This window comes from Lontra canadensis, unplaced genomic scaffold (genome assembly GCF_010015895.1).
Source record: "Lontra canadensis isolate GAN:19392208 unplaced genomic scaffold, GSC_riverotter_1.0 scaffold25, whole genome shotgun sequence".
NCBI classification, from domain to species: Eukaryota; Metazoa; Chordata; class Mammalia; order Carnivora; family Mustelidae; genus Lontra; species Lontra canadensis.
Genome location: NW_022631019.1, coordinates 2,828,994 through 2,900,283, shown reverse-complemented (window position 1 = coordinate 2,900,283; position 71,290 = coordinate 2,828,994). Strand labels below are relative to the sequence as shown.

Here is a 71,290-nt window from a genome sequence, read left to right as displayed (position 1 = left end):
AGGGTGCTGTGTAGCATGTCACGTAGAAATTTTCTTGCCCAGGATAAAGAAGGGTGGAGGCAGGGGTGTGGGATTGAGGGAGAAGAGTGGAGGCAGGGGTGTGGGGGTCGGGAGGGTGGGGAAGAAGGGTGGAGGCAGAGGTGTGTGTGGGCTGTTCCATGAACTTTCTCCAGACTCTCCTCATCAGCTCCTGCCCATGGGAGATGCGTCAGTCTGACCCACCATACGAAGGGAGCCTCCGCCAGCAGGGGAGGGAAAGCTGACCCGGTTCTTCCTAGGAAATGTGCCCCCAGGAGTGTGCCCCACCCTGGTGTGGACACCCCACTCAGACATCCTGCCCCCTCCTTGTCCAGCCCATTCATATTCATCTCAAAGGAAAGGAAAAGTCCCTTTTGCCCTGGAGTCCATCCGGCCTCTGAGATGATGAATTAGCCTGTTTTCAGAGGCGTGTTTGGAGGTCAGAGGAGAGACTCCCGGCAGAAATATTCAGGGAAATACAACGTTCAACAAAGGGACAGTGATGAGGGTGGAAAGGATGGAGCAGTGGAGAAAAGAGAGGGGTCGCCGGGGAGGGTCTCCCTTCTCAGACAGGAAGCTGGCCAGCACCCCGGGAGCTGGCCGAGCTCGGCAGCTGCCTCTGACACAGTCCACATCTTCCTCCTCTGAAACGGTCACTTTGAGGCCACTCCACACTCTCCTGCAACCTCTGGACTCACAGGCGGAACAGGAAGCTTGCCTCTCCCAGCAGGTGCTGTAAACATCTCCCTGGGATGTGCTGTAAACATCTCCCTGTAAACATCAGAGAGCAGAGCACAGTGGCTCCCCTCCCTGCTGTGCAAGGAAGGGATTGTGGTGCCCCAGACCACAGACACCGCTGGGGAACCCGCCCTCTGATAAACTTCAGACAGATGGAAGGGGGGAAGGAATGCATGGTGGGAGAAGACCTCTTGCTTATTTGTTGTCTAGAATCTACCCAAACCCACACTTTTTCCTTGTGTTATCTCTTCTTTGTCGCAGTTGCGAGGCAAACGTCTCAATTCATCATTTCTATCGTGTCCAGGATATGGCGCTTGGAGGAGGAAAACCCTCAGTCTTGCAAATCACAGTGTTTATGCAGACGGCTGGATGGATTTATGCCTTTAATTAAGGAGATGTTTCCGGGGATGCGCTGGTTAAACGCAGCTCAGATGGGATAGCCTGAAGACTAGAATGTGCTTCTTGTATTTTTCCTTTTAATTACAGCTCCAAGAGCAGCAGTTAAGATGGTGTTTTTGGTGGCATCAGAGGTCCGCCGTGAATACGGTGGAGGACTCCTGCTGTGGGTCCTTGTACTGCTTGTCTCCCCCGATTGTCCTTGGGCCTTGACTCGCTTGTGGTCAAATAGAAGCATGCAATCCAATTCCAAGCAGATTGCATGCAAGAGAATTATGAGCATTTTCTAAAATAAAAACCGCATCTCCATATATAAGTACAATTGCATTCCCAGTAGCTAACATTATAGTAATAGCGGAAAAACAGTTTCTATTATAAGTTTCTTTTTGATCGATAATAACTCATTCTGAAAATGGCTTTGAGGCCAAAATCATTTCCTGTTGGTCTTGGCCAGAAAACAGACTCTTCCTCTTCTTTCCTTTTTTTTTTTTTTCTTTTTTTAAAGCTTTTAGAACTTAATCCCTGTAGTCATCTTGGGTATAATGAGAAGCCATAGGGGAAAAAAAAAATACAATGGTCATGATTCTGTTTAGTGTTCACATAATTTACAAGCGAGCCAAAACTATCGCTCCCAGTGGTGATGGTGGCAGTTCTACCCACCACACGAGGAAACAGATGTCCGATAGGAAAAGAGGCTTAGGGAGCTTTCCCTGGGGACTTGAGTTTGTGCTGATGCCGAGCGAGCGAGTGTACGTGATAACATTCCCATCTTACCTTAGCTGGTCCTCTTCTCAGCATTTGGCCAAATCAGTTCCTCATTGAAACCAATACATCCTTCTTGTCTCACAAAAAGGAAAACACAGATTATCTCTAATCTTACAATGGGGTCACCAACCCAGGGGGGATGAAAACGTCCTCAGCTCACACCTCTCTCCGACTCCATCATTACTTACTCTTTCCTTTGGTTTCATTTCATGCAATCTCATTAAACTCTGCCAATATCTTCGGGCCCCTTTGATAGCCAAGGATGTGTCCTAGGTGCAAGTCTGGAAGCTCCTGGGAGACTCGAGTGTTTGATACAATCTACCATAAGAGTAGGCTCCGAAGGTGTTTCCCTCCGAAATTTTAAATGAGGGTCAAGTCTACACAGCAGAGCATTACCACTAGCCCTAAGCATGAGACCTATCTGTGCCAGGGTCTAAGAGTCACCTACACAAGTCGCGAGCTCCGGAGCCTTCTTCCTTATTTCAAAGTGGGGAGCTATATCACATTGCACCCTCCTGACTGCAGAAAAGCCCAGGGAGACCCGTCCTCGCTTACCGCTCCCTATGGGAGGGTCTGTTTCCATGTCAAGGAGGACATACTCTGAAGTATGAGACTTACATATTCCTTATCTGTGATGCTTCCCTGAAATCAATGCAGAAGCTCATCCTACACTCTCAGAAATCACCCACATGTGTACAAACATATCCCCACATATGTGCACACAGGGCACATGTACACACACGCACACATTCATGCACTCACGCGTAGGCAGCTATGGGCTACTGAAGATTTTTTTTTTTTAAGATTTTTTAAACAAAGATTTTATTTATTTATTTGACAGAGTGTGAGAGAGCACCTGTGGGGGGAGGGGGTGCAACAGAGGAAGAGGGAGAAGCGGGGAGTCCAGTGTGGGGCTCAGTGCCAGGGTCCTGGGATCATGACCCAAGCTGAAGTCAGATACTTAACCAACGGAGCCACCCAGGAGCCCCTGAAGATCTTCTTATGACACGGTGGCTTCCAGGTCCCTCTTGCTCATAATTCTGAACCCGTAATTTTGAACTATACAATGTTTTTAAAAAATTACAAGTGCTTTAGAATAGAATAAGGAGCATACAGATAATTTCAGATTAAATATCCCTTCTTTCCCATAATAAGCCCATGGCACGTAATTTTGACCTTGTGGTTCTTCTTTGTTCAAAATTAACTTGCAAAGGACCGTTTCCCATAGATCTTAGAAAAGCTGTTTGTCACAGATCTGCGCCTATGATATCCAAGATGACCCTGCCGACTCCATCATGCATGAAGGATTAGTGTGGAGCTACTTCCCAGGGGGCTGCCTTTGCAGAGGTTGACACGCGGGCCCCTGTGGCAGCCAGCGAGAACCATCTTTGTGTTGACGATCTGTTTTCACAGAACAAAGTAAGGAGGTCTTGGCCACATGGGCCCCAAGCCTGCAATTCCTGAGGTTTAAGCCTCTGCCATCCTCTTGCCTTTGTGTAACTTTGAGAAGCATCGGGCCTGGTGGATGGGACGTGGGCTGGAGCTCAGTGTTCTTCTCTGCCTGAGTCCTCAGGCAGAGGGAGGCTTTCATCTGAAATTAGCTGTGTCTTTTGTGCTTTATTAAGACCTTACGATTTTTAAAAACATCATACAGTTCAAAATTAGCATTGTAAGTGGATCCTAGAGATCAAATTGAGTGTTTACAGGACCCAGAAAGAGCAAAGACCACATTTTCATGGATTTTATCAGATCGGAAGCAACTGGAAGTGTTGGAGAAAGGGAAGTAGGTATACAGCTGTCTGGTCGGAATCCACTCCTCTTTGGTGAACACCTGTCTGAGCATCTTCACGCGCCCTCCCACGGCACCAGGCAGCACCCAAGAGAGAAGACAAGAGACAGAGAGTTCATGTCCACGTGTTTTAACACAACTCAGCCTGTGATGTGTCCACACCAGCCCATCTGTGAACCGGCCTTGCAGGAAATGGGCTTCTGTGCTTTTCCACTCTCTGCTTCACCTCCCCACCTGGTTCCAGAATGGAGCCCTTCTTATACTGGGATCCAATTCTCCATGGAGAGTTCCTGTAAGCTTCCGTGGACGGGGGCCCCTGGAAACACAGGAGAGTCCATGCTCTACAACATTCGTGGGTGAGCATGCCAAGATACACTGACTCCACCTCATCGGAGACTCAGGCAAGGACAAGCAATCCGCCCTTTCGTGGGACACTCATGGTGATTAAAAACAGAGTTCTTTCCAGGAAAACAGATTGGCAGGGAACTGGAACTAGAGAATTCTTTCACTGTCTAAGCCACATCTATTGGTGCTTTGGCGCCAGGTACATAAGACCCCAACTTGTAAACCAAGCAGACCTCTGAGCCACAGACACCGCTTGGGTACCAGCCAATAGGTCCATGAAATTCCTCTCAAATTCCTAGTTAGCTACAACTTTGACCAGCCCAGTAATCAAGATGCCAAGAACAGAGGCACTTGTTCTCTGGGAATTTATAAATTAACAGTTGGTAACTATCAGGAACAATTAAAGAGCCACAAAAATCCAAGTTCCTTAAAACACGAGGATTCCCCAACCTGGTGAAGTGCCAGGAACGCCACAGTTGCCACGACGGTGCTATTGGCCATGACGACGGTTGGGTTGGAATGCCTCCTCGCTCTTTACAACCTGGATGAATAACTCTGTCAACGAAACATGGAGTAGATGAGAGGGAACCGTGTCAGGGGATTCCTCAGCATCCCAGAAGTTGTATCCAACAGTCAAACTTCAGCAAGTCCTCTCCCTTGTACCTCCTTGTGAAATTGCTGGCAGGTGCCTCAACTGTTTTCCCATGCTGGGCCAAAGTGACACGAAAGCTGAAGATTAGCCTCATGTGGGTCTCCTGTGCCCAGGGAGGACATGCCACTGGAGTCCCAAGACTCTACTGGTTAATTTCATGTGTTAACTTGACTGGGCCATGATACCCAGCTTTTAGTCAAACACCAGTCCAGATGTTGTTGTGAAGGTATTTTTTAGATGAGATTAGCATTTAAATCAGTGACCTTTGAGTAGAGCAGATCACCCTAATCCATGGTAGGCCTCATCCAAGCAGCGGAAGGCCTGAAGAGAAGACTGGGGTCTCCAATGCGGGAAGGAATTCTGCCTCAAGACTGCAGATTTCAGACTCAACACTGCCTCATCAACTCTTCTCTGGGTCTCCAGCCTGCCAACCTGCCCTGCAGGTTTTGGACTTGCTGGCCCCCACAAACTTGTGAGCCAATCCTTAAAATAAATCTTGATAAGTAGATGGATAGGTAGATAGATAGATGGATGGATGGATGGATGTTTGTTGTACCAATTATCTATTATCTACTAGTTGATAACTATCAGGGGCGAGGGATGAGCCACCAAAATCTAAGTTTCTTAAAACACAAGGAATCCCAAACATGGTAATAGTTGGTGGAGAAAAATTTACAGATACAGATACAAACACTGATACAGATATGGTATAGACATGGACATCCCATTGGCTCTCTCTCTCTGCAGAACCCTGACTGATGTGGAACCCAAGGGCATCCCACTGGAGTTCTCTGGAGTGTGTTCTCCTGGGGTTCTTTCCATCAGCCTTCACCCCAGTCCCGATGAAGTGCTCTCTAGCTGCAGAGAAGCTGTGCATTCTGAATGGAGCTCGGACTCAAGCAGGAGGCTGTAAGGAGGCACCCTCCGCGGGAACATTATCACTAGATTCTGAAATCAGTCCTCAATCCCATTCATTTGCATTCCTTGCTCAACGTCTCAGGGATCCAAGGATGCCAGCGACCAGGGGCGAGCCCCCTGTGCGCATGTCTGTGAACCCGCGGCGTCCTGCCTTTCCCACCTAATTCTCTCCCACCCTTTCTTCCTCTGCTGCTGCTTTTAGGGGAACTGGGTTTTCCTTCAGCCAAAACTACGCTCAGTCTTTTAATTTCTGCACTAATGCCGCAGTGCTTGATAAAAAAAAAATAATAATAAATACAACGAGAAATGCTACAATTTAACATTTTGGAGCACTGCTAACTTATTTAGGAGTTAACTTGAACTGAAATTCTCAGGAATGGTTATTACTATTCTGCCCCAAAGGCCATCCACCATGAGCGAAGACAATAAGAGTTTTGTGCCCCTGCAAGAGCCCCATTTGTCACCGAGCTCATAATGTGGCCGCAAATCTGCTGTTCTCCTTCTGCCATATGTTTGCATTTTCCATTTGCCGGGTGCTTTGGCTGCACTTGGTCAGATGGAAGCTTCCATCCAAATAGTCCATTTGGATGTGTCGATTTCCCAAGCGGTGGTCTGTTAGGCTCTGAAATAGAGTCATGGAATTGAGGATAAACAGAGTCGATGAAACATCTGATTTGGAAATATGTCATTGAAACGTGTCCAGTCACAAATTAAAGCTTATCTGAGCCTCCGATTCCTCTGCCAGAGGAGAAAGAACATTGCACACAGGGGCCCTGGGGCCACCGTGGTGTGGGAAAGGGACCACAAGGTGAGCACAGACCTGTGCACTCCGGCAGACAGGACCTGGGCACCTCTTGGATGGAAGCTGTGCCTCCCTGCAGGGCTGACCCTGGGAGTGCCCTCGGGGGCAGCTGGCTATGGTGGGGGGTGGAGGGTCTGCAGAGCATCCAGGGGCCACAGGTCCCCAAGGTGTCTCGGCTCATCTGCATTCAAGCTGTGAACTTAGACAAGTCGCTTTGGAGGTGGGTGAAGAGGGTGTTACTGGCTCTCTCTCACTCTCGGGAACCTTGGCCAAGGCATTTACTCCTTTGGATTCTCTGTCTCCCCTTTCCTCACACGGGGCACATAGTTCCCTCCTCACGGGATTATCAGAAGTCCAGAAGGCTGCCTGGAGGGCGTCTTGCTTGGTAGTCACTGCAAGTAAAGGGGCCGTTTCACCTAACACAAATCAGACAGACGCATCACTCCGGTCTACAAGGAAGCCTTGAGGGGAAGAAAAGGGTGGACGTGGGACCGCACACTGGGGGGTGAGGGGACGGGGATCTTGCTCTCTGCCCATCTCAGGCTGTCCTGGGGGCCCGCCCGTGCGGCTGGGTGAAGACGGGTCGACGAGAAGAGAACAAGCAGAAGCGCATGGGCGGGGGCGCCCGGCGCACACCTGTGGGAACACCCCGCAGTGAGTGACCCAAAGCGGTGGCTGGAGCTCGGGCCAACGCAGGAAAGGGGGTTTGGGGCTTCAAGGCCGGGAGCCAAGCTATGGGAAGGTCTCGGGGCAGGGGTGGTACCGAGCGTTGTTTGTAGGGTTTGTCAAGCAGATGTAAGGCCTGCCCCCTGCAGGAGGAGAGCTGTGAAGAGCCCCCTCCTCCAGGTACAGGGGAGGGAGACAGCCCCACAAACGGGAATTTCCTTTATGAGTGAAATTTCCTTTACAGAAGGAAAAGATATGCTCTGTTCTTAGGTTTTTCCTGTGTCTGCTGGTTCTCAATGGCCTTCAGCTCAAAAGAGTCCTTGTGCCAAAGAAGCTCATTTCGTGGTGGCCCTACATGGACTCCCCCATTCCCTGGAGGCGTGACTCGCTGTGAGGCTCAGGGCACCCTAACCTCTGCAGGGGTGCAGGCCAGGGGCCCTCCATCCGGGACCCCAGGGCTGCTGCTCCACACAGCCGGGGCACGTGTTCACGTTCACTTGCCTGCTAAATAAATAAGGTCCTTATGCTGGGATGCTGTGGAGGCGAGGACGAGGGCCAGGAACGGATTGGGGCGGTGCCTGGCAGGACATGTCCTGGAGGTGGCACTATAGCCGCAAAGACCAGCGGAGAGAGTCAGGAGTGTCTGGAATCAAATCCCTTTCCCAGCACTGCTGGACACCTAACAGACTCCCGGGGAGGGGTTGCATGGTGTTGAGGACACTGTGAGCTTAGAACCCAGACACACCCAGGTCTGAATCTAGGCTGTGCCCCTCCTCGTTGCACCATCTGTAAAATGGGGGTACCCTAATCCCACATCCCCGCACTAACCAGGCATCGTGGGGACCCAGGAAGCATGGACTGAGGCTGGCAGCTGGGGCATGAGAAGACCTTCTCAGGGTCTAAGCTCTCGTAACGGCCAGCGGGACTCGTCCTTGGGAGAACAGTCTGCCGGACAGCGATGACGTTCCCTTGCTGCCCTCTGGGGCCGCGTTCCGCTGGCGGTCAGCCTTACCGCTGCATAGAACCATTCACACTGAAGTGTTGGGATCTTAACACACTTCCCCTCCCAGGAGCCCTCGCTGCTGAGACAGAACGCCTTCCGGAGCTCGTGGTAGACTTCTGGGTATCACTGGAGAAGGATTTTCAACAGAAGGGCCCCTTAGTCATATTCTTGGGGTCCCTCTGGTCCTTCCCAGGAGCGAGGCTGCTGGGGTGGGTAGGAGTGCAGGAGGCGTGGGGTGAGGCAGGTTCTCCCGCGTTGTTAAAAGACTCAAGAGAAATGATCAGTGAATTCGGGTGGGGGTGGGTTGGGGTCAAGTGTGGGCATTTTCTCCCCCGAGAGTCCCGGCTGGGCAGACACCCACAGACTTCCGTTTCCCCATGGACACCTCCCCACCCACCTCTCTCCCCAAGCTTGTCTTCCCTGGCCTGGAGCACTGAAGGCCGACCCTCGCTGCGCAACCCAGCTGGTGCGGCAAGTTCCGGAGCGACGCCAGGTAGCCGAGTGGCTTGTTGGCGGCACGGCTGGTCAGCAAATGTCAGAGAGCTGGACTGTCAGGATGACCTGGGCGGAGGCGGTAAGAGTCCCTCTCGGAGCAGGAGGTGGAGTTGATGAGAGGAATTTAGTGCAGAGCTGGAGGGAGGTGGGGCAGCAGCATAAATATTCTGCTGTTGGGACCCACAGCCTTTTCCCAGCTGAGTCCCCGGCCAGCCCGCCGGGCCTCCCTGCACCCAGACTACAACGTTTCCCCTCTGAAACCCGATCTGCGGTCTATCTCTCTCCCCACTCTCTCTCTCTTTTCTTTTTTTAGGACTTAATTTCCTGAGTGATTGCTTTGGAAGGGGAGAGATGATCACCAATTGACCAAGAGGCCATGCAATTCTTAACCGTCTTTCCAGAAAGTTCTTCCTGCGTGCAGCAAATGTGTGTCACAGGACCCTCGTTATCCCTCGTGTCCCGGCTGACTTGCCCTCACCTCAGCCACAGTGGGGGCTGTGGTCCGGCTGACCCAATCTGAGGTCAAGACCCACACCCCTCACTGTAAACAAGGAGGTCCCGCCTCTCCACCCAACCTCATCCCCAACAACTGACATCTGCCCCCCTTTGCATGCTCCGACTCCACTGGCCTGCCTGCAATTTTTTTTTTTTTTTCCAGAGAGAAAGAGAGACAGCGAGAGAGGGAACACAAGCAGGGGGAGTGGGAGAGGGAGAAGCAGGCTTCCCGCTGAGCAGGGAGCCCGATGCGGGACTTGATCCCAGGACCCTGCGACCATGACCTGAGCTGAAGGCAGAGGCTTAATGACGGAGCCACCCAGATGCCCCTTCTTCGTCGTCGTTTTTTTTTTTTTTAAGAACACTAAACTTGGGATCTATCCTTTAGCGTATCCTAAAGTACACAACACTGCGTTGCTAGTAACAGACAGCACAGTACGCCAGACACCCAGAACTCACTCCTCTTGCATAAGCACAACTTCTTACCCGTTGAGCAGCATCTCCCTTGTGCTCTCCCCCAGCCCCCGGCATCCACCGTTCTGCCTTCTGTTTCTACATGTTTGACCGTCTTAGGTTCCACTTACAAATGAGTCTTGTCTGACTTATTTCGCTTAGTGTCCCGCCTTCCACGTCCATCTGTGTTGCTGCAAGTGGCAAGATTCCCTTTTTCTAGGGCTAAATGATACCCCACTGGGTATATATACATCACGTTTTCTTTATCCGCTCATCCGTGGATGGACACTGGCACTGTTCCCACACCTTGGCTATCGTGAATAATGCTGCAGTGAACACGGGGCTGTAGATATCTCTTCGAGATCCTGACTTGTTTGGATAAATACCCAAAAGTGCGATTGCTGGACCGTAGGGTAGTTGTGCTTTTAATATTCTGAGGAACTTCCATCCTGGTCTCCAGAGCGGCTGCACCAGCCGGCATTCCCACCAGCAGTGCAGAAGGGCTCCGCTTTCCCCACGTCCTCCCCGTACCTGTTACTTCTTGTCTATCTGGAACGGGCTCCTGACAGGTGGGAGGTGGTACCTCACTGTGCTTTTGACGGGTGTTCCCCTGACGATGCTGAGCGTCTTCCCACGCGTCTGGTGACCATCTGTGGGTCTTCTTTGGAGAAATGTCTGTCCGAATCCGCCGCCCACTTTCCCTCGGTCTTAACCGGTGTAGCCCCGTCTGGCCCCGGGCCTCGCACATGAAGTCACCCCTCTCTAGAAAGTTCTCTAGGTCTTCCCGTGACTAAGTCCTTGTGCTCTGGGTCTTGGCTCACTGCTGATACTTGCCATCGGGTCGTCTGGCTCCGTCCTTCATGACACCTCCCCTTCCACGTGTGTGTGCGTGCTCCCGCCCTTGCAAGGGCAGCTCCGAGTAATCGGAAATGAGTCTGTCTCGCTCACGGCTGTCTCCACACGCATAAATGGTGTTTATTCATATCTGCTGTGCTAATAAATAAATCTTTTTCAAAAACGGCACATTCTTTTGTTTACCTTCTCTCTGCGCTTTCCAGCTTCTGTCTTTTCACGGTCATCTCTCCAGATGGTGTAAACCAGAAGGACCTAATGTGCCTGGGAACCTCCTCAGGCCCTTACTGAAATCCAGATTCTGGTTTTGAGGTCTGGGGCCTCGGAGACCCTGCATTTCAGAGTCACCCCCTATAAACCAGTTGCAAAACCTCTGACGCAAGCCAGTCCCCCAAGCCGATGGTGTATTTCAACAAACTGCCCAGGTGCGTGCTCTGTACTTTTTAGACCAAGAACCACGGGGTCAGTGTTCCTCTGGTTTTCCTCACCCCAGTTCTGCACACCCCCATTCCTTCCTACCCCACTCCCTGCTCCATTTCAACCCAGGGAGCCCACCCAGAGCCTATCTGAGGCAGCACGCCAAGGTCACAGCTGAATTTGTAAGCCTTGTTCACCTCTCCTCCCTCCCCTTTCTGCAAGGTTGCTACAGGCCCTTCTTGGGAAATCATGGCCCCAGGAGCCTGCTGCAGCCATGTCCCACCTTACTGACTGAGAACCTCATCCTCTTCCTTGTTGTTTTTTTTTTTTTTCCTGCTGAGTATAGATAACTTTATTACATGGATTACATGGATATGCCACAGTTAATTTTTCCATTTACCTGTTGAAGGACAGCTGGGTTATTTCTAGTTTTGGCAATTGTGAATAAAGCTGCTATCATTAGTCATATATGGGCTTCTGTATGAACACAAGTTTTCAGTTCTCTTAGGTAAACACCCAGGAGTGGAATGGGTTGGTTGTATAGTAATTGCAGGTTTAAAAGAAACTGCCAAACAGTTGCAATGAATGACCCTCTGGTGTCCACATCTTCTCTAGCATTTTGTTGTCCACACTCTTTTTCAACGGGAAACTGCCGCCCCACCCCAACTCTTACTTCTTCCTTCTTTTTGGCCTCTGCCCGGATTACAAACTAATCCGTATTCTTGCTTTGTGTCCTGCTGGTATTTGCCAAGGTAACAATTTTGGACACCTCATGCTTCTACTGTGCATGAAAGTACTCTCATTTTTAATCTAGTAACCATCCCATAAGGCAGTTTCAGCAAACATTCTTAGGTTGGTATGAGAGTTACCAGTGCCCTGCTTGAGAAGAATTCCTTTCTGGCTTTCCCAGATGTTGGCTTTTGTGAGTCTTCTGTGTATCTCAGCCCCTTTGTAGTCTACCTGAAAGAACCCTGGAATACAAGGATGGTCAGTGGTTTACACCAGCCCCTGGAGTGGCTATGGTCTCTGGACCATGGCTTGGCCATCTTCCTTTCTGCTCTCTTTCTCTCTCCTATGCTGCTGTGTTCAGCTCCAGACCTTCATGATGACAACCCAGAAACCTCCTCACAGCACCTGCTGTCCCCTGGTCCCATTCTGACTCCTGGATATTTCCTCTCACTGGCTCCCTCCTTTCTCCCCTAGCACCGCTGTCAGCTACAGCTCCTGTTCCAAATTTAAAAAGGAGGGAGGAAGGCAGGAAGGAAGGAGGGAGGGAGGGAGGGAGGGAATAAGGAGGTCTTGGATTTCTTCTCTTGACTTTTCTTTCTTTTCTATGTTCAGTGTTTCCAGAATTGCCCAACTCAGGGGCTGCATGTAGGCTGCTAAGCTGTATTCTGGGGTCTCCTGTGTGCTGGTTTAGCTATGATAAAGTGGTCTGGTGGAAGGGGTTTCCATCTTTCTGTTCTCTGAGCTCTGCTGCTGGGCCAGGATGGTCTCCTGCATAGCTTCTGTCATAAAACAGGATACAGCACAACCTTCTTATTATTTCTAGCAGCTAAACTTGCTGCCACTTATTTTTTAAAGATTTTGATAGGCAATCGCTTCACTCTTTTGAGAGAAATATTCTTTATGTAAATGTAAATCTAATGAATAAGAAATAAACAACTCCCATGAAGCATTTACTGTTATGATTCAAAACACAAATCATTGTTTTTGCACCACACCCAGTGCTCCACGCAATACGTGCCCTCCCCAATACCCACCACCTGGTTCCCCCAACCTCCCATCCCCCGCCCGTTCAAAACCCTCAGGTTGTTTTTCAGAGTCCATAGTCTCTTGTGGTTCACCTCCCCTTCCAATTTCCCTCAACTCCCATCTCCTCTCCATCTCCCTATGTCCTCCATGTTATTTGTTATGCTCCACAAGTAAGTGAAACCATTTGATACTTGACTCTCTCTGCTTGACTTATTTCACTCAGCATAATCTCTTCCAGTCCCATCCATGTTGCTACAAAAGTTGGGGATTCATCCTTTCTGATGGAGGCATCATACTCCATAGTGTATATGGACCACATCTTCCTTATCCATTCGTCTGTTGAAGGGCATCTTGGTTATTTCCATAGTTTGGCAACCGTGGCCATTGCTGCTATAAACATTGGGATACAGATGGCCCTTCTTTTCACTACATCTATATATTTGGGGTAAATACCCAGTAGTGCAATGGCAGGGTCATAGGGAAGCTCTATTTTTAATTTCTTGAGGAATCTCCACACTGTTCTCCAAAGTGGCTGCACCAACTTGCATTCCCACCAACAGTGCAAGAGGGTTCCCCTTTCTCCACATCCCCTCCAAAACACGTTGTTTCCTGTCTTGCTAATTTTGGCCATTCTAACTAGTGTAAGGTGGTATCTCAATGTGGTTTTAATTTGAATCTCCCTAATGGCTAGTATTAATATTGCTTATTACATGTTATTAAACTAAATTAAATATGACAATATGCAAATTTTAAACTGGATACTATTTAGAGAATCTTCCTTATTATGATGTAGGAATGAACTGAAAATTTGCATTAATGGACCAATTTACATTGGCGATAAGACAGAGGAGGATGCTTCTTTGTAAGCAAAACCACCAAGAGAAACTTTGGTATTGGAGCAAGACATTGTTTAGCGTTCATCTAGAGGATCTCCGAATGATGTGTGTATTCTCTACTCCATTGATTAAAGTAGTATTGTTGCAGAGAACAATAGAAGATATTAAGATTCCAAATAGGAGAAAACAAGAAGTATTTTGAAATGAAGAAAATATAAGCACTCACCCAATTTATTTAGGCATGAAGGAACTTAAATACATTCTTGAATCTCTTTCATCTATAGTAAATTTTTAATTAATAGAAAAAAACCCACAAATCAATTCCTGTATCTGGCGGGTTCGATGGAAGTGTGTTTGGAAGGAGAATGGACAGGCAGACGGTTCTCCTTGGAAGGGCTGTGTTCTCATCGGCCACGCTCCCACCTTTCTCGCATTTCCACGGTGAACTCATCCAAGCTCACCCTTAAATGCCATCGGAAAGAGATTGCTGGTTCTGTTCTTGTCCTAAGATAACCATGCCACGAGGTGCACCCAACGAGGCCCCATTTCTGCACCGAGACAGAAAACATTTGCTGGTGGGAGCTCTGCAACCCTGAACCGTAGGCTCGCACAATTACCACACGGACTCATGATTGCACTGGGCGGGAGGCTCCCGCACAGGACATCACTCAGGTTTACTGCTATTACCGCGGTAGAAGCCGCGTAATCGCCGTTCCCTTAACAAACAGCGTGTCTGCTTAACTGGGACAATGGCCGGGGACTTTCCGTGTGCTGCACATCAGCTCATTTTAATGAGTCCCTACGCTTTTCCCCGGCGTGGCAGGCAACCTTCCTCTCGCACCCGGAAGGTCTGGTGTCGCCAGAAACCTCATCTGCACCAGCCCCTTAGCTCTCCCTACGCATCTCAAAGCCTGGAAAGGCTGAAGCCAACAACAGTTAGAAACACTGTCACTCTGTTCCAGGTACTTTTATAAATTAGTGCCACAGCAGCCTTGCGGGGCTGGTTCGGACACACTGCCCTCCGCGTCTATGATAAACAGAAGCCTGGCAAGACCTCGAGTACCTAGCTGAGGTCCCACGGTCGGAAGCGACCGATGGGGAACCTCCACCGGATCTGCGTGTTTCACGGCTGTGCCTTCCTCCTTCCCGACTTGCCACAATCATTAGGAATCCAGGCACCCTCCTTCCCACGGCCTTTCCAGAACAAGGGGAATGCTTTGCCTTTCTCCATGCGTGCATCCGCCTAACGAAAGGAGAGGGTAGGAGTAACGGGGGAGCTGTCAAGTGCTGGGTGTGATTTTTATGTTTTATGGCAAATGCAAAACAGATCAAAACATCCTTTATTCTACCACCATTTCCCAAAAGAAACAACCTTAGCCTGAAGGTAGAAATCAATGTTCAAAGTCCTGGCCCATTTTTTTAGGAAGATAAGTGCTGTGTTTAATACATAACAGAACGGCTGTTCAAGAATCCATTAAGGCTGGAAGTGAGGCCGTGGTGGGACCCTGTTAGACCATGCCAGCACGTTATGGAAGGAAAGGAAAAGAAAAAGAAAATGACGTGTGGAGCCGCAGTCCCGTGGACAGGGGATATGATCTTCCAGACCCAGTCCTCTGCATTCCTGATTCCTGTTGTTCTGAGCGTGGGGGTCCCTTGGTGCCGCCAACGGGCAGTGGGGAGGGTTTCAGTCAACTGAACTCAATCATGCACACGCTTGTAATCTACCTACTGTGTGCAGCAAAATGAGCTAGGGGCTAGACGGACCTAAAACACAGACAGAACAGGGATCCTAATCCCTTTGATCCTTAAGGAAAATAAATGTAGTGATGACTGAATTCTACCTGACGCCTGCCATGTTTGCAGCACCTCTGTCCACAGGACAACTGACACCGGCTCTGGAGAAGAACCCAGTGGAAAGCAGACGTGCCGTGGGTGCGTGTGTGTATCCTGAGGGAGCAGGGGCGGAAAGGGAACACTCTCTGTTCTCTCTAGGAGCACACTTTCCTAGCTCCCCCTAGTCCGGGGCAGTGAATAAAGTCTGGGACTAAGATTTTCTGGCCTTAGCCGTCCATACAGAAATCTCAGCTGCCCTTCAAGTCAGCAGGGCGTAGCTTATGGCTCAGACTTGGGAGGAAGGTTCTGCCGGCCTTCCTCCCCCCATCCCCGGGGTTCTTGCTGGCTGAGTGGCTCAGGGCACAGCATGTCCTCTCCAAGCTCACTCCAGACTTGCTGAGGGATGCTCCATGACCTCGGCTAGGTCCCTGGTTACTCTGGGCTCCAACTCTCTCCCTATAAAGCAGAGCAGAGCCTCCCTTATCCTCACAGGGAGGGTCTTAAGAGTAAATGATAGAAATGAGAGCGGAGTCAAAGACTGCATCTGGCCATTGGCCAGGGGAGGACGTGCTGAAGAGAACATGATGGCGCCACTTTCAAGTAAATAATTCCTGTCCCCACAATAGGGTGTCAGAACATGCCACATGCCCTCCCTACTCACCCTCCACCAATCTGGCTGCCCCTGGGAAGGTCCCTCTGGGGGGACTGGATGAAAGGACTAAGTGGCTCATTGCAGGAACCCAGGGGACACTGGTACCTCCGTGTGATGCGCTGAACTGGTTTTCTGGGGCTGCCGTCTCACAGTACCACAGAAGCGGTGCTTCTATAGCAGAAGTTGATGTTCTCAGTGCCCTGGAGGCTGGAAGTCCAAGACCGAGCTGTCAGCAGAGTGGCCCCTTCTGAGGTCTCTTTCCTTGGCTTGCAGACCTCAGTCTTCAAGAGTCACACCTGCCTTCTGAACATCCCCTGTGCACCTTCCATCCCCTGCGGGGGTGAAATCTAAGCCAGGCCATACGGGCAGGGCCACCCTGGGCCACCACACCCGCCACCTGCCGTGTTCTCTGCCCAGAGCTCAGTGAGGAAGCACCGGACGGGGTGGCTGCTTTCTCACGTGCCGTGAGCTCACTGTATTGGCTGCTGTGCCCAGAACCCAGCAATCTTCAGCCATCTCGGCCCCATTCCTGCCCCATGACCCTTCTCCGGACCACGCCGGGCCAGGGTCAGTGTGTCACAGATGAAGTGTGAGAGCTGAGAAGAAGGAAGGAAAATCCCCATGAAGAAGCCCCCACCCCTTACTCAGGAGGATGCCTGTAATGGTTTTTAAAGGTTAGAAACTAACAAGTGCCAGCCAGGCTGTTGGAGAGACTGACGCCTTCCCTACACGGAAGACCTGGCAGTTCCTTAAAAAGCTACACATCACGGTGTGACCTGTTCCCAGGTCCGTGCTCAAGACCCGAAAACATCTTCAAACAGAAACGTGGGTACGTGCGCTCAGAGTCGCACCTTCACAACAGCCGGACACGGGAGCAGCTTGAACGTCCCCGGCTGTGCCACGCGTAGCCAAAATGTGGCGGGTCCCTGTGCTGGGACGCCGTGCGGGTGTGAGAAGGAAGGAAGCGCAGACACGCGGCGCAGCACGGGTGAGCCCCGGGACGTGCCGCTGAGTGAGAGAAGCCGGACCGCGCAGGACACAGACCGTGTGGTGTGGTGTGGGGAAAACGGCCAAGACAGATTCGTGCAGAAGGGGTCTAGTCTCGCAGGTTCCGGGAGACAGGAGAGCGCGGTGGCGACTGATGGGCACGGGTCTTCTTTCTGGGGAGATGACATGTTCTGGAGCTCATGGTGATACTTGCACAACCTCGCGAGTGCACTCTGCACTGTGTGATGATTTAAATGGAGACTATTAGGTTATATGAATTTTACTTACAAAAAATGTTATCTCCTTGGCAGATTATGGAAGAAATTTCAAAAGAAAAAGGGAAAAGTGTCTGGAATGCTCTCACAGCTCTTACCCCACTTGGCCCTGTGCTCAGTGCTCTGCCCTGTGCTGGGTACTCTGCCTGTGCAGGGTACTCTATCCTGTGCTGGGTACTCTGCCCTGTGCTGGGTGCTCTGCCCTGTGCTGGGTACTCTATCCTGTGCTGGGTGCTCTGCCCTGTGCTGGGTACTCTATCCTGTGCTGGGTGCTCTGCCCTGTGCTGGGTGCTCTGCCCTGTGCTGGGTACTCTTCTGGTGGTGCAGAGTTTCTTTATGGCTCTCTTCCAGCTGTAAGCTCCCTGGGGACAGGATTTACAGTGGGTGCATTTTTGTGCCCCCCCTCCAGAGCCTAACACATCTGTCTGTACTGTCAGAGCTCGTGGGCTATTTGTGGAATGACCTTGAATGCACAAAGGTCCTACTCTGTGCCCAGAATAATGAAACATCAGTACGTGGTTGAGGGTCATCTGAGGATACAATGCTCGGAGGTAAAACACACCACCTCACGGTAAAGATGAATTTTCTAATGTGAAATCTCAGCCAATAAGGAAAACCTCATAATGCAAAGTGTGGCTTTAGTGGGCTGAGCAACGATCTAGACTCATGCCCAAGGCCAGGGCTGTGGGAAAGGGGAGGAGATCGCTTGGACCCAAATAGCAGTCCACCTGCCCTAACTTCACCTGTCACCTGTCCCTTCTCTCCTGCCACATGCGAACAGGGGAGAACGGATTTGCTCTGAAGCCCGAGGATGCCATGGCGCCCTTGAGAAAGATGGGGTCGTGGTGTGCAGGGAGGCGGGTGGGCCGATCGGCACACAGACCCAGGCCTGGAGCTCTAGGAAGTTAATTAGTTTTCTCTCCCTTCCACGCGGACTGAGAAGCTGGCTGCTATCCACGTTGAATACTGTCCACCACAATCCTGTACACATCCGGCCTAATTTAATTTTGAAATTGCATTTGAAAAAAAAATGTGTGAAAATACCAATTGTATGGCATAATTTAGAAAACCCATTATCTACGGGTTGCCTGCCAATACCGGGATGTGGTTGTGGAGACTCTACCGTCTGGCTCCAGAGGATAGCACGTCCTCTGGGTTCCCTGCCTCTCTCTGTTAGAAGGAACGAGAATGAGAACGGGACCACGCGCTGATCCTGGGCAACAACGTAGGTGGGTCCCCAGGAGACGAGTCCTCTGATGTCGGTTCCGGACTAGAAGCAAGGGCACCGGGACCTTGTTCTTGGTCCAGGAGATGCCCAGGCGACCAGGGCTTACCAGGACATGCATCCCCGGAGCTGTAGTTTGCAAAGAGCAAAGCAATATTGCTCATATGGAAGGAGGCGACATCCTAGGGCCATTATTTTCTCCTCCTAGAATTTATTGCAAACGAGTTGTCAGGCTTCGGGGAGCTTAAATTTTGCACCATCAACTTTCGGCATAAATATCGGGAGGAAATGGTTTATATCCTCTCATCAGACCCTTTGAGGGTTGTAATTCTCCCGATGCCAATTAGAATTGGACAAATCAGCCGGGGTGACACCAACCGACCCCAGAATTGCCCTGAATGGCCGGTCAAATCCCAAACCCTTACATGATGGCTGATGGAGTCCAATTAAATAAGCGTTTTTATCTGTACATTGCCAAGATTTGATTAGACCCATCTTCCCCCATCAAGAGAAAAATATGGACATACTCGTGGATCTGAGCAGCTAGGCGACCGCCCACGGAATCCTAAATATTCTCAGAAATCATGTCCCACCACTAAAATGCTATGTGATGCAAATTAATTTACTGAACAGAAATATTCCAATAAAGTTGGCTATAAACTGAGCATCTGTATTTAAAAATCATATTTTCCCACTCACCAATGTGATGAAAATCAGAATGTATTTCCTCGAGGGAGAAGCTCGTCTCCGGTCGGACTGGCTGAGCCGTGCTCTGTCTCGGTCCCCATCACACCTCAGCTTCCTCGCATCTGTCCACGGGCCTGCCCTCACCTGCTCCGTCTGTCTGTCCACGGCGACCCCTGAGCACCTACCTTGTGCCTGCCCCAGTGGGTGACAGAGCCGGGGGAAACCCAAGTCCCCTGCCCTCCCGAGTTTACATCCTAACGGTTAACAAGGTGGGGACGTGGGGTATTTGCGGAGTGAAACGGGCCGGGGACTGAGAAAAGCAGTGCAGGAGAGCAGGTAAGTGTGGGCGGCGGGAAGGCTGCGAGTTCGTCCTGGTGCCCAGGGAGGCCCTGCGGCTCGAGAGACTTTGTGGAGGACAAACGTGCCCATGCGCCCTGTGGCCTCTCCTTGGCCCCCCCACGGCGTCCTCTATCCCGCCCGGCAGCATGGGGTCACCTGTGGGCCGTGTGCAGGGATGAAGGCGTCAGAGGGAGAATCTGGGTTCTCTACCTGGTTCTGCGAGTCTCTCCAAGTAAATACTGCACGTGGGAGTGACGTCAGACCCCCAGTCGTCTCCCTTCTGCTGGAGGAGGAGAGCCTAGGGAGTCTGTCATGGGCTAATGCGGGCCACCACCTCTCCAAAAATTCATATATTCAAGTCCCTACTCCCAGCACCTCAGAACACCACTGCATTTGGAGACAGGATCCTTGCAGAGGTGCTTAAAGGAGAATGAGCTCAGGGCGCCTGGGTGGCACAGTCGGGTAAGGGCCCAACTCGATTTCAGCTCAGGTCACGATCTCAGGGTCATGGGATCGAGCCCCACGTCCGGCTCTGTGCCCAGCCCTACGTGGGCTTGAGGATTCTTCTCCCTGCGTCCCTCCCCCTGCTCAGGCTTCCTCTCTCTCTCATATAAATAAATAAGTCTTTTGAAAAAAATAAAAGGAAAATGAGGTCACTAGGGCGGGTCCTGATCCAATCTGGTTGTGGCTGTAGAAGAGGAGGTTAGGACACAGACACAGACAGAGGGACGACCATGGCGGGACCCAGCGAGGAGACGCCCGCCTGCACACCAAGGAGAGAGGCCCACACTGATCTGGGACTTCCAGCCTCCAGAACCATGAGACAGTAGAGCAGGGCCTGAAGGAGCCTGTCGATGGGATGCTGCTGCCACCGCTTCAGGAAACCAACACAGTGCATTTCCACGCGGGAAACACGGCCATGGTGGCGTTGGTAGCCTCCAGTGTCCATGGCTGCCGTCTCTCCTCTCCCCCAAGCTCCAAACCCCACTTTCTTTTGGGGAAGAGCCGTGTTAGTAGAATGGGGCAGGAGGAATCGAGCTCCTGGATCTTATCCTGAGTGCTCTCCTCATCACACAGTGCTGAGGCCATCGGCCTGGGGCCTCCACCAGCCGACGGTCCTCCTGCCCGTTGAGCTCCGCGTTCCGAGCCAGGAAAAGTTTTCAAACGACTCCTGAGCAGAGTAATTTCATTTGCTCTGAAGTAAAGTTAAAAGTAAATTGCACTAAATTAATATTGATTCAAATTAAGCCATTTATCTCTTTATGCATTTCAACCCCACATCAAATACAATCATTGCTCAAGCTACTCCCCAGCAAATAAGATTAAGAGTTAAATTGCATCTTGTGGTGGTTTCCCTTTTCTGGGAGGCAAAATAAATAAATAAATAAACAAACGCGCACGCCCGCCGTGCGGAGCTCGCCGCTGAACCCGCGTGGTCCCCCCACCCCCGCCCCGCGAAGGAAGCGGGGGAGGCGGAAAGCTTGCTCTGCTGCTCCCAGGGAGGAGAGTTGCACGTGGCTGGATTTCCTCACCTTCGGACAGAGCGCGGCCCTTTATAGCTCTGAGAATGGCTCCCCTGGTTCTGGGGAGGCTGGAGGAGCCACGTGTGCGTTTCCCGGACGCAGGCGGGAGATGCTGAGTGGACGCCACCCCAGCGGAGTCTCCCAGGTGAAAAGTCTCTGCTTAGCCGTGAGTGGGGAGCACAGCCCGTCCTCCTGTTCTCTGAGCTGCTTCCGATTTACCTCTGCTTCTGAGCTCCAGCTCCTCCTCCTCCTCCCCGGGGCAGCGCCCTAGGAAGGGAAAGCAGCTCTGAAGCCCCAAGGACGGTGACAGGCGGGAGACCAGTCACAGGGTCTGTTCCAGGCGGTTGGCGCTGGAAGAGGGCACACGCCTGCTCACGCACACCACACGCATGTCTGGCCTCCCCCATTTGAAGGCCCGGGACGACACTGATCAGAACACGATGTTGGTGGCCAATGCCAGATTGTCCCCACTGCCCAAAGCCCAGCCAGCCGCTGACACCACCGTCCCCCCGGCGCTGCTGCACAGACAGAACGGCTGGGCCCGACCATGAGTACTGTCAGGGACGCTTGGGAGCAAAAACCTTCCTGCTCCGCAGAAAGTAAAAATCAGATCCTCCCAAAGAAGCTGTAGGGATCCCTGGATCATGGCCTCGATGGCCCGTCCCCTCGGGATCAGAACTCAGCTCATACGCTCCCTTCCTGCTGCACCGAGGGGAGCCCTGGAGCCAGCCTGTGTGCAGCAGGGCAAGCGGGTCTCCTCAGGCTGGAACAGAGCCACGGACGGGGCTTAGAGAGGACTAGAGTCTGTGCCAGCTCAAGGTGTAGGTGGGACACGTCCTCACAGGGTGGAAGGGACCCTGTGTAGAGCCCCCTTCATAAGGACACAAACCCTGTTCGTGAGGGACCCGCACTTGTGGTCTAATCAGCTCCAAGCACCACTGCCCCGGAGTCAGGTTTGGGGAACAGGAACATTCATTTAGTCCATGACCACGTGGAACCGGGAGGTCCTGAGAGTCGGCCAAGACGCCGCCGGCCGCGTCAGATTCCCACTAAGGATCCTGTGGTTCAGAGGGGTGACTCTTTTCTTATAGGATGGACATTTGAGGCTATTGCTTTGCTCCCCAAGAGCAGATCAGAGGGAAAGACCGCCGCATCTGCATACACAGACAGGAACAGATGTCAAGATTTCCACCTTGGTCTTTAGCCGCCAGGGCCGTGGACTGGAGAGCGAGCCGGCGGGTCACCGGTGGGCTTTCCCTGAGGGGCGACGGTGCGGCATGGCCCTCTGCTCCTCTGTCCTTCTTGGGGACTGAAATGCCACAGTGAAGCAGACGCACCTTGTTCTCCATCCTCTCCGGGGGTGGGTGGGTCTTGGTTTTCAAAATCGAACGTTGCCAGCAGCCAGTGTGGCCCGCTGGCCCTTCACTGCTTGACGGCAGGTCCCTGTGTCACTTGCTCCCGCCAGCCCTTGGTCTGTCCTGCACCCCCAACCCCGTCCAGCAACACCCCCACCGTGGATTATCTGGGTGAACGCTAGAAGTCATTCGAAGGGCTGGCCTGGACAGGGGAGAGGAGAGGTTGACCAGAGAAGGAGCAACGTGACCCTGAATCCGGCCTTGAGAAGGGGAGACGAGGTCACGAGCACGGAGCACAGCCGGGCGAGGTGGGGACCTGATTCTCCACTGCAGCCCTTGGAGGGACCGCGGCCCTGCTGACACCTTGATTTCAGCTGCATGAAAGTGGTTTGGGGTTTATTTTTGGATTTATGACCTCCAGAGCTACAAGAGAATAAATGTGTTGTTTTAAGCCACCAACTTTGGGGTAATCTATTACAGCAGCCACGGGAAACTCGCAGACAAGGTCTTTGGATGGGGTGTGTCTTGGGAACAGTCTGAGGCTGGGGCCAGGAGGGCAGCCCTCGCCCCAGACGGTTCGCTGGGTTCCTCTGCTTCTCGGGGGTCCCCCCACAGAACGGCTTTGGCAGGAGCTGAAACTGCCCTGTGACGGTCAGGTGTCTCCAGGTTGCTTGGAGAATTCTACGAAAAACGTCACTGTGGGTAGCACCCCGGTGTCTGACCCAGAGAAGGCGGGCGGCACATGGGTCTTTCCTTCTTTCTTCGAGGACCCCCAGCCCTGGCTCCCACCCAGCCCCTCGCCCCACTCTGTGTCCTGCAGCTCAGTGCCGTGGATTCTCCTGAACCAGCCTCCCCTCCAGCGCTGGACCCTCCTCCCAGCGCAGGACCCTCCAGCCCCCCAGACCCTGCCTGGCCCCTTCCCGCCGCAGCGTTGCCTGCCCGCTCAGGCTGTCTGGCCACTCCTCAGTGACACCATTACTGTAACCCAGCAAAGGACTTTAGGGTGCAGTTTGCAGGAGAGACAGTACCGAGATAAGGCCTGACGGCACTGGGCTGCTTTTCCTGCATTCACCTTCCAAATGCCATTAATCAACTGTGCGGCTCTGCGAGGAGGACAGATGCACACCGGCTCGGGCTTCTGTTAACGGCGGCGGCGTCACCGCCCGTCCGGCTGCTGTCGGGGCTGCGGCTGAGGCTTCACTTCCGTCCTGTCTAGTCTGGGGCGTGTGCGGGTTTGGGGTCAGGGTGGGGGGTCCTGTGCCCCTGAGCTCTGCCCTGGAACGTTCAAAGCACTTGGCTTACCTCCCTCCCACGTGATTTTGGAGCTGGGGGTTGGGGGAAGGGCTGCCACACCGATGTCCTTGATGGGGAGCAAGGTCCATCCCAGGCAGACAGCAGGGGACGGGCCACGGTTCTCGTGGAAAGCGTGGCCTGCAGGCCGGACACCTTCAGCAGTGCATGATCATGCTGGGGCAGGGCGGGGGGCAGGTGATCTCCCCTTCTCCAGATCCTTAACCTGGTCACATCTGACACGTTCCTTTTGGGCTAAGAGAACACTCACAGACTCCAGGCATTAGGACGTGGGCACCATCGGTGGGATCCCTCAGCCCCCCTCACAAGCAACGCCCAGGCCCTGGCTACAAGCCATTTCCCTCCACCCTCCGGAAAGGTCCTGGTCATTCTGCTCTCCCCCGCGTCTCTCCAGCACCATCCCCACGTCTTCCCGGGGTGTGAAATGCCACAAGGAATTCAGACTTTGCCTGTAACCTCTTGTGACTCAGAGAATTATGCAAGTGTGGTCAGTTCTGCTGGGAGGTGACATTTGTGCTCCTACGAGTCGGGGCTTAGGCAGAAGTGAGTGCTGACCCCACAGGACTCGTGGGGAACGGGGTCGGGGCGACAGTCAGGAACCTGGAGAGTGACCTGTGCAATGATCCTGAGTGCGCTGTTCTGTGGCTGGAAAACACAGCGATGCCACAGCCCAGCGCGCCCCGCAGCGCGCATCTCGAAGGAGCCCCCCGGGGGCTGGTGGCCGTGGGTGGAGCGAGGCTGCAACTCCTGAGTTACTGCGGGGGAAGGTTGTTGGAAGTCACGCGGGAAGGTGCGCCCGCTCAGAAGCAAACCCGACATTCGCGGCACATCCCACCCCACTAAGCCCTGTTTGCAAAGCCGGCGTTAGAGCAGAACCGGCTGCAGGAGGGACCGCGAAGGGGTCGGCATCCAGTCCTGTCCCTCGGTGGGGAGGAAGGTGAACGGAGCCCCTTGGACATCAGGACGCTGGAGGGAAGCAGCGCTGGTGTGCTGGGGCGGAGTGTGCATGCAGCCCGCCGCACACGCACCCGCACACACACGACGGGGAGGTGCTCGGAGCTGGCTGTTCCTTCCCCAGTTTCAACCCCCAAGGCCTCGCCACTGGCTGCGCTGTTACTTATCCTGTCCACTTCTAAAGCATCCTCCATTTCTTGACATGCCCCGGGGGGACGAAGCCTTCCACTCTCCTGGATGGTGAGAGCCCGTCCAAAGGACCCAGGCGGTGGAAACTGCGGACAGAGTCAGAAACACGGCCCCAGAAGAGTGGGGCACAGCCCAGATATGGAGGCCAGGGTGATTAAAATGACCAATGTGTCAGGCACGAAATAGTAGCTCCTGGTATCGACCGAGCGTCGAGAATAAGGCCCCTTATATCACCACAGGAAATGGGCAATTTTGTGCCAACTCGGAGCAGCATGTCTTGAGGTAATGGTGGGTATAATTCATGTCGTTTGCACTGGCCCAGACCTGTTTGCAGAGAGAATTCCAGCCTGAGCTCAGGTTTCCCGGCTTCTGGGTTTTCAAGTCAGACCCTTAAAATATATATTGAAAATGCTAAAGTATGAGCTTTGCTCTGAGGGGATGAAGTGCGGGTGAAAATGGCCTGACGGATGGTCCCTGGAGATAGGAGTTGTCCTCCTTATGTCCCGACGAATCAGCCTGCCCTCGGCCCCTGGTTCACACCCCCGTCGCACACTCGCACACGCACACATGCACGCACTCAAGCTGCCCCTTTTTTGTTCTCACCTTCGTCCCAAATAGACTTGTTCTTCCACTCCTGCTCACCTGGAAGGTGCCCGCGGTCGCCCCGGGGGCTCCCACCAAGCGGAGCGAGAAGCTGTGGGATCCAGTAAGGCCGTCCCTGCAGTGCGCTGTCACGGCAGCCAGCGTTCCCCCCCCCCCCCCCCGCCCCGGAGCAGACGACCCGACGCCCGGGGCCAATGCGCGGAGGCCGTCTCCCGGAGGAAAACTTAGGACATGAGACTCAGCAAAGCCACTGAGGAAGGAGAGGTCCAGTGCCCTCTGCTACTCTCCAACGCTCCACGAGAGTACGTTTTCCCGAATCGCCCCTGGTTTCTTCCATGAAGCCACGTTACAGAGACGTGAAAACAAGAAACGTGAACTTGTACATATGACCCAGAGCACCGCCACCCAGAACAGTCACTGCGAGCGACTCGCCGAGCTCCGTTTCCTAAGCCCACGTGCACCGAGTACCTCCTCTTCGCACACGAAGACCTTCAGCGGGGATCACACCACCCGCGGTGCCGTCACCGGCGTTTTCCGCACGATCTCCCGTTACGGCCACATTCCCGTGGGTTGCAAACACACTGCAGTACAGCTTTGCTCTAGAGCTTCTCAGCCGATATCATGCTGTAGCCATTGTCCAGCTAGTTAAGTCGTTTAGTTGTTTGTGTTTTTTTTTTAAGATTTTATTTATTTATTTGACAGACAGAGAGAAAGAGGTAGAGAGAGAGAGGGCACAAGCAGGAGGAGTGGCAGGCAGAGGGAGAGGGGGAAGCCTGATATGGGACTCGATCCCGGGACTCTGGATTACGACCTGAGCCAAAGGCAGTGGCTTAACAAACTGAGCCACCCAGGCACCCCCTTCCCCCTTTTTCAGATTTGTTGGTGGGCCTGCTTGTACCCGCCCGGCTGCGCTGTGTCTCCCTGACTCCATTCGCCCCAGGGTCTTTTCATTCCATCTTCTGCTCTGGCCAAGGCCAAGCCCCCACTGCCTCCTTGGTTCAAGCTCCATACAAGCCCCTGCATCCCTTTCCCCCAGCTCCTCCGTCCTCACCTCTGCCTGCCGCGGCCCCCCGCAGGTGTGCACCCTCTGTTTACTCGCTGTGAAATCCCAGGGCCCTGCGCCATGCCCACCAGGGGCTTCATTATTGTGGGGGACTTGAGTCAATGCATCTCGGGTTCTGGACGCCCGGTTGTGGCCTCGGCAGCGACCAAGAGCAGAAAGTCATCTGTTGCGCGTTACACTGTGTCCCTCAGAAAGGTGTGCTGCCGTCATAACCCCGGGACCCCCAAAGGCAACCGTGCTTGGACATAGCGTTATTACAGATGTCGTTAGTTAGGATGAGGTCATCCGGAGCAGGGACGGCTAATCCAAGGTGCGGGTGACCTTGTCAGACCAGGAACGAGACCCTCCGAGGGAAGACAGCCCCGCGAGTGTGGAGGCAGGCAGCGCAGGCGCGTTTATAACCCGGGACCCCCAAGGATCGCCAGCAGCCGGGGGAGGCTCCCCAGGGCCTCCAGCAGGAGCAGCTCCGCCAGTACGTGCAGCGGGCCTCCGGCCTCCGGATCTGTGCTGTCTCAAGCCGCAGCGTTTGTCACGGCAACCACAGAAGTGTCGTATACCATACACCCCCAATCCTTAAAGGGCCACGTATGTGTATCGGAGGGGCCCCTGTGACTTGCCAAAGGTGCTGAAGGCATGAGGCCGGGGAGAGGCAGCCACACCCCACAGGCAGGCTGGCGTCTTCCCGGAGCCCAGGCGAGGAGAAGGCGGAAATGAGAAACACCAGGCGCTAGCGGTGGGCAGACCCGGCCCATGAGGCCCAGAGCCCCTTCCTTCCAGAAGGTCAGAGGGGCGTCCGCTGTGTGCGGTGACCCCAGGCCTCCAGCCTGCAGCACCGGGACGGCTTGTTCCCTGCTGAGTGCGCGAGCCGGGTCCGGGTGGGCGGCTGGCTCTGCAGTGAAGACAGGAGGCGCGTGGCCACCCCCCCCCAAACCTGCCCTCCAGAGCGCGGCACACGCGAGCAAGCTGTGTGCGCCTCCTGCACACGTGCTCACGGACGTTTACGGAGGCCGTCGCCCCAGCGCGTCTTGAGCGGCTTCATGCAATGTTTCTTTCGTGCCCATCTAGGGGCTTTGCAATACCCTCTGGAAATTCCTATTACAGGAGATTTCAAACCCAAACGACTGACCCGGCGAGCCCTCACTGTCCCGGTGTGTGAGGAGGTTTTATTTAATAACAAAGCGTTTTATTCAAAGTGGCGTCGGACGAGCTCGCCCACGGAGTCTCTTGCGTCTCTGGAATGCGACAGCGTCCGTGTTCTTGGCGGAATGAACCACCGCGCCTCGGCTGGGACAATTTCCCTTCTACGTCGGGCGCTTAAACAGCCTTAGACGGTTCTCGTGGATTATTTAGCCAGAACGTGTTGCAGGTTTTTACCTCCTTTTGAAAATGCGAAAGGCTATGGAAACCGCGTCCTGAAACAGCCCCTGGAGCTTCAAGCGGGAAGAGAGCCCATTGAGGCAGAAAGACTGTTCTCGTAGCTCCAGTGCAGGACTGAGGGCGCGGGAGCGTGGGCGTGGACCGGCCGAGACCTGCGGCCACTGGGATTCGGAGAATTTCCCGGTGTGGGAAAACCTGCGCCGTCTGATATCAGAGCAATGAGAGGAAATTTCTCTTAGGGCGTCGAAAAACAACTTCTGACGTGTTTCCTGTCACCCTGCCCAGGAAACCCTGGTGCTGTGGACGGAATTGTGTCTCCCCGCACCCCTGCAACGACGAAGTCCTAACCCCCATGTGGCTGGCTTTGGAGCTGGGTCTCCAAGGAAGTCATTACGGTAACTGAGGTCACAAGATTGAGGCCCCCAATCCTGTAGGACGGGTGCCCTTAGGAGCGCGCTCTCTCTCTCTGCACCACAGCAGGACACCATGAGAACGCAGCCTTCTGCAAGCCAGGAGGAAAGTTCTCACCAGGATGCAAATCTGCCGGCGCCTTGACCCAGAACAGCCCCGCCTCCGGGACTGTGAGCCATGGAGGGCTGCGGAAGCCTCAGTGTCTGTGGCATTTTGTTACGGTGCCCGAGCCAGCTGAGCTGCCGGGTCAGGCTCGGGGCTCCCTGGTATGAGCCCACCGGGCCCCTCTTTAATCCTGGCCAACACGGTGCGTGTGGACACCTTGGAGACCCAGGACCTCGTGTGCACGAGCCGGGAGCCGCCAGCAGCGGAGACAGATGGCGGGATGGGGGTCGTGGGTCTGGCCTCGCTTAGCACATGCTTGTTCCTCATCTGGACAGTTTCCCCCGCTTAGATGAACACCAGAGGGAGAGGACGTCCCGCTGATGCCCTTTCATCCCTGTAAGAAGAGTTTATTTAAGCCAGTCCGTCGAAAAGTCAACAAGGAAGGAAACAGAGCCAGAAGGGCACGGGGGCTGACAAGTCCTTTCTGGGTTTCATTGCACACAGAATCACAGAATCACGCAGGAAAGTGACGCCCTTGGCTCGGTGGGGAGTGGCCCCAAGTGGTTGATAATGTGCCTGACTTGCCCTCTGGGCTCCTTTGGCCACGATTTTAAAATGCTGGGTGTGTTCAGTGAGTTTCAGAAACCCCTGGAGCGACCTCAGCATAGGAGTGTCTGCTACACTGGGGCACTGGCTCCCGGTAGGCCCCCCCGGAGGGTCCGGGTGGGGGCTGGACCCCAGAAAGCCCGGCCACATGGTTCTCGGGCTGGGGCTTGGAGCCAGCGAGGTCTCCACCAGGGGAGAGGGCCTGGAGGTTGGGTTCAATCCCACACCCAGTTATTTGATCAATTGTGTCTGCATCATGAAAATTCCCGTCACACCTGTGGACACCCAGACTCAGGGAGCCTCCTAGCTGGTGGACACACCGACATGCCCAGAGGGTTACACACTCGGGCTCCTGGTGGGGAGGGCTCGGAAGCTCTGTGCTCCCTCCCAGACCTCCCTGTGTGGGTCTTATCATTGTGTTTCCTTTATAGTCAGACCGTAGCCTGACGCTCTCTTAAGCTCTGCCTCCAACAAATAATCAGACCCGGAGAGGGTCCCGGAAGCCGCTGAGCTCATAGCCGGTCGGTCGGAAGTTCAAGTGTCCGGGGGCTCCCCCTGCAGCTGCGCTTGAAATGGAGCCGTGTGGGGGCAGGGTCCAGCCCTCAGTTGCCCGGTCTGAGGGTAGCCCTGCAGGGCGCGTGTCGGAATGGTAGGGCCGCCCCCTAATCGGGGTGGAAACAGAACAGACCCTGAGCAAGGGAAGGACGAAGCCCGCGGGAGGGGTCGGCTTATCTCAGGGGCTGCTGCCATTTCCACGCGGGGGTCTTCATTCTGCAGGAGCATGATCCTGCCTCCCCGCCGTATTTAGAAAGTCCCCGGTCAAGTTGGCCGTCGTGTTCCCCATTGTCTGAGCTGAGTCATTCAAGAGCGAAAAGCCCTGTGATTCCTGTTGCGAGGAAGTAGTCCTGGAGTGCCGGCTGCGCCGTTGATGGGGGCCGGCTGGGATGCCGTCCCTGTGTCCACCTGTGCACTGGGCGCCGGGGCCCATGGAGCTGCCCGGGGGCTAAGAGCCCTGGTGACATGATTCCTGCAAGCTGGGTGACAAGCGCTTGCCTGAGGAATTCATACAGAAACTTCAAGAACAAAATCCGCACACACACTGCTCAGGAGCCCCGCAGAGGGAACGGCACAGGTCGCACTCTTGACAGCCACACAAGGGGACACGGGACGGAGGTGAGGGTTTGACTCTGGAGCTGGGCAGCTTCTGGTGCCGGCCGTGCTCTTTGCTCGGTAACCTCGGGGGACTTCCTGACCGCGCTGGCCTCGCTGTGGGCCTCGTTGTCGTGGGGTCAGTCCTGATGTTTCCGGGTGGGTGGAACCGTGTCAGGACCAGGGGAGGAGGACCTGAGAAACTCCCCAGGATCTGGCCTTTCGGGGAGGGAGTGCTCACTAACCACCAAACGCGGGGCTGGTCTTACCTGCGTGTGTAAGTCGGGAAGACCAGAGAAGAATCCAACTATTGAGCTGTGGAAATTGTACCTGAAAGACAGGAGGGAGCAGGGAGCCTGGGAAGATGCGCGGGCAGGAGATACCAAAGGCACCAGCAGTTTATTCTCCTCCTGGGTTCTTCCTGGGCGCCCCCCATGAGGCACCAGCCGGTCCAGCTGTGGGGTCATGTCGGCAGGTCCAGTAAAAGCCAGTGGAAAGGGCAGTGGAGGCCCCAGAAACAGGTGCGGATTTCACGAGCTTCCCCACCCCCTGCCCTCCCATGACAGGGCCGCGTGCTGGAGCGTCCCCCCTTGATTTCTCCTCCGGGGTGCACGCCTCCTTCCTATGGCGCCGCGGCTACCTGGAGATCCCCGAAACGCGGCTCAGCCACAAACGCCTAGATGAACGGACAAATCCCTCCTGCTGTCTTCATAGCCAGGGGGAGGGGGAACATCTAATTCTTTACTAGGCCGATAAATTCTGTGTCCGATTTATCTTCCATCAGGCCAACATTAATATTAAAATCCTCCATGAATCGTAAATCCGTCACCCGCCAAGAAAAGCAGCACTAGGACGTCAAAAGGGCCCTCATTAACACAAGCGGAATTAGCCCTTTGAGGAACCTTCTCGATAGCCAAACGGACCGTTTACAATCTGATCACTGTCCTAATGGGCCGTGCTCTGTCGCGGGTCAGCGTTCTGAATCTGAATGGGCAGGCGATGGGCTGGCAATCACTGTCGGGGGTGCTGGGAGTGACTTGGACCTCAGACTCCCGATGCGGAAGATGGGTGAGGAGATGCACGAGCAGGTGGGTGAGAAGGAGCCCCTGGAGCCTGGCCGGTTCTGCAGGTGCGACCCCGCCCTGTGACCTTGGGGTTCAGTGTGGCCCACGTGCTGTGTGCCTGAGGGTCTGCGTCCACGAGGCTGCCTCCGGTGGAATTATCCCAGCTCCCTGGGGATATGCCGGAAAGATTCCAACCAAATGGTCCCCTGGGGGACCCAGAGGACGGCTGCCTGCTACGTCGCAGGCAGGAGGTCTGGTCTTTGGGAACCGCCCCCAGAGGACACGCACCACTTTCTGGGAAGCAGTTTCCATGACGGCAGATCCTCGCACTGGTTTTATGGAATTAGGCCAAGGCATCCAGGCGAGTGTGGGGAGGGGGTGCTGGGTCCCCTGGAGGAGACTGTGCCGGGCTCTCTGGTGGGGCTCAGGAGTGACCTCAGAACTCAGCCTCCAAGTGGAGGGCACCAGCCCCATTCTCAGCCTGGATTTAGGACCTTTCCCGAGAGTAGCCCCCGTGTGTCGGGTGAATTCCGTTCCCTTCCTGTGGAAAGGGGGTTTTGTTCCTGTGTTGAGAGTCTCCCTTGTTTCCAACAGCAGCTGACAAGGCTTAGGAAACAAACAGATGTTTATCATAAAATCTCACAGCTGCATTTGCATAGACGGAAGGAACGGAGTCACTCATGACCGCGGAACCCTGAAGAAGAAGCTGTTTCCAGTCCTCGGGGAGACACCGCTCCAGAATCCCTTCTGTGCGTACATCACGTTCACGCGTATGCCGGAACCCGCAGAGGCACATCTCCGCCACACTTGGGTTATCTGCCTTTCAAAGGTGTTGACAACAGATGACAGACAGCGGGGATCTGGCCGTGCTGACCAGTATTCTTTCCTCCAGCTTTTCTGACACAAAACACTGTGTGAGCTTGGGGGTTCACGGTGAGGACGCTGACATCCAGGTGTGTCTAGGAATCATTGCCACAACCCGGTTGGCAGGTACGGTCAGAACCTCACATTAGCACCTCCTCTCCTCCCTTCCTTCCTTCTTTCCTTCCTCTCTCTTTCTCTCTCTCCCTCCCTCCCTCCCCTCCTTCCTCTCTTCCTTCTTTCCTATCTTCCTCTCTCTCTCTTTCTCTTCCTTCCTTTCTTCCTTCCTTCCTCTCTCTCTCTCTCTTTCTTTCTGTAGTGAGAACATGAAAGATCTAGTCTCCCAGCAACTTTGGAGACAGAACACAGCGTTGTTAACCATAACCGCCATCCTGCACACTAGGGCCCCAGAACACACTCACCTTATGACTGGAAATTGGCACTTTCTGACCAACATCTTCCTATTCCCCCCGTCCCTCTGCCCTGGAAACCACCACTCAACTCTGTTCCTACCAGCTGGGTTTTTTGGTTCTTTGTGCCCAACATATCACATGGTATTTGTCTTCCTCTATCCCATTTCGCTCAGCATGACGTCCTCAACCACGGTGTTGCGGATGGTAGGTTTCCCGCATATACGTGTGCACATGGCACGTTTGCTCTATCCGGTTATCCATCGATGGGGGCCTGGGCGGCCCCATGTCTCAGCTGTCGTGAGTAATGTTGCAGTGAGCTTGGGTGGGCAGAAACCTGTCTGAGACCGTGACGTCATTTCTTTCGGATCTATTCCGAGGAGAGAGATTCCAGATCCCATGAGACGTGTGTTCTTTTAAACATGGATTCTTAACCCTGGGTGCCTCCGTGAGGGCCCACGGTGAGAAGCACAATTCTTGGGGGGAGGATTCCCCTCTTCCATTAGACTGTTTGAGGCCTTACTGTTGAGCCTTGTGGTGTAGCTACTGGAGGGGATGTGGAGGTCAGAGGTTACGTATAACAAAGACCACCAGCCAGAGCAAAAACCCAGAAGGTCAGAAATGAAAAAGGACCTCACGGGGACGGGGGAGAGCATGAGCCAAATGCCTCCCCAGGGTTCTGGAACCAGGGCCTGAGGCCAAGCACTGGACCCCCACCAGGAATGTCTAAATCTTTGTCCTGTGGGAGCATGAAAGGGCTCCCCATGAACCCAAAATTGTCGTGGGGGTGTGGCTTTCATGTTTACACTTGCGAGAGAGGTAATAAAAAGGTGAGCGAAATTTCAAAACAGGTTAAAAGTTCTAGGGGATATGAGAAGGGGGCAAGGACCAAGAAAGCATATAAAGCATAGTCACAGACCAGATGTTCCTTCCAGAGAGGGACCGGGAGACTAGGCACGGCCGGCAGGTGCGCTGAGCGGGAAGGGCAGCAGCGACGGCTGATAAGGCAGCAGGGACGGAGTGACATCGGCTCAGACAAGGACAGGACAGTGAACTTCTGCATCTGTTTAAAATTATATTTAGTGAAGGGAACATGGCTGCTCGTTTTTCAAGAGTGAAGAAAGATGTAAGCTCTCCGATTGAAGAAACCCAAACAGTCCCATGCAAAATAAGTAGAATGAATCCACACGAGGACACTTTGTGGTAAAACTGTTGAAGCCCATCGACCAAAAGAAAATCGTGGAATCCGCAGAACTCCGGAGACAAAGGGAGAGTCTTTAACCTCACCAGAGGAGAGGTCGGCAAGAACCAAAGAGCCGGAGTGAAATGGAGACGAGACGACAGCAGCACGAAGTATGGAATTTGTCATACAATAAGTTTTTTAATATGAAGGAAATAACTCTTAACCTAGAAATTCTATATCCAGTTAATCTGCCCTTCAGAGAGTTTCAGACAAACCCAAAGAGTTCACTGTCCACTGTTTGACACTCAGAGAGCCTTTTCGAAAGTTGTGTGAAAGGACACACCCCAGCAAGTAGGAAATCAAAGCCAACGGGAATTGGCAAACCTGCAAGAAAACCCAAAGAGCGGACACCGTGGACACATTGGTAATGCCAAGTAAACAGTGATAGGTTTTTTTTTTTAAGATTTTATTTATTTATTTGAGAGAGAGTGAGCATGAGAGAGAGCAAGCTTGAGAGGGGGAAGGTCAGAGGGAGAAGCAGGCTCCGTGCAGAGCAGGGAGCCTGATGTGGGACTTGATCCCGGGACTCCAGGATCATGACCTGAGCTGAAGGCAGTTGCTTAACCAACTGAGCTACCCAGGCACTCTAAACAATGATATCTTAAAAAACAAATAAAAAGAGCAGAGTGTTTAAAAGAGAAATGGTGCTGATATATTATCTAACAAGAATAGGAGGTTGGGAAAGAGGCAGGTTTCTTTTTTTTTTTTTTAAGATTTTGTTTATTTATTTGACAGAGATCACAAGTAGCAGAGAGGCAGGCAGAGAGAGAGAGCAGGGAAGCAGGCTGCTGAGCAGACAGCCCAATGTGGGGCTCGATCCCAGGACCCTGAGATCATGACCTGAGCTGAAGGCAGAGGCTTAACCCACTGAGCCACCCAGGCGTCCCTAAGAAAGAGGTTTCAAGCTTACGTGTTCTCACTTCTCATGACATGCACAGATGCTGTTTAATGTCACTTGGGTATGTCTGCGTGTAATACCCAGTGCTCCGTGCAACACGTGCCCTCCTTAATACCCACCACCAGGGTCGCCCAACACCCCTCCAAAACCCTCAGTTTGTTTCTCATACTCCACAGTCTCTCATGGTTCATCTCCCCATCCAATTTCCCCAAACTCCCTTCTGCTCTCCATCTCCCCATGTCCTCTGTGTTATTCCTTATGCTCCACAAGTAAGTGAAACCCTATGATAATTGACTCTCTCTGCTTGACTTATTCCATTTAGCATAATCTCCTCCAGTCCCGTCCATGCTGATACAAAAGTTGGGTACTCATCCTTTCTGATGGAGGCGTAATACTCCATAGTATATATGGACCACATCTTCCTTATCCATTCGTCCGTTGAAGGGCATCTCGGCTCATGGACACTACATCAAAAACTAATGATGTACTGTACGGTGACTAACATAACATAATCAAAAAAATGTAGATAAAATAAAATATCTGCTGTTTCCCTGAAAGCAGGCTAATGGAAAGAAACCTTTCACAGATTTTGGTATAAAAGATTGAATAAATTAAAAAAAAATAATGTCACTTGGCTTTGTCGATAGGCTTGTGACAATTGAAAGCTAGTCGTCACTAAATCAAAAATAGAAGGAGGTAGAGAACAGAAGTAGGTAACCAGTAGCAAGGGGAGAAAGAAGAGGCTTGTGTCTGCCTGATAAAATGTGGTAGACAGTTTTCTATTGTTTTGCATTTTTTTAATGAATCCCTTACTTTTAACAATTTGTCCCACATTCCTGGCTCTCTTCCACCCCTTGAAATGGTGCTGAAGTTGGAGAAGGTGAGAAGCAGCTATTCTTGGCCCGAGGCCAACACCCGTCAGCCGTCCTGGATCCTGATGCTCCAGGGGCCCCATAACGCAGGCCCAGTCCGCCCTGACGTCCATGCTGCCCTGTGGCTTGGCTCCTGGACCCCTGTGCCCACTCACCCTAGGTCTTACTAACGACGGAGGGACTACGGGTGTACTCAGTGCCTCCGCGGTGTCTGCTGTAGTCATGACGTCCATTTCTTAATGGCTAAGCTACCCCGTATGAAGGTGGGAAACAGGCTTGCAAAGGACATGCTCAGGACATAGCTAATGAGCGGGTGCGTGGCGTTTGGACTTGTTCCATCTCTCTCTTTCCGTTATACCCAGCAAACATGCCATGTGAAATCCCGGTTGGCTGCGGGCTGCAAAGGGATGGTGGGGTCTGCCTGGATATGCCTGAGGGATCCCACCGCCTCTGCTCACCAGCAGGTCCCTTTCCTGACCTTTGGGAGACTCGTGTCAGCAGCAGGCAAAGCTGACCTAGAAGATAACCCCAGATGCCAATGGTCTCAGGAGGGATGGCGTGGTGGTAAGAGCCACACTGGTTGGTACCACGGCCACGGGGAGGGAGGTAGAGCTGGGCGCAGGAGCAGGGACAGCTGAGCTCCATCCCAGCTCCTGGGTCTGCGGCCATCAGACGGACATGCAAGGCTATCAGAGGTCTGGAGAGCCGAGCACGGCACAGAGAGTTGCTGCCACTGGCCACTGTGAAGAACTGTGGGTCACCTTTTGGGAATATCCACCATCCGGAGGACAGTCTGTCAGAGGGGGGCCAGGTCGTGGGGGGGCTTCTTCTGAGTCCACTGGCAGCTGCTGAAGAGTCAAACCAGGGCTCAGTGACAAGTCTGGGGTGACTTCTGGTCACCTGTGGGCTGCCTGGAAACAGGGCCTTGCACCCTGACCCTCCCAGGTGAACAGGATCCACCCCGCTGGCATTTCAGCTCTGTAGACACACTCTCCTCCTCTAAGGGATTTTTGTTCTGCTGAGAGGAGGGAGCAGCCACTCCTGTGGCAAGAGGAGGAAGGCTGTCACTCCTGGGGCCCCGTGGCCCCCTGCCTTGTTTCCGGCACCTCCCGCTCCCCAACACACTCCCCACTGCCAGGCCTTCCTGGCACGCAGGGAGCCCCTGCGTGAGTCATTGCAAACACAAAGATCTAGAACCACCGCTCAGAGTCCACACTGACTTCTCAGGAGGGATGGCGTGGTGGTAAGAGCCACACTGGTTGGTACCACCATTGTGCGAGTGGCTGTGCCGGGGGCCAGGGGCATGGCAGCAGGAGAGGGCAGTAAATATCCCATCACCACGTTCCTCCCACCTATATTCAACAGGGGGCCCACAGTCCTGGCAACATCTGCTGGACCTCGACAAGACAAAACCCTGGGAGCCTCCGCCGGGCCCATTCCCGGCCAGCCCGCCTCCTTGCTCCTTCTTTGCCGGACCCCGCATTAAATTCCCATTCCTAAAGTGCAGCTGTGTGCCCGGGGCTCTGTGCAAGTGTTTGGAAAACAGGGAAACAGACCTGGGAACCCCTGCTGTCTTGGAGCTCACGCCCTGGCTGGGAAGACAGACTGTGAACCTTCCTGAAGCAGGTGGGGGTGCGGGGCGCAAGGGGCCAGCAGTGCAGGGGTGGGGGAATATGGTGTTCCCAGAGCAGGGACATTTTTCTAGGGACTGGGTGGTTGTTATGGACTGAATTATGTGTCCCCAAAACTCCTGTGTCGAACCCCTGGCACCCAATGGGACTGTTTGGAGATGGGGTCTTTGAAGAGGTAATCAAGGTAAAATGAGGTCATAATCAAGGTAAAATGAGGGGCGGGTCCTAATCCAACAGGACTGGTGTCTTTACCAAGAGCAGATCAGGACACGGGGGCACAGAGGAACGGCCCTGTGAGGACGCAGGGAGAAGACGGCCGTCTACACGCCAAGGAGAGAGGCGCAGAAGGAACGGGTCCGCCTTACACCGCCGGGGCCGTGAGGGGTGCAGTTCTGCCACCGAAGCCGTCCAGCCCACGCTGCTCTTTGTTGGTGGCCCGAGCTTCATCGTGGTGATCGGGGAGACAGCATCTAACCAAAGCCCAGAGGAAGGGACGGAGCTGACCTAGAGGCGAGCAGGGACGGAGGGCTCCCTCTGTCGGGAGGGGCTGGCGAAGCTGCAGAGGGAGAATGGGGGCTCTGGGGCCCGGCCAGGAGGGGCTTCAGAGGCATTGACGAAGATCTGGGCGGCCGCAGGAGTGTGACCTTTCTGCCACCGTGCAGCAATCTTCTCCACGACGCTGATATCTTCTTAGGGACGGATCCAGGCCCTCCTCACCCCGACATCCCCAGACCAACTCCAGAACCCAGGAAGGCTGAGTGAAGGTGGGAGTCGGAGGACGGATGGGCTGCCCCTCGCAGGAAGCCCCTGCGTGAGTCATTGCAAACACAAAGATCTAGAACCACCGCTCAGAGTCCACACTGACTTCCCCATCGTGCGAGTGGCTGTGCTCGGGGCCAGGGGCATGGCAGCCGGAGGGGCAGTAAATATCCCATCACCACGTTCCTCCCACCTGTGTTCTGAACCATCTGAGAAACGGTAGAAGAAGTGATGTTAAGACAAGCGGTAGAGATCATGCTGGAGAATGTCACTTCCACCCGTCACCATGGAAACGTCAGGAGAGAAGAGATTTCCTAACCAACCCCCCCACCCCCAGCACACGGCATGGAAGGAAAACAGGGGAGAGGTTTCCTTCCCACCCCGCAGTCCCCACCCTAAGAGGACACTGTGGTCACTTGGTACCACTTTGCTCAGATAAGAAAACATGCCCTGGGTCCCAGGGAAGGTCTTCTCCCTCCCTCTCTCTCTCTCTTTCTGCCCTCAGTTTTGCAGGTGGGTGGGCTCTCCCAGGAGTGTCCATGGGCCAGCATCATCCATCCGTGATCCTTACTGACAGAGGAACCCCCTGGGCTCACGCATGTGCTGCTCCGGCAGGACATGTGGTGACAAGTCAGGAGCAGTGTCCCAGGCCACCCCTGCATCCAGCCCCCTTTGGAACCACAAGAACCTTCCACGGTGGGAGCTCTGTGAGGAGGGTAGCTCGCCGTGTGTCCTAAGAAAGGGAGGACAGAAGACAGTGCCACGCAAAGGCTGACGTCCTGCACGTGTGTGGGGCAGCACAGATGTGCCTCTTCCCCCCCGTCTGTCCTGTGGTTTGTAAGACTGGCCGGCCTCCTCCCCTGTGCAGCCTCCACCAGTGTCAACACACATGAGTGAAATCAGGGTGCCTGAGTCCTTTGAAAACCGTCTGAGGCAAGAAACTAAAAGCACAAGCTGTCATCACTGCTGTCAGCCCCGCTAATCCTTTCGCTGGGGATGCCGGGGGTCCTGGACAGAGAACAGAACTCGGAGGTGTGATGAGCTAAATTTAGCTCGGGACACAAAAGTCTGCAGCTTTGAGCTTCTCCTCGCTTTGACAAACGATGAGCTTGGAACCACTGCCGATCTTTTGATTTCGTTCCCCGGTGGCCGAGGGAGCCGGGAGAGAATTACTTTCAGACAAGGATCTTTGCTGTTTGCATAGCACACATATCCATGAGGCTGCGAAAGCATGCTTTATTCAATTTCCTTTGAAATATAATGCTTTGATTTAGGGGCAAGAATGTATGCCTTAAAAATGCCATGCAAGTTAAGAATAGAGCAGAACGTCCTTGCAGGGGGAGAACCAGGCAGGACCCACCTGCTTTCTCCCCAGTCTTGGGCGCAGAAACTCTGCTTGCCAAAGCTACAGAGAACAGAGGGGACATGCTGGGTTCGCCTGCTGGGCCGGCCTGGGGCCTCACCAGCAGACATTTGTTCTGAACAGTCTGGAAGCTGCAAGTCTGAGATCCAGGTGTCGGCAGGGCCGGCTCCTCCTGAGGCTCTTCTCCTTGGCCCGTGGGCAGCTGTGTCCTCCTGTGTCCTCGTGCAGTCGTCCCTCTGTGTGTCTCTGTGCCCCCTGCTCTTTTTATAAGGATGCTGGTCCTCTTGGATTAGGGCCTACCTTAGCGATCTCATTTTACTCGAATCACCTCTGTAAAAGCCCCATCTTCAAACCAGTCGCATTCTGACTTACTGGGGTTTAGGACTCCAGCAGATGAATTTCGGGAGTGGGATACCGTGCAATCCACGGCACCTGGTATTCTGGGGCACAGAGCAATAATGGGAAACCCGAGCGGTGGGGAGAGCTGACCTCCCACTTCCTAGGTTCTGAGGAATCACACGTCCAGCTTTGAATGATGCCCCGCCAGCAGCACTGAGGAGCTCTCCTGTGGCCTTGGGCCTCTGTTCATTTCTCCTGCCCACATCATTTTTCACATGTTCTCATTGGAGTAGAAGAATCACCTGTTTTCCTGGACAGGGGTATTTGATTTGAGACGAGGGTTTGACAAAGGCCTGCTTTTGCTCGTCCATCGCATCCTTAGGACTGGTGTGGCTAACTGCTCCTCTGGGGCTCAGGAAAGGAATGGAGGTGGGAGGGGACTCACCCACCCAAAGAGCTCACTCCAGAGCAAAGACACTTAAGTCCTCAGGCATTAGCAGGGGAAAACAACCCCAGCAGGACCCAGGCTTTCTAATAGAAATCAGCCCGTGAGGTGTGTTCTCCGTCCTTCATGCCCACTGGGACACGCGCACAATGGTGGCTCAGCCAGCATTCAGTCATTCTAGGCACCTACGGTCCTGGTTGGGAACCAGAGCACAGCAGGATAGGCATGCATGTGTGTGCATGTGTGCGTGCATGTGTGTACGCATGAGTGCGTATGTGTGTTTATGTGTGTGCATGTGCGTACGCATGGGTGCGTGTGTGCATATGAATGTGTGCATGTGTACGTGTGTGGGGGGTGTGCATGCATGTGTGTATATGTGTGTGCATATGTGTGCATGTGTTGATGTATGTGTATGCATCTGTGTGTACATGCATGTGTGCTGTGTATGCATGCGTATGTGTATGCAAGTGTGCGTGTGCGTGTGCGTGGGCATGCGCCTCTGCTGGCTTCCCAGGGTGGCTTCAGTCACACCTGCCCCCACCCTCTCAGAACACCCTATTCTGACAGCCTGGAGGCCTGTTAACCTCCCAGCAGACAAAGCCCCGAGGTGGGAAAGATTCAGAGAAAAGTCGCATTAAAACAGTAACAGCAACACTCTTTGATGAATGTCCCCATCAAACCTCTGGAGCGTAAGTCTAGAGTGTTAAGAAGGCAATTGTCGGAGGGGAAAAAAAAACAAAAACAAAACTGCCACTTATCCCTCTTAACCTATAGGCTCCATTTAGCCAATTAATCTTATCTATAAAAGGACGAGCAAACAATTTAAGTTTATGTGGTTTTGGTTTTGATCATTTTTCTGCTGCTAACAGACAGGGTCATTCTTCCTGATAATTAAGACTCTTATAGTCAATAAGACTTCACTGTTAAATTTAACTAATATTGATGGCCTGCACAGCAGTGGCCGTCTCCACCGCCTGTCGCGCGCTCCCCCTCTGTGCCCGCACTTCAAGCGCTGCTCCTCAGTGCCTCCAGCCTTATGAATCACGGGTTGGGGCTTCTGTGAGCCACTGGAGGAGCGAGGGGTCGCTGATGCCTGGTTCATCTTGTCACCTGGTCTCCGCTGGGAAGCGAGACACATCCATTAAAACAGCGCAAGTTGTTTTAGTCGGACCCAGGACTCTTTACAACAAAACAAAACAAAATAAATCTTACATCTTCTGATCTCTCTTCTTGCTTCCATGAGCTGACTTCTCAATATGTGGTTGTGGGAGAGGAAAGTCCTCTCCTCTATACTCTTAAGTTCAGTGCCAGGAGTCCTGTGAATTAAAACTGGCACCAGGTAGCCTGACAGGAGAAAGACATACACACCTACGTGCTTATTAATTTTTAGTTTTACATGTTCAGGGCATCACCCAAATAAGATTATATATGTTTTACTAGGGGTGGGAGGGGCACAGATGCACATCTGGGAGAACAAATGACTTTGGGGTGGGGGACACTAATGGAAACACCAGTTACATTTTTTTGAGAGATAAATGGGCCCTTAGGAAAACAGAGTCAAGAAGAGCTTGTGGCTACCCCTGGGGATAGGGATGAATAGTGACGGTTCCTTAGGGAACTTTCTTTTTAGAGAAAAGGGACTTCGGGAACTCAAAAGCCTTTGCCTCAAAATAATTCCCGGGCCAAAGTGGTATATTTTGGGGCGACACATCCCAAACCCATTGCTGGGTCCCATTCTCTGTTTCCATATCCACAAGGATGCGCCGTCTCTAACCTCCATGCCTGGCTTCCAGGTGCACTGGTTGGGGGGGGAGGGGTGGGCAGGAATCATGGGGGGAGCTGGGTATTGGGTAGGTTGGGGCCATGATATTGGGGCACAGGGAGGATGGACCCCACTGGGGGCTGCTAAAGTGGAATCTGAGTATCAGGCTGAATTATTGGGTTGGTTTTCTCTGAGAAATAATAGAAAGTCTTGAGATGATTCTGGCGGTCTGTTATGGATTTAACCAGAGCAGTTTGGGAGGGAGTTATTGGGGGGGGGGCATTAGTAATCAGTGTGAGAGAGAGGGAGTGGGACCATGCCAGGAAGTGACTTTCGGGGGAAGCCTCAGAAGGAGTATGGATGCGGGGGAGCTTATCGGCCGCGGCTGCTGGGCAACAAGCAATCGGGAGAGCTCAGAGCTCAGCAAGGACAGTAGCTCGAGCATTTTCTGGTCACCTGGGCTGCCTTTGCTCCACCACAGGGCACTGGGCACAGATGCAGGGAAGGGTGGAGAAGGGAGCCAGTAATTCCAACCACGGCAAATGCGCTCATACAACCTGCTCCTCGCTAATCAGTGGGATTTCTGAGTTTAAGAGAAAGTCACAGGTGGGGACCCTGATCATCTCCTACAACACACACACACACACACACACACACACACACACACAGACACGTAACCCACACCACTAAAGGGTCCAGGTTTTAAGTGTCCCGTTGGATGACTTTGACAAGCATGTGGCCCCATGTGCGTTGTGAATACAGCACTGCCATCATGATGTAGAACTTTCCCTCCGTCTCAGAAGTTCTCCAGCCACTTCCCAGTCAATCCCCCATATACACAGGCAGCTGCTGCTCTCATTTTAATTCCCGTAGAGTTTTCCCTGTTCCAGAACTTGCAGTCGGCAGACCCCCCAGGGTGTCCTCTGCTATCCCTCTTTCCTCAGCATGATGCCCATGAGCTCCCTAGGCTGTGCAAATGGCCTGTTCCTTTTACTGTTGAGAAGTACTCTTCTGCATAGACATATAACACGTCCTTCCTCTTGTGGGTGGGCATGTGGACGGTCTCCAGTTCGGGAATGAATTTGGCTGCCATGAACACTCACACCCAGGTTGGGGCTTCTAAATGTGTGTTTTCATTTCTCTTAGATGAACACCTGGAAGGGGAAACCACTGCATCCCTGCATACCACTGCAGGGTAAATGCGTGTTAGCTTTGGGGGACACTATGGTTTCCAGAGTGTTTGTACCATTTTACCTCCCACCTGCAACACGGTTCTGCTCGCTCCACATTCTTATCACAATTGGGAATTTCTGAGGCTTTTCAAATTAATGTTTATGTTTCCTTATGACTTTAATATTTCATTGTCTTAATTTGCATCTTTTATGACTAATGATCTTCCTTCTCCATGTGTTTTTGGCCATTTGCACATCTTCTGTGAAGTGTCTATTCAGACATTTTTCCCCACATTTTTTCCTTTTTTAAAAATTTTGGGGTTGTCTGTCTCTTCCTTCTTAAACTGTAGGGTGACTCCCCTGCTGACGGTTTACCCACCAATTCTGAAGAATATCATCCGGCAAAACCAGAAGTAGGTCCCCCTCATCTTCCCAGGAGTGGCCAGCAGCTGGGAGGGACAGGCTGGTGTCCCAGACCCACGGAACCCGCCGGCCCAAAGGGAGATAGAGGCTTCCGCCGTTTGGCAGGCAATGCAGATCAGAGGGAAGACCCTTGTATCAGATGAGAGGGTGAGTTACCAGGTTTGTTGGTAGATGGAGAGTGGGAAGAGTCATTTAATTCAGGTCCTCCACGATCATGTGGAGTGACTCACAACAGGACGTGAGGCTGCGCTAGGATGGAAGACAGGCGGACCCAACAGCCAGAAGTCCACCGAGGAGAGACGAGGACTCTGTAGTCACCGGACGCAGAGACTCCAGGGAGCCCCGACCACTGAGGACTCGTCGTCTGGGTGATGACGTCACAACACGACGAGAGGGGCCCTCAGCTCTCGCACAGCAGGTCTGGGGAGTGCGTGGTGCGCGATCGAGGTCTGCACCATGGAAGCAGGGGTGCAGGGAGCGTGCGGTCAGCGGTGCAAAGCAGGGGCAGCCTGGAGGGCCACGCGCTCTGCTCAGAGCCACGTCTGTGAAAAAGAGTGTGTCTCAGGTCCCTGAGGCAGGAGTGAGAGCAGCACGCTGAGGGCTAGAAAGAAGCGTATGACTGGGAGGGGCGGGGAGGTCAGTCGAGCTCTGAACACCTCCATCTCATCCGGTAGGGACTGGGGTTGTCCCCGTCTCAAGGAGCTTCTCCAACTGTTAAAACCCACTTGATGTCGTAGAAGCAGCCAACACAAGAGGGTTGCCAAAAGGAGGTGACCAGTGCGTATTCGTGGAACAGAATGAAGAAATGACAGCTTATCTCACGGGGGGCCTGTCGTGGAACCCTGTCGACAGGGAGGAACAATCATAGAGACACCCAAAGTCATCCGTCAGTTCTGGGGCTCAGAAGCCCCAAGGCTGCCTTACCGGAGACCTCAGAGGACCCAAGGAACCCCCAGAACCCCACAGAGCCTCCTAGAACCCCTTGACTTATGACTCAGAACCTTGGGGGTACCCACAGAGTCTTAGCATGGTACAGCGAGTTTCTTTTTATCCCCTATTGTGATTTTGATTCATGGAGATGATATTTACATTCCGAGGCAAAGCCTCCTGCGAAGTATCAATCTTTTTTACACCCATGTCAGGAGATCTGCCCAGAACTCATTGACCACACTTTTTATTTTTAAACTGGGCAACAGGGTGCAGCGGCGGAGGGTCTGGGATCTGCCACTTCCTTCCAGGCACCTGCAAAAATTCTAAAACAGAACAATATTCAAACCTGTTCTCAAGGATTTTCAAAGCTGGCTGTGGAGGGTTGGCTTGGTCTTGCCACTGAATTACATCGTGTTTGGGAACCCCACATCCCTGTCCTCTCTCACCCAGGTTGTGACAGAGATATCCGAAAACCTCAGAGGTGAGTGCCAGAATTAGCTCAGGGGTAGAGAGCCCCAACTTTCCCATCTTCTCAAATCAAAAAGGCTCTTCACAATGCCCAAATGGAAAAGTCCTTGTCGATGCCTGAGTCCCATCTCAGGCAGGCTCTTGGAATGAAGAGGGTGGCTTTTACCAGCATCACTGGACTATTGGTTGCTTCTCGGAAAAGGAGCCCATGGCCAACAAGGGCCTGATCTGCGATATTGCTGGAGTACACACTTCATGACCAGCTCTCCAGGAGCCTCGGGGCTTACTTGTATGTTGACGGATTACCTTGTGTAAATATTCCCACCATGACTAATTCCAAGGTACTGACACGCCATCCTTCAAATGGGGAGTTGGGAAGAAATCTCACCATTGGCCCTTGCAAGGGGTGACCAGGTGAACTGGTCCCAGCCACCCCTGGGACTATTCTCTTCCTCCAGATTCCTGAGAAACTTTCCACCTCCTGTTTATCCCTGAATTAGGATCTGCTCCTTTACTGAATGTCTCCCCCGTGTGTAACCTTACACAGACACCCCTAAGAAGCTCAAGTGTGATGGGGGAGACAGAAATGTCAAAACTGTAGGCATGAGAGTGGGGCTCCTGGGACCCTCCGTCATGGATGATCTTCCTCAGACCCAGAAGATCTGTTGAGGGAGCGCAGGAAAAAGAGTGAAGGGGAGAGAGGATGGGACCCCATCCTGGTCCACACAGCAGAGATGTGTGTGGAAGCCCCACAAGAGAATCAGTCACTTTCCGGTGCTTCTGATGTTCTGAGAGTGTGGGCAGTTGAAGAGGGGCTCACCAGCCATGTGCCCGCAGCATTGACAGGCTCCCGTACCATTCTCTTTGGATTCTTTGGGACTTCTTTTCTCTGCCAGCTCTTCTCACGTCTGTCTACAGGCTGCCATTCCAGAAGCTTATGGCCTGGCTCCCCTGACCAGCAAGTTGACATGGGTATCATCAGACATCACAAAGAAGAGGGTGTCCCCAAAGATAAACTCAAAATGGATAAAAGACCTCAACGTGAGACAGGAACCCATCAGAATCCTAGAGGAGAACATATGCAGTAACCTCTTTGGTATCAGCCTCAGCAACTTCTTTCAAGATATGTCTCCAAAGGCAAAGGAAACAAAAGCAAAAATGAACTTTTGGGACTTCATCAAGATCAAAAGCTTCTGCACAGCAAAGGAAACAGTAAACAAAACAAAGAGGCAACCCACGGAATGGGAGAAGATATTTGCAAATGACAGTACAGACAAAAGATTGATATCCAGGCTCTGTAAAAAACTCCTCAAACTCGGGCACCTGGGTGGCTCTGTTGGTTAAGCGACTGCTTTCAGCTCAGGTCATGATCCTGGAGTTCCGGGATCGAGTCCTGCATCGGGCTCCCAGCTCCACGGGGAGTCTGCTTCTCTCTCTGACCTTCTCCTCGCTCATACTCTCTCTCACTGTCTCTCTCTCAAATAAATAAATAAAGTATTAAAAAAAAAAAAAACCTCCTCAAACTCAACACACACAAAACAGACAATCATATCAAAAAATGGGCAGACGATATGAACAGACACTTCTCCAATGAAGACATACAAATGGCTATCAGACACATGAAAAAATGTTCATCATCACTAGCCATCAGGGAGATTCAAATTAAAACCACCTCAAATTGAGATACCACCTTACACCAGTTAGAATGGCCAAAATTAGCAAGATGGGAAACAACATGTGTTGGAGGAGACGTGGAGAAAGGGGAACCCTCTTACACTGTTGGTGGGAATGCAAGTTGGTGCAGCCACTTTGGAAAACAGTGTGGAGATTCCTCAAGAAATTAAAAATAGAGCTTCCCTATGACCCTGCCATTGCACTACTGGGTATTTACCCCAAAGATACAGATGTAGTGAAAAGAAGGTCCATCTGTACCCCAATGTTCATAGCAGCAATGGCCACGGTCGCCAAACTGTGGAAAGAACCAAGATGCCCTTCAACGGATGAATGGATAAGGAAGATGTGGTCCATATACACTATGGAGTATGATGCCTCCATCAGAAAGGATGAATCCCCAACTTTTGTAGCAACATGGATGGGACTGGAAGAGATTATGCTGAGTGAAATAAGTCAAGCAGGGAGAGTCAATTATCATATGGTTTCACTTATTTGTGGAGCATAACAAATAACATGGAGGACATGGGGAGATGGAGAGAAAGGAGTTGAGGGAAATTGGAAGGGGAGGTGAACCATGAGAGACTGTGGACTCTGAAAAACAACCTGCTGGTTTTGAAGGGGCGGGGGTGGGAGGTTGGAGGAGCCAGGTGGTGGGTATTAGGGAGGGCAGGATTTCATGGAGCACTGGGTGTGGTGCAAAAAACAATGAATACTGTTACGCTGAAAAGAAATTAAAAATTAAAAAAAAAAAAAAAAGAAGAAGAAGAGGGTGTCCCTGACACCAAGCAGAACACAGAGACCTGCTTAACTCCATGCCCACCAGGCTTCCCAGGAGAATGGTCACTTCCCAGGGGCATCTGTTCTCCCCTCCACTTTCCATCACCCAAGGAACCTCACCACACGACAGCAAATGTGGGAAACACTTAAAAGAAGGATCTTTAAAGCATCCCCCACTCTGACCAGGCACCTTCAGTACCTGATGCCCTCCCCATGAGTCTTTCTCCTGGTTTCATCTGTTTGCCGCGCTCTTCCAGTCCTGCTCACGTCATTGGGATCCTGCTTTTCACCCAACACCACGTGATTGTCATTTGTCATGTTACCAACACCCTTCATGTCCATCATTGTTTCCTTTAAGAGTTTTCATTGTAGGGGCACCTGGGTGGCTCAGTGGGTTAAGCCTCTGCCTTCAGCTCAGGTCATGATCTCAGGGTCCTGGGATCGAGCCCCACATCGGGCTCTCTGCTCAGCGGGGAGCCTGCTTCCTCCTCTCTCTCTGCCTACTTGTGATCTCTATCTGTCAAATAAATAAAATCTTAAAAAAAAAAAAAGAGTTTTCTTGTAATCAGCTACCTGGGCACATAATTACAGAATCAATTGCATCCGTAAGATGTATTATAAAATCAGTATTCCCTGATCAAACTCATGCCGGTCCTCCCCCACCTCCCCCCCCACACAGAGTTTAACGCTTTCCAATTTCCTGTCGTTTCTTTTGGTCTTTACCCCACGTTTGTACATAACATACCTGTTGATTTTTCCACTTCAGTCTTTATTTACTGGCTTACTCACCACTAAGGACAAGAAATGCACACATGCCCTCTCCCCACTCCCCTGGCATCCCGCCATGAGGATGGAGTCACCTTTCTGATCAGATCTGTGTTCGCTCGGTGCTTTTTTATATACACGTGCAAACAGGAACGGTAATACGTATTTCTGACTCAGTGGACACATTGAGGTCATTTGTCTTTCCCTGAACAACAGTTTATTCTTAGTGCAGTTCATCCTCCCGGGTGTTGTCTCTCGGTTTGTCTGCCTGTCTTTCCCACATCTTCTGGAAACTGACTTTCACTGGAGCCCCTGCGCAGGTCACTCAAACACATCTGGTGAACTTCATCTTGGGGACGTCCATCCCACTCTCCCGACCTGCTCTGATCTGGACACTGTTCTGAAAAATGACTGTCATCCTAGAGATTCCTTCCCTACAACCCTGGGGATGCAGCTTTCCTGTGTAGCCCCATTTCCTGTTGTTGTGCCTCCCTCTCTGGTTGACTCCCTCAGGTTGAAGGAAAAGATGCACAAGGCCAGTTGTATCTAAAATGTCATTACTCCACGTTCACACGTGACCATTTGGCTGAGTACAGACGGCTAGTCCAACTTCCTGATCCTCAGAACTAAAGGCAGTACATTATTCCATTTTCTCCTTGTTTCCAGAATTGCTCTTAAGAAGAAGTCATATGTCATCCTGATTCTTGATCTTATAGGAAATGTGTTCTCTCTCATCTCTCTCTCTCTCAGCTTTTAGGATTTCTGCTTTGTCCCCAGGGTTCTGAAGTTCCATCGTGCTACGGTTTTATGTCTTAGTATGCATAACATTTTATCCAATGTGCTAGACACTCAAATGGTCTTTTCAGTTTGGAAACGTCAGGTCTGGAAAACAACAGTGAAGAATTTCTTGGATTTTATAAAGCTATTTTCCTGAGAGGCAGCCTAATGGTGTGCTTAGATCTTAGACAAGAGAGCCAACATACCTGAGTTTGAATCTTTGCTCTGCCATTTATCAGTTGGGTGACCTTGGGGAATCAGACTTTATCCCCTCTGTGCTTTACTGTCTTGATTTATAAAGTAGGATAAAGATAATGTCAACCCCAAGAGTTTTCATTAGAATTCTATGAGTAAATGTGCAATTCTTGAGTTAATAGGCAATGCTTGGAACACTTTGAGGCACCAAGAATCACTACATCATGACCGGTCATCTCTGCTGTTTTTTGATGATTTATCCCCCTGTGCTACATCCATTCTCTTTCTAACTTCTCCTCTCCTCCTCTGTTTTTTTTTTATTGTTTTGGGTTTTTTTGTTTTATTTTTGTTTTGTTTTGTTTTGTTTTGTTTTTGGTTGATTCTTTAATTGTCTTTTCTCTTCTTAAACTGCTTTGGCATTTTGCTACCATCTGAGAGATTTCCTCAGCTTTATCTTAGAACCTTCCTTCTGAGTTTTTAATTTTTGCCATTATCTTTTTTAATGTCCCCAAGCCTCTTTGTTTCTTTTCTTTTCTAAGTGTTCCTTTTTACTGGCATGCTGTTCTTATTTCATAGATGTAACATCTTCTAAGTTGGAGGGTATTATTGGAGTGTTTCTTCTTTTTTGGCTTTGGTTTTCATCTTCCTACATAATCGTTTTCTCTCCAGCATTCTGTTTGCTTGTTTGGTATCTGTCTATGTTACAAGACTTCTTCAAATATTTGTTGATTTTTCAAAGTTTGCTTATATTTAATAGAAGGTCCCTTAAAAGTTGATTAGGAATCCCAAGTAATGGTGACATTTGTTGGCTCTGTCTTGCAATGGGGCAGCCTGCCTGGAATGTCACTGTGGGGGCTCTGCTGTTCATATCATTAGGTCTTTTCTCTTGGGCTGGTGAGATTTTCCAGAAAAGAATCTTCTACTTTCCTTTCTGGAAGGGAGAAGTCTGATCACCAGAATGCTGAGAGTCAACCAGGAGAAAAAAAATCATCATGTTTAATCATCATATTTAATCATCATATTTTTAATTTGGCTGTTCATTTAACCCTCACATTTTCAGTGACCCTCTGCCTTAGCCTTTCTAGAGAGATCTCTAGTCTCCTGCCAGGGCCAACACACTGAGTAGGGGAAGGAAGGAATGTCTGGGAAAGGGAGTGGTCGAACCCCACGTTTGCTTCCCAGGTGCCAGGCCTGGTGGGGGTCTTCGGTGTGTTGTGTGTTTTCCTTTCTGTTTGTGTTTTCTTCTGATTTCTATGTTTCAGGTACTATAGATTGGACTCTCCTTTCTTTGATGGCCTGGTCTATAGACACTTGTCTCTCAGCCTCTCAGCATCCAAAGTCATGTTACCATTTCATTTTCTATTCTCATCATCCTTGTGATCTTGAGTGTTACTAAAAATTTCCACTGAATCTCCTTAGGATTTAGGTAGGCACTGAAGATAAATGTGTTTGCATTCATTCTGACATCCATAACCTAAAATCCTAGATGCTATTTTTAAGTGACAGTGTGTTATTTTGCCAACATGTTTCCCAGTCTTCACTATCATAAATAAACTAGTGAGTATCCTTGTGTCAAAGTCCTCATGGGACAACTTTTAAGGTGTATTTAGGCTCCTTCACAGACACAGAACAAAAGAGGAAGTCACACCGGACAGGAGAGTGAGGGAGTTGGGGAACGGGTCTTGAGTTCAACCTCTGCGTCTGTCACATACCAGCTACACAACCCCAGGCCAACTGCCTGAGCTCTTCCTCCTTCTGTTTCTCTACTCAGCAGACAAAATGAAGATGATGGAGAAGAGTCATTGCATCGGCTACATGCGCCAAGTGTGCCCGAGGTACTTAATTTGGACCTGGTGTCTAGTAAGTGTTAACTGTTCTTTACATTGAGCTTCCTAACCTCTCTGATAAATACTGCTCAGAATATCAGTGTGTATAGCCACTAGCCGTGACTCAGACGTACCATCCCACCAACTGGCTACTAAAGATGTACGTGGCCCCTTCTAGTTTGATGGGCAAACACACACACACACACTCATCCTTGTACGGACATATTTACCTACTGTTTGGCTTGCATTGTTAGTGTTGAAATTGACACTTTTTCCCATGCATTCACTTCCTAGTCGTAGGATTGTGTCTGCGAATTGTCTGCTTGACCCATATGTGTTTACTTATGCTTTACCCAGGGGTTGGCATGACACCCCCACACTTACCAAGACAAAATATAATATTGAGGAACAACTCACTGCTGTCATCTCCACCTGCTCTTGCCGGAAGTAGGTTTCCATTAGACAGATTCAAATGTCCAGGGGGCAGTGTGGACGCCAGTGTGGACAGGAAGGGCTGCATCCACCAGAAGCTCCTGTAGACCTACTTTTTTGGGCTGTTGACCTTCAGCAGCGTGGGGGACGGTCCGCAGCTTCTTGTCATGAGCGCACCTGGAAAGGTTCGGAGGCACCTGGGGACTGGGCGGGACACTCCCGGATTTACATCAACAGGATCCTGCCAAGATGACAAACGTCTTTCCATCTTGGAAATCTTCAGCAGATCCTCTCGCGGAGATCCCAGTACCAAGCGGCTTTGAGCTGTTCCACAGATGGAAAACTCCAGGCCAGAGACGCAGAATCGACCATCTGGGGGAGAGCGGTCTTTTTTTTGACAACTAATGCAGCGAAGGGAAAGCAGCAGCCCTTGTCTTTCGCTTGGGGGAATCGGAGGGAAACAGCCTCCGACAATTAACGCAGGCCGATTTTTCAAACCGAAATGCAGAGGCCCAGTAGAAAGGATGAAGTGTTGAAATTCCAAGGATGACGGATCTCCTCCAACTCGCACGAGATGAAGGCTTTGCCGGGTCCGTCCGCCCTGACGCAGACACAGGAAGGGGGACAGTTTATTTTACCCCCTGCACCCTCTATGGTGAATGAAGGCTGGTAATCCTTTTATTATTTTTTAAGTGTATTTTCTCAGGGGCCAGGAGCTCCTCTGTCTTGTGCAATTAGCAGGTCACAGAGATTCTATAACTGCAAAGAGCCTTTGAGAACATCAGGACATTTCCCAGCGGTCTTCCTTTGGAAACTAGTGAGATGATCCCATAAAAAATAATATTCTGTACTCAGATCCACCTGGGAACCTGGCATCCCACGCCTGGCTCTCAGTGGACACCAGCATATGAAAGGCTAGAAGACGCTGTTCAAAGTGCTTTGTTTAGTCTGGTATTTGCCAAAGGATTGGATCTGAGAAACCTGTTTACCTACAGGAGCGGCCAGCAGGCCTCAGAAACACAGGTCCAGGGAGAATCTGTAGGAGCCCCTGAAGACTCATCCTCCCATCTGATGAGGTCAAAAGGAGGAGGAGCTGCCTGGCCATAAACTCTCCAGGATAAGACCCTAGATCAGGAGAATCGGGGCCCCAGACCCTTCCCCATTTTGGTTAACCCCCAGACCTCAGGACCCCAGGCACCGGGGCTCTGCCCGTCCCTCCCAGCGCTTGGAGAGGAACAAGACGCTAGTGCGTGTGGTGGGGACGAGCCCCTGGCAATGGGTGGCACCCAGCGGGTGCTCCAGAATCATTGGTTACAAAGTAATGAGAGTCTTGGTTACAAAGTAAATGAGGGTGAGCTCAGGGCACTGGGTGGCTCCCAGCAGGGGCTCCAACCACACGCTGCTAGCCAGCTCCGACGCAGAATACCTGCTCTGAAAGGTAACTATTCCAGTTTCATTCGTGCTGCTTGGACGCAGCTTCTCTGAGCAGACTGTAGCAGGGCCTGCTGCAATTTCCTCCCAGCTGGGCCACTACCTTTGGATTTCCATGTCCCATCTGTGCACTGCCCATTTGGTGCAAGAACACTGTCTTGCCCAGTTGGTTTAGCCGGAACCCTTGCCCTCAGCATCCGATCAATCTGTATCGATCGTAGGTGATCAATCCTTCATGCCCTGACCTGCTTCCAGCAAGAATCCCTTTATGTCGGTTTAGTAAAGAATTACACTGTCCTCTCACTAATTTTCCACCCGCTGCCTCCTTCGCTAGAAATCCCTCCTTCTGTCTTGTGTTCAGAGCTGAGCTCATCCCTCCCCAACGGCAGACAGAAGTCCCTCCCCAATCATCACATTATGGCCCTGAATAAGAGCCTGACGGGTGACTTTAAGCAAATGTCAGGATCATTTTGTCCTTAGCGTGACCGCCTCCATTATTTTTAAAATACTTAATTAAACTTCCACCGATCTTGGGCAGTAATCGAGGACCCATATATGGTCGTCGCAGGTCAGGATCTCTGTACTTGGCGCATATTAACTAACTCCTCCCACCCCACAAGATGTGAGTTGTTACCACCCCCGTGATGCCGATGAGGTCACAGAGGCTGCAGAGAATTAAGCCACTTTCTCACAGTCCCTCAGTGACGCGGAGCTGAGGCTAAGATGCACACCCGGGCGGCTGAGCTTGGAGCACGCGTCCTTAGACACGGGTTACGTGCCTTGTCCCCCTGCTGCAGCCGCCGCTCACGAGCAAGGAGCCCCTTCTCTCTTCTGGAGAGAACGTGATGGCCCGTGCGAGCTGTGGGCTGCACACAGTCACCAGCGTCATTCGTCAGAGTGAATGACCAGTGAGGGGGAGGCACACGGTCCTGGAGGGGAGGAAAAAAGTCCTTTTCCTCCTGCGTTTCCGGTATTCAGCTGGTGCTGCGACAGAAAGCAGATTAGCAAGAAAAAAACCAGCAAATGTACTCCATAGAAGCATTCTACGATGCGACAGTCACTCAGTGGGCAAACCTGGACCTTTTCAGGCCGGGTCTGACGAAGCGTGGAAAGGCACCAGACAGAGGGCGCGGGCTCCGGGCGGCGCGCTGGGCGAACTCGGCACAGCCCACGGCCTCTTCTCTCAGTCTCCTCTCCGTCTTTCCAGAGATGAGGCTCTTTCCTCCGGGCGCAGCAAGACCACCTCCCGAGGGAGGGTCTGTGACCTGCTCCAGGGGGAGGATAGAGGGTCCTTTGCACACCTGCCGTTTCTCAAGTTCCTTCAGCATAAAATAGTCTATTTGCCAAATTGCCACATTCGGAGGAGTGTGTTCGGAGCCCTGCCCGTCCACATTTTAAATAAGTGAAGTCAGAACCACGAGCGAGGCGTGGCTAATTCATCTGCCCCCGGGGAGCGGGCGTCTCCGCTTCAAGGATCCACGAGGCACAGAAGCCCCACGCTGGTCCGGTGCCCCGGAATTCCAGGGTCCTATCTCCGGATTATTGCTAAGGCCCCCTTCACTCTGCGATATCTGGGGGACATCAGTTCTCCTGGCAGGTGTCAAGGAATAGCTCAGAGGAGGGTCTCTCTTTGGCAGGACGTGCCTGGTTCTTCCTTATTCCTCCTCTGGGTCTTTACGTCACGTTAGGAGAAGGGTCTCTCTGTCTTCTTCTTATTCCCAGGGTGGTTCCCTGATGTTCTCATGCTAACCCTGAGAAAAAGTCTCATAACCCTCTCCCCGTTCACCGTCTGGCCAACACTCCCCCAGAGCGGGATGGTCATGCATCGTCTCAGAGGCCACCATGGTCCACAGAAGAATGTGTCCCTCACGGAGAATGCCAGCCAGTGACACCACGTCTGTCTGCAAATTGGGAACCCAGTCTGGGGAGCATCTCAGAGGTCCCTGGGACAGGGCAGGGGTGCAAGTGGGAGCAAGCAAGTTAAATCACCCCATGCCTAAAGGAGAGTGAGATGCCTCTGTATCTGGGGGTTAAACAGAATGAAACAAAGTCATCAACGTTTCCCCTTACACCAAGCCAGGCTTGGTGATCCTTACATGGGGTCCTTACAACTGAATCATGGGGAGAAGGTTCTGAGCCTTTGCTCAGAGGGAGTCAGGTCCTTGCAGCTTAAAGGAGCAGAGGTCCTAATTGGAGGGCAGTGCTGCCCAGTCCACCTCCCTCCGGGCCCTCCTGACTGGACACATCACTTGGCCAGACGAGTCGCACTTCTAAGCAGACACACCTTTGGGAGCTCTCATGAGCAAGCCCTTCCAAAGCATCTTTCCAACGTGTCTTTGAGGATCTGGCTTCTGTCCCTAGATGAAAGTGCACAGACCTGGTGTCTTTGGCCATAGAGTCCCAGGGGCAATACTTAAGGGAGAGGTGCTCAGTTCTCTATGCTCCCCGAATTCCCATCCGTGATCCCCATGCAAACACTGCATCCCCACCCAAATCTCTGCACTGCTGTCCTCTCCATCCTCCGCCAGCTGATGGCAGAGTTCTGAATTATTATGAATCAGGGTCTGAAGATGATGCCCTCACCCCCTCTTATGTCAGCACCCAGCCACGTGAGGGTCCTGTCCAGAACCGGGGTGCCTATGCCCTCTTCCTTGCCTTGGGAGGCTATGCCCATCAAAGCTCCTTGAGGACTGATGCCCAGCCCTCACTTGTGCCCAGAAGCTGGCTGGCTCCTTGCACTGCTTGAAAATCACTAACATGCCATTCTGGACTCTTCTTCCTCGGGCTGCTGTGTCCACTTGGAGGAGAGGCATTAGTCGCAGGTGCTGGCACAAAACAGACCAGGCCCCTGGACTGAAAGACAGAAAGGACATCTTCCCAAAGACCAGGGATTCTGTCCTTGGCCCTAGAGTGACTTGTCTTCTTCTAGGGGCCTCAAGGCCTTCTCAGCTTGGGGAGCCCAGGCACTGGGGCTGATGCCTTGCACAGTCTGTTGGGATGGAACCAGGCTTAGCCTGGGGTATTTGTGGAAAATTTGGAAGGAAAGCCTAGAAGGGCTTCCCCTCTGGGGTATTAGGAACATGCAGGAACTGAAGACAAGTTCACATGCTCCAAGTTCCTTCCACACAACTAACTTACTCATTAAAATATAAGGTCGAGTGTGTGTGCTGTGAGCTGAAAATGTAATAAGACTTTCATTGGGCATCTCTCTGCTCCCCACTTGCTAAGGAGGCTTCCAGAGATTTGGAGGAACAACCCAGGGTTGTCCCTTACAACACGCTGTCCCTCAGGGCTTGGGTCCCACATCCCAAAGTTTTCACCGCCTGTCTGGTCCTGTAAGCCCATGAGTGTGATCCTTCTAGCCTGTTGGTCAAGAAGACCTCCCTAATTGCTGAGATGTACATAGGTTTTCCCTCTTGAGCCTTGTTGAGGGAGCTGGCCCTGTCATGGGGGAAACTACCCCGCACCCCAGAGGAGGCAGAACACTCGCGTCGGCAACTGGGTGTGGCCGGGGGTCTGCCACTGCCCCTGGACCTTCACCTGCACTCTTCAACTTGCCACCCTGACTCTCAGTCCTTCCATCCTTCTCTCCTGTCTATTGTGATGTAAGATTACAGCTTCAATTTTTGCTGTCTAAGGCTGCCACCAACAAGACTCCAAATGTTCCCCCAAGGTCCCCTGGGGAGGAGAGAGACAGCCACAAACCAGCCAGAAACAGGGGCTCTCAGAATAGATGAAGTGAAAAGCCCACCCACGTGCCTTGCACAAACTGTAAAACAGAGCTCACAGAGACCCCTCTGCCGCGGTAAGATCGGGACGTGGATCTCTGGACCATCTCCTCAGTAGAGATCCCTCGGGCAGGCCCCCAGCTAAACAACCTTGCACTCGGGCAACCACAGTGTTTGCTACCAACAGTCTCCAAGGGTCTCCGGCTCAGCTCATCACTTTGGGGGAGGGGACGCCTGACCTTGGCTTTGCCATGTCTAGAACCTATCATGTTGGCACATGGGCCCGATTTAACGACTTCTATTTTCTCCTAAAGGAGGCTGGGTTTTCTCTCATGTTGAAAGCCACCACCATTGAGCTGCCTGCATGGTTTGGTGGCGTTGGGGTAGGGGCAGGAGGGAGACCCCCGGGTGGAAACCTCGTCCCTCTTTCACCCCAGGGATGGGACAGCTCTGCCTAGATCTAATGAAGAGAGAAGCTTCATCCCTACCGATGCCTTGAATGAATGAATGAATGAATGAACGAATGATGTTTTCTGCCTCCCCCCTCGATGGCTGACTCACTCACCCACTCACCACCCACCCATGCAGGGAGCAAGGCCTCTCTGGGGGCAGGCTGTGCTGGGCTCTGCAAGCCGTAAGTTAATTTTAGTTCGGTCCTAATTACTAATCAGCCCTGTCATGAGAGCGGAAACCAAACTGTCAGCACGGGCTGCTACAGACACGTAGACCTGTCTCATTTTGCACAGAACAGAGCCGCCAAGTTGGCACGGGAGCAGATAGGTACGGACGGAACATCCCGTCTAAGGAGAAGCACTTTTGTGTGACCATCTCAGCATCAAGGCAAGTGTCCGAAACTCGCTCAGGGAGCACTGGGCTGTGAGTCCCGGCTCTCCTTCTCCGTGGCTCCTGGACCTTCCTGAGCGTTTTGCCCCTGGAAAACCGGGAATGAAGTGTGTCTTGGTGTTGGCAGGAAGCCAGTTAGATAAGGATGTGAAAGTTCTCTCCTTGGGCCGATCGGCTCTGAGAACCAGCTCCTCTCCCCCGGCTTCTGTCTCCTCACCCAGCAGGGTTTGCATTTTGAGGTGGAAATCGCCCATTCTCCCCTCAGGCTTCAGCCGGGGAAAGGTCCTTCGGCAGAGCTGATGGCCCCTGACTCTGGCGTCCAGTTAAATTGCGGGCAGGAGGGTGAGCCGAGTGCCGAACTGAGTGTGAGATTTAGTCTGTGAACGCGGGCCCGGCAGCCAGCCCGTGGCGCTGGGGATGGCGAGGTCTGCTGACGGGCTGCAGAGGGGTTGGCTCCTGTTACCCGATGTCAGAAACGCCGGCAGAGAAGCTGTACAGGGGCTGCTTCCTCCGGTTTCTGAAGACTCTGGGCAGGTCCTTTAGGGATGCTCCTGGAAGCGAGTAGAAGCCTCACGGGGTCGGTGGCTCACCAGTGGGGGACAAGGCACCACAGGGCCCATCTATGGTTCCCCTCAAACCCCGAAGGAGCACGGGGCTCCGTGGACACAGGGGAGCCCTCCCAGGCCACCTTCCGCAAGCTGCAGCTGGCTCTCCCCAGAATCTTAAATCTTCTGCAAAATGGAGTCAGTGAAACCATAACCCAGGGACATTTCCGAGAAATCGTTCTCCAGAATTAGCCGCAATATGGCTCTAATAAAGAGAGCAGTCTATAAAACATTATCAGTTCTAATTGATAATTGGATTTTTTGTGTTGCCATAAGCAAGGCTAAAAGCTTCAGATATTGTATTTAAATTTCTACTTTGAAAATCCGGGGAAACCCAGCCAGACTCTTCCATTAGAGAGACAGAGAGAGGGAGAGAGATTTGCATAATGTAGATCAGGGACAGAAGTGTGTGGACAGCCGGGAGCACGGCTCCAGGAATCCAGAGCTCTCAACAAATTTTTCTTCGATGGACTCTTCTTAATCACCCCACCTCCGAATAACGCACACTTAATGTCCTGTTACCCGAACAGGGACAGGCATGGCCCACTCTCTCCAGGGTTAGTTCCAGGTGGTGTCCTTGGGCTGAGAACGGAGGAGAGCCCACAAGGAAGCCGCAGGCTGCAGGCTGCCCATTGGGAAAGTCTGGGCAGGCAAGTGCTTGTGGACGGGGTGCTGGTGAAGACCTTCTGCGGCAAGAGGACCCATCCCGGAATCCTGGCGCTGGAAGGGCCCCAGGGAGCACCCAGCTTACCACCCTCAGTGGTGTGACCAAGGTGTGGGACCAAGCCCAGTACCTCCAGAGTGCTCTCGGGGCAGGAAGGAACAGCAAGTCCCAAGAGGGGACAGCCAGCTGGTGTGCCAGTGTTAGTAACTTGATGAGAGGACATGCAGCCATTACATAAAGAATTGTCATCCAAGCTTTCTGGCAAAGATTCTCTAAAATTAAATGTTTTACACCAAAAAATTAATTCTCTGAGTTCAGGCTTTGGCCTCCACCTCCCATCTGTCAACGCTGAGAAAGCAATGGCATGGTCAGGGTCCCCTCCCCAGGACCAGTGCATGGTCGGGGCAGGGCTGGGCGGGGTGGTCCAACCTGCAGAGCAGGAGTGATCTACCTGACAGGTGTTCTCTGGAAAACTGATGAGGATCTTAGGGACACAGTAAAGCTGTTGGTTAAGCTGAGTTAACTCAGATCCTGGCTGAGGAGAGGCACGAACTTGCATGACCTTGCATGACCTTGCGCAACCTTGCGTGACCCTCCATGACCATGCACAGGTCCCATTGTGTCTCCAAGCGCAGATTTCTCTGCCTGAGCCAATGTGAGCAGAACCCAGGCCATGTAAGACCGATCACATCTAGTAACTCTGCAGCCCTGTGATGGCGTAAGAGGACCCTGACCTTGAAGGACCGTGTGAATATCGTGGGATCCGGCACGGAAGGAGAGGAGAGGTCACAGAAGAGGCGTGTGTGCCCGTGTACATGTGTGCTGGCTGTGTGATGTGTCTGTGTGTGCCAGGGCTGAGGGGAGTGCCAGAGCAAACCCTGCGTCTTTTCTGTGGTTAAAGACGGCCCCTCCGAGGGTCCCTGACAACCACAGTCTTGTGTCTGAGCTCTGAAGGCATCTCGCTCGACAGACGCGTGGAGCCCCCAAGAGCCAGCGGGGTGCCCGCTGGAACCCACCCCTCTCCCCGAGCTGCCCCTGCACGGCCCCCGCGTTCTCCAGAAGAGGCAGAGCCCACAGAGCCGGCCTTGGTTCCAGCAGGATGGCGCAGTCCTTAAATTTGCCAAATTGCTACAAATCAGCCTACAATCATTTCTGTTTGCATCCCAATTATGGAGGAGGTGAATTTTACCGACTAAACAATTCATCAGCTGAAATTCCCCTGGAGAAATATTTCTGACGTCGGGACTGTCAGCCTCGGATAGAGACCCGGCGGCCGCAGAGCCACAGGTATAAAGCCCTGGGAGCAGGGGCGGCTCCCGAAAACCTGGCCCTGCTTAGCGCATCGTCCAGAAAATAGAAGGATGTGACCCAGAAGAGAACCACATGCAGCCCAAGAGAAGAGGTCACATTAATGCAGTATCCCACGGAACCCCGAAGCCCAGACGGGGTGTCCCAGTGACTTACTCCTCTCCTCCTCTGACCTTGTTCACCCCAGACCATGACCGTTGCTGCCACTCCTGCCCCAGTCATGCCTGGCTGGCCAGTGCCCGGCGTGGTTCACAAGCCACTGCCATAGGTCACCATCTGCCCTAGTAGAATGGGTCTCAGGGGTGGTCTAGCCTGTGCCAGCCTCCTCACGCGACTGTGAGCCAGATGCTTAACGTCAGAAATCCATCTTCTCCCAGTTCTGAAGGCCCAAAGTCCAAGATCCAGGGGTGGACATGGCTGGTTCCTCCATTCCAGAGCCTCCCCCAGATCCTGGGGTCTACTCACGTCTCTGCCATTGCTAGGCTTATAGAAGCCTCATTTCTGCCTCATGTCCACAAAGCATCCTCTCTGGGTGTCCCTCTGTCCACATTTCCCTCTTGTAGGGACACTGGTCACATTGGACAAGGGCCACCCCACTCCAGCACAATCTCATTTTAACTAAAGACCTCTGCAATGACCATATTTCCAAATGAGGCCACATCCTGAGATCCCAGAGGTTAGGACCTGACATAGGAATCGGGAGGGGTGGGGGAGTTAGTGCACAACTCAGACCACAGCATAACCCACCTCCTCCATTGGTACGTCCATAGTGGAGAGCTTCACGATGCCTGCGGGGGGGGCATGCGAACTTGAGAGCCATCCTATGCCTCAGTCTTGGAGACTGGTTCCCAAAGGGATCCTCCCCCTTCCCAAACATTAGTGTATCCTTATTGTGTCCCAGCGAACCCAGCCGAGTATGCCCAGTGTTGCCCTGTGTGCTGGGCTGGTCCCTCCCACCTTGGTGATGTGGGACGTGGGACTCACTCCTGGGAGTCACATACAGATGAAATAAGGCCAGATGAGTCCTGGCACCTGCCTCCTGGTCCCCAGCCAGTTCCCTTCTGTGTCACCCCCGGATGCCTGCACTATTGTCCCCAGGTGCCCACTATGCTGAGGAGTTGGCCTGGGATCCCGATGGCAGAGCTGCCTCCATCCACAGACACCATTATCTCTGCCTGGTTCTCCATCCTTCTCCCAAATTCCAGCTCCCCCTTCACGGGACCCCTCCTCCAGCAGTGATGACGAGCTCCAGTGACCTTGCACTGAGAGCTACACGGGGCCTCCATGTGTCTTCAGTCACCTCAGTCAGGACCCAGACGCAACGTCCCCGGTCTCTGAGCTCCTTCCAGAGACTGGAATTGGGATGCACCCTCTAGCCAAAGGCTGGTGAGCCCCTGGGTGACCTCGGGTGGCAGAGGCCATGGGAATGGCTCCTGTTCATACGGAGGGAGCTCCCGCTTGTGCTCCCCGTTCAGTAGAGACGGTCCCTGCGGGATTCGCCCCAGTACACACGGCAGGGCACCTGGCCCTTCCACAGCCGTGTCCTCGTCACACTAATGAGGAGGAGAGAGCATGAGCAGCGAGAGCTCCTCTAATGGGTGTCCACCGTGGCCAGCTCTAAATGAACTTGCCTCTCCTTTTCTTATTCTCTCGCCTGAAAAAAAGATTCTCTTAAAAAAAATTAAAAGTTGACGGGAATTTGTCAAAAGGCCATTACCTGCGGATATGTCTACCAGGTGCCTCTCTGAGTACTCGTGCATAATTAATTAGCAGCACAGTCCCTACATAAAAGTTAAAAACCCATTTTACCATGTTCCCTATTTCCTGCTCAGCGTCACTGTCAAGCGGTTTTCAAGGGAGGCAGGTATCTGCATACACAGTGCCAGGCTGGAGTTCTCCCAGGGACGGCTTCCCCAGAGAGTGGAGGACGGCCTTCCTCCTCACTCCTGGGTTCTGCCCAAATGCCATGGGTGAGAGAAGCTGTGGGGACAGTGGCACTTTCCAGCACGGGAGCTAGAGCTGCTCTCCATGGCCGGTGGTGCGTGCGAACAGCAGGGTGAGCTACCCAGCAAAGAAAGAAAGAAAGAAAGAAAGAAAGAAAGAAAGAAAGAAAGAAAGAAAGAAAGAAAGAAAGAAAGAAAGAGAAAGAAAGAAATGTGAGAGGTGATTTGTGGTTACAGTTTGGGATTAAGCAAGAAAAATGGAAAAGGAGTAAGAAGACAAGGAAGAGGAGGAGAAGGGAAGAAGGAGGAGGAAGCAGGGAGGAGGAAGGAGCATCTCTTTAGATCTTCTTGCCAAGGAGAGGCGGGGCTTTCTTTCTGAAGATCTAGGCTCCTCTATGCCCAGGAGAGTGGTCCCATGAACGGGACATGGGGGAAGCTGGCACGAGCTGGTGTGCAGGGGGAAGGACATCAGAGCTGCGTTATCCTGGAAGGGAAGGCACCGGGATCTGTAGTTAGGGGAACAAAGAAACGGTCCGAACCTTGCGCATGCAATGTTCCCAGACCAGGAGAAGGACACCCACATGTGGAGGGCTTCCAGAGACATGGAGGGGACAGGACCCCCATAGCAGGCACTTAGGGAGGGTCAGTCTCTGAACATGAGGCCTCATTGTCCCCCATAAGATGCCCTGTGGCTGAGCTCAGGCAGGGGAGATTCCTGGGAATGAGGTCCAAGTCAGGACAAGGAGAGCAGAGGCTTTTAGTCTGTCTCTGGGGGTTGCCCAGAGCACCCCGTGTCTGGGAGACAGTGGGGGAAAGAGGTAACAGGAAAAAGTGAACAGCGGTGGACTTGTCTCCAGGCTTGGTTCTAAAAAGAGCTGGTTGTAATGCATTTTAGAAATGCCATGTTTTTAATGGCACCTCATGGTCCGTGGATTCTTGCCTCTACACGGGGTGGCTCATCGCAAAAGGCTGAACACAGGTGTAGCAGCTGTAGAACTGTGGACAAGAGAAACTAAGGGGAAGGAACCCCTCCCAGTGCGCAGTGCTTCCGCTTTATAGGAAGAGAGACACACACGTCAAGCCTTTCAAGCCTTCGGTCAACCTCGCATATCAGGGACGACACCTCCGTTTTCATCCAGGGAAACTGAAGCAAAATGACTTCTCGAAACCTTTCATGGGGTCATTGGTGTCACTGGTGCTTACTCTTACCTGCCTCCCAGGACTGACGCAGGATTGCCTCAGATGGAAGGAGCACGCAGACGTCTCCTAAAAGAGCGACTAAACATCCGGGTGCCGGGATTCGTGGGCTCGGATCCTGGCTCTGCTGTGACCGCTGTGTGACCCGGAGACGCATTTCCCTGTGCTTCTTCATCAGGGAAGTGGGGACGAGACTGGGTTCTCCCTTCCCGAGCAGGGCTATTCTGAATGACACAGCCGTGCAGGGCGGAGGGCAGAGAGTGCCTGGGTGCAAGCGTGTGGCAGGCTGCTCTCGATTTTGGGAGACTCCCGTGTCACTCCCCATGCTTCAGAGATGATAGAATTCCCTCCCGCATACTTAACTTCCCAACACAACTACCGCCTTCTCCGACATAACGAGAGACCTTGCTTTTGCTCCTGTACCGGCCGGTTTGCTGAGTCAGCCCGGCTGAGCTGTTGTCCCCAAACGCTGCTTTGGAGAAATTCGGCAGATGTGGGTGATACCTACAAGGGGTTGACTCTCAGTAAAAGGGACAACTCCCCCAAATCTGGGTGGGCCTGGCCCAATCGGTTGAAGGGCCGTCGGAGCAGAGCTGAGCTCTCCCTGGGGAGGAAACTCTGCCTGCGGGTGGCCTCATCAGCTCCTGACTGAGAGTCTCCCGCTGCCCCTTCTGAAGGCCCACTCTGTGGATTCCAGACCTGCTTAGTCAGCCAGACCATGTGGGAAACCAATTCCTTGAGGGCGGGAATCTCTTTAATATATGTATATCCAAATATTTGTATTCCTACAGCCATATCCATCTTTCTGCATCTTTATCTTTAAATCTGTAGCTATATGTCTGTATCTCCAGATTGATAGAGATCCCCTATCCTTGATCTACAGCTGTGTGCACATCCACAGACGCATTGAAACGGAGAGATCTGGACAGACAAGGAGAGGAACATGTAGATACGGATGTGGACAGACACTGAGAGGAGCAGGTGTAGATATGGGCAGATATGCAGATGCAGGCCTCCGACTGGCTCCCTCCCCCCGGAAGGCCGCTGACCGATGCGTCACCCCCCAAGGAAGCAAACGTCGTCGTCAGTGAGCCTTTGCAAGCCCAGGAATCGGGAGGGGCTCCCTTCAGATCCTCATTACTCTCCACTGTGGAGCCCTAGAAGTCCCTTTTTTCCTGCTGAAGGTGGAATGCTTGGATGTCTCCCAGTCAGCAGGTGACCAGTGTGAGCTCAGCAGCACCCCCAGCCGGGATCTGTGTCTGTCCCGGTTTCCTATTGCTGAACTGGCAGCCGCTCCAACAGACCTTCCTGAGCCCGACAGCGGAGGCTTTTCTTGGACGACTGACTCGCTTTGATTCGGAAGAACAAGACTCCATGTCAAGCCGTTTCATCAGAGCCGAGTCCCCGTTCCCTGCGTGTGCTGCGGGAGGCAGGCACTTTGCCTGTGTTTATAAACACGCATTAATCAGGGGCATAGGGCTTCCTAATTGCCATCAATCTCTGGAACCCCACAATGAACACGGTTTTCTTCTACATTATTTTACATCTGAAAAGCCTTGTTAGGGCCCCGTGTTTCTGGGTGATGTATACAGGCAGAAAGGAATAAAGATGCGCGGTCGTTATTGCGAATTATCATCTCCCGCTGCATTGTGTTGCGGAATCTGTAATAGCGGGAGCCCAGGCGAGCGTCTCCGGATACCCCGGTGGTGAATGGGGGTCATCAGGGATGATAATGGCTGCTGATGAACAACTACAGTGTTTACCCTAACGCCGCCCCACACCGCCAGTCGTAATCAGCTCCTGTGCCTCGCCATGCGTCTGGCCTGATGCGGGCTGGGGCTTCCTCACTCTTGTTTCTATGCTCCTCAGAAACACGCGGGGGCGCCTGGGTGGCTCAGTGGGTTAAGCCTCTGCCTTTGGCTCGGGTCATGATCTCAGGGTCCGGGAATCGAGTCCTGCATGGGGTTCTCTGCTCCGCGGGGAGCCTGCTTCCGCCTCTCTCTCCGCCTGCCTCTCTGCCTACTTGTGATCTCTGTCAAATAAATAAATAAAATCTTAAAAAAAAAAAAAAGAAAGAAAGAAACACGCTGGGCTACGGGACCTTTTACGAGGCCGGTTGAGTGACCTGTGAGGTTGCGCTTCGTGGTAACTCCCCCCACGGGTTCACCCCAGCCCTCTCTTTAGGAGACGAATTGGCACCCAGACCCTGCTTTATCAGGCAGAGTGCAGCGCAGGCTGAGCCCATTTTCAGAGTGCTGGAGTGATGCTCTGGGGCAGGACACCATCATCATTATCATCATCATTATTATTGTTTTGATGGAAAAATAAAGATCGGAGAGTAGCACCCTCTCAGGGAAAGCTAACTTGGGGAAACATGATGGCCACCAACCTGCTTTTCTGCAAGTTTGGCTGTAGTGGGAGGAGAGAGTCTGCTGCTCACTGATCCTCAAGAAGCCCTCGAGTAGTCTCGATGATGGGGTAAACACCGTAGGACTCTCTTGTTTGCAAAGATCTTCCACTTACATTACCCGTGCAATCCTCAACTCCATCTCCCGGGCCGGGGAGAAGAGGAGGAGGAGGAGGAGGAGGAAGGCAAGCTTGGTGCCGGCCCCAGGTGCCCAGCACGTGACAGTCAGACAAGGATGGCTTGAGAGCTGGCCTCAGTGGTACTCACAGCCGCAAGAGGTGGTTTGGCTGCCTCTCTTGTAGCTGGGGAAATGAGAGGCTTGGGGAGTTTAGCCAGGCTGTCCCAGACCCCACAGATATTTATGACGATGCTGAAAAACAGCAAGGGAGGGAGAAGTCCATGCTGAGCAGAGCGCAAGCGTGTGAGGGGGACGGTCCTGCAGACGGGAGATCAGGTCTGGGGCTGAGAACCACAAGGGAGCTTTTGCAGAAGAGCAGTCAGCTCGTTTGTCTAGAGGGTGTGGCGACCATGACTCCTTTGTTGAGCTGGTGGCTGCCGAGTTCACTTGGGACTGTGACATCACAGCAGCATTGGGTGAACCTGGAAAGGGATTATTCGTGTGGCTTCTTCTGCAATCTGGTCTAATTTAGAGGGTTTCATTAACCCTTCTTCCCTCATACGAAAGCCCTCAAGGGGGATATAATTTAAGTGAGTTTGAAAATAGAGTTTGGAACAGAAGCTGTCGTGAGTTGACCGTCGTGGTGGGGAGGAGCTGAACAGAACAGGTGGCTCCAGGACGGCTCCGACACTGCTTTCTAATAAATGAGTGGATGGACAGGTCAAAATTATTCCTAACAGAAGCTCAGAGATGTGCTAAAATCTTACATATTTAAAATGTCCCAGGCTTGCTGAGCCCCAAGGCCCTCTCACACATGGCCCTGCTCAGTCCTATGTCACCCCCGTGAAATAAGGATTATCTCACCACACCAGAGATGAGAGAACTGAAGCTCGGAGATGTTATGTAACTTTCCTCCAAGGGTCACAGGTTACAAAGACCAGAGCCTGTGCCCCACCCCAGCTCCACTCCCAGGCCCCCATCCTGACTTCCCATGGTGTTTTACAGAGGTCACGCACCCTGGGTTCCCCCATGCTCAGGTCAGGACAGACTAAGGAAGCTGCTTCAGTCAGAGCAGGGAGTTGTGGTTTCTAGCTGGGGGAAATGGTTTCACGTCCTTAATTCATAATTCTGAGCTGGCAGGTGGAGGTCCTTCCCCATCAGTGGGATCAGTCTCTGTGGAAGCCAAGTCCTAGATGCCCTAGAGCTTGGCAAGTTTTGACCAAAAGGCTGTGTTTGTAACTGTGTGATACACGGGTAAGTTGGACCTTTTGAGCACACTCTGAACAGTCCTACACGTGGACAAGTGCCTGCTACTTTATCAACCATGTCAGCAGAGAGAGCAGTGCACAAAATAAGCCGCAGAAGTCAGGAAAGCCATGGCAAACTGGGCTCGTGCCCCTCTGTGATCCAGAGCCCCCACAAAGCACAGAGGTTCCAACCTCAGCAGTCAGTCCGGACAACTCCTCTCCCAGCTTTATGACAGACAACAGTGGCTAACATTCACTGGACACTTACCACAGGCCATACACTGCCCTGAGCCCTCAGTCTGCAACCCTAAGCCTCATACCTACTCTGTGCAGTAAGCACCACCATTTTTGTAGATGAAGCCCAGAGAGGTTCAGTAAATAGCTCAAGATCTCAGAACTGAGACGAGAATCCAGGAAGTCCCTTAGACATTGCGTTCTTGACCAGCACACTCTAGAGCATATCACTTTAGTTCCAGCAAGTTAGTGAATGGCAAGATTCCAGAGTCCACTTACAGAAAAGATTCATCCTTGGAGGAATGAGCTCATCCTCTGGGAGAGGCTGGAGCTGGCTCATCCATGCCGCCACCAGGAAAGGAGAGCTGGCACTCCCCAGATAGAACCGACGGATGGGAAGCGGGGCTAAGTGACAAAAGTTCTGAGAGCTTTGTTTGTATCTTGGTTATAATTCTGTCTAGAGCTGAATACATCCCAAGATTTTCAGTTGCATGAGCCAATAAATCCCCATTTTTGCTTAAGACAGTTTCTATCAAGTTTTGTCACTTTCAATAGAAAGAGCCTTAACTGATTCAATATTCTCTCATTTTTCACAACTTAAATAGCATGTGAAATCTAAAGATGAAGTTGGCCTCTTTCTTCCTCAAGATAGAAGACAAAAACACAGAGAAGCTGAGCAAGGCATTCAGCATCTTGGGTCTAGCTCTGTGACAACAGGCAGGTGTGCTGGCCCACCAGCAACCCTAGGACTTGGGCTATGCCTTTGCCTCTGACATCAGCTTTGGACCACCCTAACTCTGGAAATGTGCAGGAAGAGGGCTGCCACCCACACTTTCCCTTGTTGGAATGCACCACTCCCTTCATGGGCACACAGTCAGATTTCAGAGGAAATTTCCTTTAGTCCATTTTGAAACTTCAGATCAGCAGAAGCCCAGAACAAGAAAAAGGGTGGTATGAGTGAGAGGTAGGTATATTCTTTGCAGATAGTGGGAACACGCCTTTTCAAATATAAATGAGAGAAAGTGAGATGATGTGGGAGTGAGTCCTACCCACAGAGGACCAGACATCTAGTGTCACTTGTTATTAAATCATTATTGCTTATGTGTGCTCCTGACAACATGATATGCCTCCAAACTGTTTCATCCACAGCTGATTAATGTGTTTTAGAATTTTCCTCCAGCTATCAACATGGATGAGTTGATTAGCTCATTAAAAACTTTCCTCTTCTTTCAGAGTCCAAGAAAATCACATTTGTTGCAATTCATTGATTTAAATAGAGATGGTTGCCCTCCAATAAGTCCTAATTTCACAGAGAAAATAATTTGAAAAGTTATTTATCTTAATGTCAATTGAGACTAGCTAATTAGACATAACTTCAGTGGTTTGTACTTACTGAATGCTGGGCTGTTGAGTCCTAAGATGATGTTTATGGATTTGAAAGAGTTTTGAGGAACAAGAAGTGTAAAGGAGTAGGGAACTGGGGTCCTGGCCAGCCAGTCTGGTTCACCAGTTTGTGAGGGTGTGGCTCTCTCTCCTCCTGCCACTGAAGTTGCTACATTTTTATCAGGCAGCAACAACAATGTAACAATAAAAGAATAATCAGTTTAACCCATCCTGCATGCTCCCTCCATATGCCAGGCAGAGTTCAAGGCACTTCACCCAAAACAATGCATTTCGTCTGACAGCACGTCTTTCCTCCTTACTGTGGAGGAAACAGAAGCACAGGTGGAAACTCCATCACTCAGCCAAAATCCTACAACCAACCAGTCAGTGACAAGCCAGGATTCTAACCTACATTTGCTTTCTCACATCCATGTTGTTGGCTCCTCTCCTCTGAGAATGTGGGCTGGAGTTGCCGAGCCTGGTACCAGCTTGCCTGGGCAAGTCACTTGAGCCTAAGCGTCTGCCATCTTGTTTGTAAAGCACAGACAACAGAGTCTAGTTTGTGGAGCTGTTGACAACACCTGGGAGTTGTATATTTGCAAGGTGTCTGGCATGGGGAAGGCTCTCCACATACGTGTGAATGTTATGGAAAACTGCTCTTGTGATTAGGATACATTAGATGGTCAAGGTGAGGGGACTCTGCAGGTGCCATTAAGGTCCCTTAGCAGCTGGCTTGAGTCATTCAAAAGAGGGACTACCCTGGGAGGACCTGGGTTATAAAGAGATAGAAAGATAAGTGGATGCATAGATAGAAACACAAATGCAGAGAGAGTTATATTGTTTCAGTTTTCGACTGCTCTGTATCATTACCACAAAATTAGTGGCTTGAAAAACCACAAATCTGTTATCTCATAGTTTCTGTGCTTTGGGAGTGTGGGTGGAGTCAGCCTAGCTGTCTGCTCAGGGTATCACCATCCTGACACGAAGGTGCCTGCCGAGGCCAGTTCTCATCTGGGACTAAGTTCTTTTCCAAGCTCATTGGTTGGTGACATTCTGTTTCTTGTAAAGGTTCTAGAGGCTGTCCACTGTGCCCTGCCCTGTGGTCCCCTCCGTAGCATGGTACCTTGCTTCTTTCCAGACCAGCAGGGGAGCACCTGTGCTTCTCATCTTATTCAAGGAATCACCTGATTAGGCCAGGCTCATCAGGGACCATCTCCCATTGGATTTTTTCAAATGAGTGCGAGGATGGTTCCCACAGTTTCCACACCATGGTGTACACAGCCTGTATATCCCCTCCTCTCGAATGTGGGCAAAATTTATGACTATGATGAGGTGTCATTCCCATAAAGGATCAGGTTATGTTGTATGACAACAGTAAAGGGATTTTGAAGATGTAATTAAGTTCCAAACCAGATTGTATAACAATGAGGACAATCCCGAAATGGGTGGTTTCCAGGCATGGCTTGATCAAGGACAAGCTCCACTTCCTTAGGATAATCTTGACTCTCTATTTCTCTGTCAAAGACTGGCCTCCCTTAAGACGGGTAAATCACCATAGGAAGTCTATGTGCATGTCTGACTGTCCACAGTGTAAGTGGGCACCTCTTTTCCTCCAACCCTCAAGCAACAGAATGCCTCACCACCCAGTTAACCAATGCCTGGGCCAGGACAACTCTATGCACTGATTTGCTTCTGGGCTTATGCCCATTCCTGAGCTCATGTCTGTGGCGAGGTGTGTAGGGTCCCCCAGCCTGACACAGACTAATCAGTGCCCACTTCTGAGCCGGGAGCTGAGGGTAATATAGTCTCTCCTCAAACCAGATCTGCTGCAGAATGGGGAGCTGCTGCAGTGACTGCCTGAGTGCTTATCCCCATAGTGCCACAAACATGTTGCTGAACAATTGCACTCATCAGGTCCTACAACAGCCACCAAGCTGTTCAGTCCTGGGCTAGGGGCCAGGCTAGACATGGAAGACACAGCTCCTGCCCTCCAAGAGCTCACAGCTTTCTGGGAGACAAGCCAGTGCCAGACAAATCTAATAAAGCATGAGCTCACACAGAGGTGTGCTGCATGAACCCCTCCTTAAACTGGGACACACTAGGTTGGTGTGGGGGAGTGGGTCTGTGGCTTTGTAGGGGGAGGGAGGGAGGGAAGAAAGAGGGTCCAGACCCTCCCCCTCTCTGCCAGCCATGCATCTGTGTATGGCCGTCAGAATTCAGGCCCACTTCCTATTAAAAGTCCCTGTTGGTTATCTAAGGTGTGTAACAAGTGACCACTCACTTGGGAGCTTATAACACCATCCACTTGTGATCTTGAGGTTTCCAGAGGTCAGGAGTCTGGGCCCAGCCCAGCTGGGTTCTCTCCTCACCAGTTTGCACAACTGGGATTAAGACATCTGCTGAATGGAGACACTTTCTAGAGCTTGGGTCCTTTTCAAGCTCACGAAATACAGACAGAATTCAATTTCCTGCTGTTCTAGGAGGACTAAGGTCTTTGCTTTCTTGCTGGCCCAGAGCCAGGAGTTGCCCATGTGGCTAATACCATGGCAGTGTCCTCTGTTAAGGCCAATAGAAGAGCATCCCTGTGGCCTTGGGTCTCTCTGACTTTCTTTCTCTGATCACTAGACTCTCTTTTCAAAGGGCTCACCTGATTAGGTCAGGCCCACCTACACAAGGGAGGGAGTTATACAGTGTATGTCAACCAGAAACTGGGACTCCTAAAGGCCATCTTCAAACTTAGCCTGCCACGAAGTTCCACCCTGCTGGTGTAGGAGAGCTTCTGGAGAGAATGAAGCCTTAAAATAACTATTTCTTCTTAAAGGAGAATCTTTCTGGAGGCTACGTTCATGGGCAGTAATGAAGTGGCGAACTCAAAGCCAGAATGACCTGCTTTCCAGAGTGATCATAGGTTGTGGGGAGCGCCATGGCGGCCCCGTACTGGCTCTAGCCAGTCAAGGGCAGCTCAGCCCTGTCCTGCACAATGGATGTGAGGTCCTTCCCTTCCCTGCCCCAATGTTTTACACCTTCTATAAGATTCACAATAAGCCTCTGCCCAGG

The 71,290-nt window shown here is 52.2% G+C and overlaps 1 long non-coding RNA gene across 1 annotated transcript; it reads right to left on the bottom strand.

Annotated features, from left to right (window-relative positions):
* Positions 1–29,979: 29,979 nt before the first annotated feature.
* LOC116871364 lies at positions 29,980–47,891 on the bottom strand. Its single transcript, XR_004383371.1, has 3 exons — positions 47,806–47,891; positions 34,929–34,933; positions 29,980–29,989 (listed from the first exon to the last, which is right to left on the bottom strand). It is a non-coding gene; the product is annotated as an uncharacterized LOC116871364 (long non-coding RNA).
* Between the last annotated feature and the right edge of the window lie 23,399 nt (positions 47,892–71,290).